Below are 71,809 nucleotides of genomic sequence, written 5' to 3'. Positions count from 1 at the left end.
AACTGCAAATGCTCATCCAAGTATGAAAGTGAACTGAAAATCATCCCCAACTATGCAAATAGTCTTGGCCTTGGCTATGGATTAGATCTTCCCCAGGCAGGATGCTGCTATGGAAAGACCTCGCAACTGGGAGTACAAATAATCCAGGTAACACTAGAAAACCAAGGGAATTATAGTACAATGGTTCAGCTCTTTTCCTGTCATAGTTTACGGTCTCATCTTAGTCAAGTCACGCAGGATGCTGCTATGGAAAGACCTCGCAACTGGGAGTACAAATAATCCAGGTAACACTAGAAAACCAAGGGAATTATAGTACAATGGTTCAGCTCTTTTCCTGTCATAGTTTACGGTCTCATCTTAGTCAAGTCACGCAGGATGCTGGCAGGGAAGCCCCTCCAGATCTCACTACCACAGTTAACACATTGTAGATTTTGAAGTTAATAAAGTTGCTGCTCTTCTTGCAGACAGGCAGGGCTGCAGGATGGGTAACATATCCATCTGCACCTCCTTTGCCTTAGCAAATCTCCACTCCACAATCCACCTTCAGCAGAGGCTTAATCTGAGACACCCAACCTCCAGTCACCATGGCTGAGGTTCAAGGATTCATACATGAAAATAGTCATTAGCTGGTAAGAAAACTTTTCTTGGATTAACCAGACCCACGGTAGCAATGTATGCAGTGCAAAAAATGTGATGCCAGTGCAAAGCACTGTAGATCTGCATAACATTTCTGGGGCTGCAGATGAGGAAACAGAAGTGAGATGGGCTCCCAAAGCCAATCTGTGAGACAAACCTTCAGCTGCTCCCTGTTCAGAGCTCTGGGATGCCACCAAGCGACCACCCAGATGCATGGGTGGGGTGACTCATGCAGAGCATGCTGGCATTTCTGCTGAAGTTAATGCTGAAACATTAATGATGATGGCAGAGAGCAAGGTCTCCAACCTCTTCAGCAACTGGCAGATTTGAGTCTCCCCAGGAATGATGTAAGAAGAAAGACAACTGCTATTGGCACCTTTGTCCAGTTAGAAAGCAGACCATGGCAAAAACAGCAATCATGTTGTATGGCAGGACCCAGGGTTAGGCTGGAGGTGGAGAAGATTTGAACAGACCATAGTAGCCAGGTATTCAGAATGAGGTGAAGGAGAGTTGCTGAGGTGCTGGATGGTGTCAAGATGAGGTGTGTTGTCTACAGTAGGCCAGCTTAAGTTATATTTAGTTTGCTTTCCTTTCTGTAATCACCACACTGTCCATGCATATATACATGTATTACAGACTCCAAATCTGCAAATACTGCAAGAATGCTGTACCCACAGTTCTCTCTCAAGAAAAAATAAAAATTAAAAATTAAAAAAAAAAAAAAAAAAAACAATAACCAAAGAAAAACAGAAGCACAGACAGCAAAGGCTGGGGCTCTTTCTTGGCAAGACTGGATGCTTTCTTCTCTCAGAGGATCCAGCAAAAACAACATCAAAAAAAAGGCTTTGCTCTACAGAAGTTTATTTAAAGACAAATTCCAAATTTAGATTTTGTTTTGGTTCCAGTAAGCTGTCTAGTCTTACTGCTTGCATATGCCTACACGTGTATCTCAAATATAGTCACATATAACCCTATACTTATCATCCACAGCCTGTAAGTGACTGAGCTTGAGTGCAAATTTCAATCCATAGGAGATTAGGAAGTTCCATGCCCCAAGCCGGGAACAGAAAGGCCACAGTGAATAAAGGAATAGCAGTGACAATAAATGTGTCATACGTACAGGATTCAGGCCCTTCTGTTTCTCTTCACATAAGAACAAGACATCTCAGTACAGAACACCACCCAGCAGTTTCCAGATCTTTTCCCTAGTCTCATACCTCTGTGTTGCACGGTCAAATGTTGATGTTTCAGTCAACTATGGCAGCAACAAGAGTATTCGTGTGTTTCATGGCTTGGCTTTTGCCTCTACCAGTTCAAGAGAGACTAATTCTGATTTCTAAGTTACTCTTGAGAAATATTGCTCAGCTGCATCATTGATATTTGGTCTGTCAAGTCCCATTTATTATGTTTATTTTTGCTGTTACATTATATGTAGTCTAATATTCTGTATTTCATTTCCTTTCTCTCCCCACACACCCCAAAGAGAGAGTAGTCTGCTAAGAACTGACCTGAACGTGATGTCACTTCTGGCTTACCTTTTGACCTCAGATTGCTTTGCAAGGCAAATATGGTTTGAAAGAATGGCCTGGAATAGAAACTTCATCACAGTGTTATAGGTAATCAGAACCTGAACAACTAACCAGGAGTCCAGAGCTGCTGTTTTCCCTGACCAGGTCACAGCAGGTTTTGCCAGACACTACCAGGTCGCAGCAAGGGTCAGCTACCCCTAAAGAATGAAAAGCCACGTCAAGAGAGATAAAGCAACCAGCAGAGCAGGAGCCTCACTAGCAAGGTCCTGTCCCACTGTACCCCAAAAACATTGATCAGAGCAGGCCTAGCTCTAGCAGCCAGGATCAGCTAACAGTCCAGATTTTCATGCAAGTTGCTGCTGGCCAGTCAGGTCCTAGGTCAAGTAGGGAAGTTAACTCTTAGGTCAGGATGATCCCTGTGATAATAACCAAGGTCACACACAGACCAGCAATTACCAGGATGGTCTATAGTGATAAGACAGGTCTGATGTCAACCCAGAAAGTCAGACCAACGGTGTCCATGGCTAAGCATGGACATGGGCCTGGACATCAGTGTCACAGAGCTGGAGACAAGCACAATTGTACCATAGCTCAGGCAAGGTCTAATAACCCAGACCTGAGATCAAATGGAAATACTGGATAATCCACAGACAGAGTGTCAGTGGGAGCCCCAGGTGAGGCAGGTCAGGGCAGCTGAGGCTTTTTAATGTCCTCAGGTCCCTGAGTTCACAGATCATATAATTGCCTTCAAGTTTTATTATAAAAGTAAGTTAGGGCTTTTTCTTGGTTGTGACAGTCTTGCTTCAGCTAAAAGCAAAGGTTACAATGCAAACAAGGGCTGAGTGTGGTAAGCCACAGCCAACAGGGCAATGTAAACAAGAAATGCATGCAATGAGTCTTGCACAGACCATTAATCAACCCGCAACAGGAGAACCATTTCTGAAACTGCTGGATAAGTGTACTGTGATATCATTTGATTGGCAGCTAGTGCCAACAGCTATCTTCCAACAACCTTCCAACCAGAAACTGAGGGAGGGAATTGTTGTGTGTACAGCTGCCAACATTTGGAAGCAAAGTGCCCAAAGTAGAACAGCTGCATGTTGAAGCCAAATTGCCACCTAAGTGCCTGGCACTGAGACTGGTGGGAAGGAGTGCCGTGTCTGCTCCCAGCCTCAGCTTTGCTGACTCACTCGAGTGGTGTTTTGAGGTGGTCTGCATGTATGTGTGCATGTGTGTGTGCAAAGCTTTTCCTAACATAGCCTATCCCTCACTTGATCTGCTTCATAAATTGTGCTTAGAGAAGTCACATTTCTGCTGTTCCTCTTCCAGAACAACTTGTGTGATCAATTTTCTTTGCTTCTTTAAGACCATCTTGAAAGCGTCAGCTCCTGATCTTGTAAGATAGAAAGATCTGTATCTAACCAGGGGGATGCATCTACCAAAGTAGACTTAACTGAGGAATGCTGCCATTCTGTGAGTTGCAGGTAGCCATCTCTTAGTTTCTGTAAGTCAGATCATCTTTAGGCTAGACCTATCCAAAACTTTGACTAATTCTATTGACTATGTTAAAAATTTAATCAAGTGAATGAGAGCCAATCATAACTTCAGTGTTTAATGACTGAAATGGGTATAAACGAGTGAGTATTTATTCTAGTCTTGCAAAAATAACCTAGTGTCAGGAACAGGGAGTGGAGAAAGGTTCTATTCCCAAGCACACAGTACTGATAGCAGAGCTGTACCTTTGCACAGTACAGAGGCCACCTCAGAGGAACAATGTTAGGAGTAGTGGGCCTGAAACACTTCCCTGTTCTGCCTGGTACCTGCCTCCATTTCCACATCCAGAGGCTTCTCATCAGGGATATTTAGTATGGTCCAGTGTATTCAAGTGTCCCATTGACAAGCTGTCTGTGCAGGATATTGGTGGCTTTTAGAAACTGGGGTAAGTTAGCAACATTTTATGATTGCTATCTTCCACATACAAACAGTAATTTTCTACGTACAAGCAGTATCAGGTCATCTTCTGTGATTGTAATCCCTTAGTGGAATACAGATTCGTGAAATGAAAATAAAAATAGAATATTTAGATCCTTTAACAGTTACACTTTGTACTTGCTGCAATTTTAAATGGACATAACACAAGCTCTTGTGTTACAGATTTCCCAGATGTTCAATGACACGTTTAATTATAGATTTCTTTCATTCCACTTCACTAAAAGTAACATCAGAAAACTCCAATACATTGAAATCATTGTGTTGAAGAACTTATATTAGCTTTGGTATATTTATTATTTGTTTGTTTATTTATTTGTACAAAGAATCTCTGATCTCCAGGGGTACAACCTTTCAGTATCAACATAATTAGTGAACACAATCTCTCATTCTCTTTTGCCTTCTAGGAGACCTGACAACAATCAAAGGTTGGAACTTCCCAGGGGACTGAAATTCCCTTTCGAACAGCTATGCTCATCTTTGCAAAAAAAGCTTCTCCCTTCTGACCAGTAAGGGAATTTGACATGTAGAATCTGGCAGGAAATTTAAAGAGGTGTGTAGGGGCCCAGTGACTAGGAGGGGATCTCAGAACACAGCAGATATTGACAGTGGTGAGCAGTGTCAGTGGTAAGTAGAATTATTTGGTGAACAGAAACATGCTTGGAGACAGATTAGAAAGGAATCTGGGGGAGGCTTTCTATGATGAGACCAGTTTCAGCTGAAAATCAAGGGATTTCCCACTCCGGAACCTGAAGGAGAAAAGATACACTCTTAGCCTTTGCTCTCTACTATGATGAACAAAAATCTGCAGTGCTTCTCTCTCAGTGGCATGGGGTAGTTCCTGTGATTAGGATAGTTCCTTTTCCAAAAGCATGCTGCAGCACTCTTTAAACCCCTACTAGATGTGAACAGCTTCTTTCCTGCTCAGTGGCCCCAGACTGCAAATTGCTTTGTGTGGTTTCCCCTGTCCCTCAGAGTCTACTAGCCTCAAAGACATTCCTGAGCCTCATCCAATACATAGTTATCTGTGACTCAAAGCCCACAGACCAGGAATCAGCAGCAGCATTTCCTCTGACAAATGTTTTCCAACAGTAGGTGTACCCTGGAGAAATGGAAGCAAGCTGACTGACCTGCTGACTGACAAGCTCAGGAAACAAGAGTTTTTAACCCCTGATGTGTGCCCATGCTACTGGGACAGCTAGGCCATGGACAGGCCAGATGATGGATGCTCTCCACATTACATTTGGAAATACCATCCTCTTTATTATTTTTTCCCCTCTCCTTCCAGCAGAGGACTCCTTCAGCCAGCCTTTTCCCAGCAGCTACCTTTAATTCCAAAGTACGAGGGAGAAGCACCTTATCTCCCATTCTCTGAGGACTGACAGGAAGATGGTGTCTGTAAACAAGAAGGGTTTTCATACAGATTGGGTTTCTAAGACTCCTGTCCCCTTTCTCTTGTAATATCTGAATATCATTTTTTGTATGTGGTAATTTGTTGCTGAGCAGTGATACATGTGCCCCCAAAGGAGCTGGACAGGAGGGCACTGAGCACAAGAAGTAAGCCTATACCAGATTTACCCATGCCCTAAGTTCACCAGTTTATCCTTTTCCAGCTCCAGAAAGCACAGGAAAGCCCTGCCTTTGTTCTTCATGACAGCAGTGGTGACATTAGCTTAAGGTCCATCAGACTTCTGTAGATCTCTTCATTTTCTATGCAATAAAGTCATGCTTCATGAGTGTTTATATTCACATAGGACTGTTTTTTGTTTGTTTTGTTGTTGTTGTTGTTTTGTTTTGTTTGTTTGTTTTTAATTTCTGTATTTCATGACAGCAGCATGTACAGGGGCTCCAGGACAAGTAGCAGGTGATGGAACAATCAATATAATTACTCTGTCTTTTACTCTTACAGACGTTGTTCAGGAAGTAGCTTTCAGCATGGGAAAAACATTTTTGACCCACCAAGGCCTGCTAGTCTCACCCCACTGCAGTTCACAGAGTAGGTATGTCTCCTGTGGATTCTCACAGGAGGCAAAATGACACTTTCATGCCTTTTTAGAAATGTACATGCTGAAATAGAAGAGAAATTACAAGGAAACAGAGGTTACAATTTTGTTTTCAGTAGTATTCCAGTATGCAAAAAAAGGGAGAGGGTAGAGGAACCAATAGGGGGAAGGGAAGGGAAGGGAAGGGAAGGGAAGGGAAGGGAAGGGAAGGGAAGGGAAGGGAAGGGAAGGGAAGGGAAGGGAAGGGAAGGGAAGGGAAGGGAAGGGAAGGGAAGGGAAGGGAAGGGAAGGGAAGGGAAGGGAAGGGAAGGGAAGGGAAGGGAAGGGAAGGGAAGGGAAGGGAAGGGAAGGGAAGGGAAGGGAAGGGAAGGGAAGGGAAGGGAAGGGAAGGGAAGGGAAGGGAAGGAGAACTTCTTGTATTTTCATAAAGATTAGCATGGTCAGTACAATTCTACTTGAGGGAGAGAAAAATAAGTGCTAAGAAAAAGATGCGACTCTCAAGAATGACATTTTCTGATAGATAAAATGAGATCTATTCAGTTCAGAACAGACCTCTAAAAGTAATAAGTTAAGTAACTGTACAAATACTGGAAATGTTAGTAGTAAATATATCCTTCGTATTAGCAATTATCCATGATAGATACATAAATAACAAAATATATTTTCCATGAGCACTTTGTAGCCTTTTTACAATTGTGCTATATAGAGATCTGCATTAGAATGCACTTCATATATGTATTTTTTCGCATTAGAGTAATTCAGAATATGTGTAGTAGACAATTGGACAGACCCTTAACAGAAAAGCAAGAAACCCATAGATTGTTTTACAGATTAGCACCCACCAGTAACTAAAAACCTGAACCAAGGACAAATGAAATCTTGCAGATCAACTGTCACATACTCTCTAACCGCAGGAATCATTGACTAAGTAAAAACGCATCTCATTTATCTAAGTCAGTCAGAAGGCTTTGTATTCTTACCCTCTCTCCTTATCCCAGCCTCCCACACATTAGCATGTTTGTGTACATAAACCAGTCTTTAAACCGCAGAGTATGTCTGTTTATTTTCTCAGTGTAAACTCTGTGTATATAAAACCACAGAAACTATGTATGCTGGTTGCTTTATGAGATTTTCTATTGAATTTATGTAAAAGTAACATTTAGCTTTGTTTGTTTAATTATGGTAAAGGAATAATATTTTTATTATATGTAATTCCTTTGTTATGTTATTAAATAAACAATGGAGAGAGATAAAAGGGAATCACAGGCTTGAATTTTACTTTTTCACATTTGAGGTGCTCAAAGAGATGTATTTTTTCTGTTTCTGTTATGTTATTTGGAAGTTAGTGCTTATTAGCTTATTTTAAGCTTGTTTATCATTAAGAAACACAAGCACACATATTATATGTAACATAATATAACACACACATATATGTATGTGTATGTATACAGGGAACATAGTGACAGTGTCTGAAGTTCTGAAGAAAATACATTAAACTCAATATACAAGCCAAATCCTTTCATCTATTTCTTGCAGAAAGTCTATGTATCATTTTGGAAAACATCATTACAACATATTGTAGAGATCTGATGGATTCAAAAGTATTTCTAGTCGTTGTCATCTGATTATAACATATAGACAAGGAAAATTTTTCAAGTCTTACTTAAACTCTTGGCTGTGTCTTTACTATAAAATATTGCACTTTGGCTAAGCTATTGCAATGGGTGTCGCATGCGTATTTGCAATGACATAAACACATTTCTTTAGAACAATCTTGCATTACAGTAATCTTCAAGCTATAAACACCTTAAAGATATGCCTAGAAAAATGAAATTTGTTGTGTGACTAACTTAATACAATATTAACAAAGGTCTGCATTGTTATAAATGTTTGCTACAGATGTAATTTACTATTTTTTGAAACGTATATTAAAGTAAAGTTAAACAGGTCTAACAGAAGGACAAGAAATTTATAATACATCATAAAATATTTTGACACTATAGGAATACACAGAATCCCAGCAACTATTCATCCACTTTTCTCCTCAAACCATGTAAGAAAATGCTTAAAATGAATTGTGTGTTTACAGATAAATTGATAATTTGCCCAAAGTCATGCAGTCACTTCCATTTTTTATTTTTATAGCTATTACAAACAGTTCTAGCTGTTCAGCATTGTTACATATAACACATATAAACTCATAGAACCTAACTAAAAAAATAACAATTAAAAAAAATATATATATCTTTTTTATATTTTTACCATTGCCCCATCATTGATAACTTGAAAAAGAATGTAATGAATTTATTTTATAATGTTCTGATTTTGTGAAAACAGCTTCTAAATTAAGTAGAATAAACTGCACTTTTACAGGTATTTAATAATTTTCCTTCCTTTCCCCAGCACTTTTTACTAGACAACATTTAAAGTTCTACTCCTTGTAAGATGATAGTAGCAATTATGATAATATCTAAAATGTATGGCTACAAATGTGTCAAAACTTCTTTAATCTATATTTTTCCTCCGCTACTAATGCTTTGCAAAGCTGATGTATTAGAACTTTTTTTCTGTATTGGACAGAAAATATCTGATCTGACATTTACTGTTAATTCTGTGGCACAGCAGCCTTTTCAAGAGCCACAACCAGTTCAGCAGGGAAAGGGCACTTTCAGGTTCTCTTGTTCCCCAGCACTGGGGTGAGCCATCTCCTGCCTGCACTGCCTTTACCCGTTTTCACATCCCTTCCCTGCACTGCCTTTACCCCTTTTCACGGGTGTCATTTGCTCCTTCCCTTGTGATGCCTCCCGTGCCAGCTGTAAGCCTTGCCCAGTGACGAGGCAGGGCAGCAGTTTCCCCAGCACATCCAGACCTTAGTGCAGCCCCTTGCGGGCACGGGCAGTGCCCAGCACAGTTACTTTTGGAAGCAGGGCTCCTCTGCAGTTGGGCTGGCACAAGCAGCGTGCTCACCCTTCCAGAAGCAAGCCAGACACTTTGCACAGATATAAAGCACACCTGTGGAGCAGCAAAGCAAGGGATCCCCTTCATGTGGAGCAATGACAGCACAGAGCTGAAGCTGAGATTTTCTGCCAGTAATCTTTTTACCCTCTCAGCTTTTTCTTGTAGATGTCTTCTTTCCTCATGAGCCCTCTGGCACTGCTCTTTTCTTCTGGTGCTCTCCTTTCTGTTTCTGTTTTGCAGAGTGAAGCTCCACACTCAACCAGTGACAGAAAACACCTGCCGGTTCAGCTCAGGATGATGTAAGAGGAAAGGCAAAAAACACTTTGACCTCAGTTGCTCCCAAGTAGCAACAAGCCTTTACACACCTGCTCTTACCAGCACTTCTTCCTCTCCCTGTACATGGTGAGTGAGAGCTGATAAGTGTTTCTGGTTAAAAACATAATAACTGGATTGTCTCTTTGCAGCCCACTTGTAAGTTTGAAAGGGATGGTAACACTTAATTATCAGGAAATGTGATTTATTTTTCTGTTCAGAAGAACCCTTCAAGTGGTGCAGCTGTTCTGTAAGGCACACCCAACTTTCCTCTGAAGCACCTGAAGCTGTGGGAACAAAGTGGAAACCTCTCACACAGCAGGATCTCTCGATGCTCTCTCAAGCTTTGCCAAGGTTAAAGTGCTCAGAAATACCCCTGATGAGTGAATAAACTCATAAGTTACCAGCAAAGCTTAAACACCTTCCTGCTAAATCTGGAAAGATAAGAGTTCCTCCTCTGGAGGAAGAAAGATGACCATGTGTTGGGTGCCTTGCAGAAGACATAATATCCAAGGATTTGACCTCTAACAGGCCACGTCTGCTCTACTGGGCCTCATGCTTAAGGACTGAGAAGCTCTGATAAAACCTGAAACTTATAATATCTTTGGGAAAGGTAAACTGCATGCGGACCAGAGGATGGAAGGTTGAGATCCTGACCAGAGACCACTGTACATCGAGACAGTGACACACAAAACAGTCAGCTTGGTCTAGGTGAAGGTCTGTTCTGCACTGCACAAATCCTGTAGCTGCAGGACAGCCTCAGGCAGCCCATGGTAACAGATCCCACCTGGTACTGGCCTTGCCTTTATCTAAGGTGTTCTCATGTGCACTTCCTTTAGGAACAGAGGTGTTTTGCTTTGGTTTTGTGCTACACACTTAGGATCTGTGCTACACAAACACAGGGTGCCCAGCATCTGAAGATTTACTCACTGCTTATATGCTTCTTTTTCTGTGTTAAACAGCAGTTTTATTAAGCTATTTGTTGTCAGGCCTTTGTTACTTAGCTCCAGAAAGCTATGCCACAGTCTGTGTTGGCAGCACTCCATGGTCCAGGAGGATAGGTCGCCTCAGGCTCAACCATGCTTGGACCCACAGAGCCAGCTTTGGCCTATTACAGTGGCAGAGCTCCAGGTCCCTGCATGAACAGGTCTTGTTGTTTAGTTTATTGGTTGTTGTGGTTTTTGTTTGGTTGTTTTGTTTTTCCATTACCCGGGCTATTGCAAAACTACATGAGTTTGCAGGATGAGGATTTTGGTCTCCATTTCTCATTTTATGAAGTATCTGAAGAAAATTGCTGAGCCCTGTCTCTTCCGAAGGATAAGTGCTTTCAGTGCTTTCCGAGTAGAAAAGAACTTCATCCCTTAGCTCTGGATGTCATCTGGAGGAGACTTAGCAAGAAGGCTAAAGATGATGGTGGTTATTCTGGTGCTGGGGATATGCTCTGACCATTCTAGGTGGACCCTAACTAAGACCAAGTGGGTCTGTGGGAAGAGTTTTAGAGTGGAATGAAAATTTTGTGACATGGTGTCTGAAGTTCCCATTTGGTTTAAGGCTACTTTGTGATCAGTCTGAGGCCATAAGAGAGAGGAAACTTCCAGGAGCAATGACATTCTCACCATAGGGAGGGTACCTTGTGAAGAGAAGAAGTAGGCTACTGTGACTTTTTTTTTCTTCAGTATTCCTGTGAGAAACCAAACAGCCAGCAATCAGCAATCAATCTCCTGTTTTAGTTTGCTTTTATTATTATTTAGTTGTTTCCATATGGGTGTGATCATCTTTAAGGGAAAGATAACCCCAGGAGAATGTCACTAACATAGATGTATGATGTTGTTCAGTGTGTGCTCTGTCACTCACTGAAATCACTCGCAGGCCAGTCTCACTTTTGAGAATTTGTTTGGGTCTTCCCACCTCCAAGCCCCAGTTCTGGTGCCTGTCATCTGAGCCCACCCTGCCTTGGGACTTTGCCTTTGGCACCATTATATGAGATATACAAAATCCATCCCAACAAGTCTGTACCTATATCTGTCCCCACAGCACCTCAGTCCTCTCAGAGCAGCAGCAGTTTCAGAAATCCCTTAGTGGGCACCCACAAACATTGTAACAGCAATAATTTCCTGGGATTAGTCAATTTACCTCTTCATCTCACTCACATTCTCTACATCGCGCAATTAACATTAGTAAATGTGATAAAGGTATAGAAGTGTAACACAGATTGAAATACATGAATTTTATAGTTCTAAGGTCAGGCTCTCTTACAGTCTTCCAAAGATTGCTTTTCTTTCTCCAGGTTTCACAATCTCCTGTGTACTGTAACAGCAACATGGTGATCTGGATGAGAAAAGAGATGCTTTTGCTGTGTTGTGACAGGTTCACATCATGTTGCTAAGCCACACGTCAACCTTTGCTGAGCAAGCTGCCAACAACTGACCAGATGTTGAGAGCTTCTAGTTTCCAAACACCCAGAGCTTGAACTACCTCATCCTGCCACTGCAGTGTCCTAAGACTAGATGAAAATGACTTGCTGAACTTCTGGAACAGTATTATCCCTCCCCACACACAGCTGGATGGATTTATTTAAAGCCATATCCTGGGATGGTGGTTGCCTTCAAAAACAGCCAGACCCTTCCTGGGAAGCAGCCCAAACATATGCTCTGTGCATCCTTGTAATGCACAGCATGAGCCATGCTCAGTACCACCTGGAACACCAGTTTCCTGCATTCAGGGCATATTGCTGATGTGGCTGTGGGCCCAGACCTGAGCTAGAACACATCTGTGGCAGCGAATGATGACCAACAGAATTTCCTTTGTCTGACACTAATGTTGTAGCCTCACAGGAGTCTGATGAGGTTATAGAGGAAGCAGGTTAAGTAATTATAGTTTTAGACACTAGGACAGAAGAAAACTGATGATATGATTGGTTTGATTGATATGCTCACAGTCAATTTGCCTTTTGAGCACTCTGTCCATATTTGTTATGTGGTTTAGAAAGACTGGATACCAAAATGAAAAACATTATGTGAGATCATTAGCAGGTAGGTAAATTAAATGGTAATACAAAACATCTTGTTCTGACTGCTTAGTCATAGAACATATGAGTCAGAGTGTTTAATGATTTAATTTAATTTATCTCTTTAAGTATCATGCTCTTTATATTTATTGTTATTACTCAATGAAATGGAAACCATAACATAACTGCATTTCTGTGCCTGATTTACATTTTTGAAGATCTGGAAGGGTATGAGGGAACATTTCCTATGCACATATTGGATGTTGGTCTCCCAGTAGCTGTGGCTTTCTGTCCCCATCTTCTGCTTGTGACTTTGTAAAGGAGCCTTTATCAAATCCCAGAGCTGAATAGGACAGGAGAAGGTGTACAAGAAAAGAAAAGTCATGAAAATCAGTATATCACAAAACTACAGCATTCCTTAGCACATCTCTCTGTAGCACCTTAGGTGTTGTTTGCCTTTGCTGCCAGGTTGTTGACCTTCCTTACAACCCAGCTCCTCTAACTTCAGACTTCTGTCACAGTCACTGATCCAATGTTATATATACATCCAGGCTCCTGGGACAAAGAACTGGATGGACAGTTCAGAGCTTGAAAAGCAGAAGGCAAATAAGTACCCCAGGAAAATTGCTGTTTCCCTTTTATCAAGCTTATTTCCTTTTTTTTAGGGCAAATTCTGCCCTGGTGATTTTCAGACAAATGAATACTGGGGACAGACAGTTTAGATTTTGAAAGGTAGTGTTTGAGGGAAGAAAAGGGGAATGGGGAAGGTAATTTCTTCACTTTAAGCCTAACCATTGCAATAGGATAAAAGATTTCCCTTTCACCTCAAAAGAGATCTCTATTTCCTGCGTCATCCACATGCCATTCAGATATTTCTCAGTGGTAGCTGTCTCTGATCTTTGTCCCCAGGTCAGTCTTGGATCTCTATGTCACCAGAAGGAAAATTCAGGCTGCAGCAGTAAATATCAGGTGAGTGAAAGGAGATAGGGGGATAGAGATGTTCTCTAGTGCATGGTGGCTGTGCAAGGTGTGGTAGGGCCAAGGGCTTTGACACAAGACCATGGTGAGGGAAAGAATCTCAATTCATGTGAAATGTCCTGAGAGACAGAGAATAAAGAAACATCCTTTCTTTCCTCTCACCATAGTTTATCCTGGGTCTTTAGCCATAGGAAGATACAACATGAGCCAGCTTTTTCTTGACTTCAAGAGACAACCTGTGTCTATACTGAGATTTTGTACTGATGGCCAAATGAGAAGGAGCAGGGTGAGCTGTGAAAAGCCCAAATACCAAACCAACAACCTAAGTTGCTTTTTGGGGAAATTGCATCATGTCTTTGTAAGTAGTTTGAAGCAGGATGGCTCCACTTACTAAAGCACAAATTGTTCATAGGGCTGCAACAGGACTGTTATTATCCCTGGCTGTTTGTTATTGCTCTTCCACCCTGCCAGTTACCACCCTTGCACTGGTCTTCCTAGGAAGGACAGGACAAATGATCACTTCTGTAGATTTTTTTAATGTTTAAATCTAACCCATACAGTTCTGTAAGTGCTTGGACAGCAACTCTGCAAAGGAACAGGTGGATATTGGCCATAAATAACCAGGCTCACAAGCAAACCAAAAAGGAAAGTGGCAATATGATACAAAAGAAAACATAACAATCCTCATTTTTCCAGAAGTTTCATTTTTCCAGAAATACCTTTCCTGACATGAATTCAACTAAGCTTAAAGACAGCTAGCCAGAAATTAGTACTTCTGTTTCCTGAAAAGCATCACCATGATGACTTGGGTTTAGTTTCACTCACAACTGAAACAGGGTCCCTCCTTCCCTTCCCTCTCAAAATTTCAGTGGTTTCTCACCTGCATACTGTGCTATCCTCTAAGAGAGCTCATTGTTTGTGGCATTCAGCTGAGATGTCATAGGATTGATTACCCAATTAATCTCCTCCTTTTCAGCCTGGAGATGTTTTCCCAAGGGGAGGGACATGGGGAGTGAAAAACAAAACTTTCTGCAGAAACCTCTTGCAGCCTTTCCCCATGTAAAGCCAAATGATGATAACTCTCATTCCTTCATGCACTTCTGTGTCTCCAAGCTAGAAAAACAAGTACCACAGAAACTGATGAAGGAAATCATATAATGAAGGAAGTGAAAGAGTCATAATGGAAAAAAAAAATAAATAAATAAGAAGCCAGCCTGGAGAGCAGAATGAACAGGAAAATGTATGAGAGAAGTAAATTAGATGACAAGAATAAACAGCAAAATCTGACGGGATATCAGAAATAGGCCAAGCACAGAAAGGTAATTCTGGAATTTCACAGTTGACCCTGTCTGTGTGAGGGGAAGAAGATGCTCGTTATGCCAATGTATGAGACTCACTTATTTCATGTGCAGAGAAGAAGGAGCACAGGAGCATGATATGTGGTAGAGGGAAAGGAAATCTTTCTCCCAGCTTAGCTGAGGGCTTTAGTCTTGTTCAAGCTCACAATAGTCTCTGGATGTCCTGTGAAGATATCTGAAAATGTCGTCTCAGGACTAGCTTTCAGCAGCCAATCCTGTTGTGAATGAATAGACAAAATTAGAGAAGAGCAAAGGAAGTAAGCTCATGGCTCTGAATTCCTCAAGATTTTATTCATGTGAGAACACTCAAGAATTCTGAGAAATACTCAATGTTCCTTCTACCTAGAGGAGATGGAGTTCATCATTTGGATGATGTTTCATTTGTCCTGTTCCTCAGCTGCAGCTCAACTCTTGTTTAGAGGCCTTGGAAAGAGTCGTTTGTGTGTTGGAAGGGAGGCCCAAGTTTGCCAAAGACCTTTCCAGTTCAGGCCTCACTCTATCAGTACGGAGCAGCCATTATGGAGATCTGTGTCCTTGGTGCCTTGCTGTGGTGTTCATAGCAAACCAGTGACCAAGAGGAATTTCTCTGTCCCTGGGGCAGGGAGCAAGTACGGAGAACATCCTTAGAAGAAAGGTGAAATGGTGAGGCCTCTGGCACCTCTGCCACTGTGATTGTTTAGTAAACATAGCTCTCTTCTGTGAAGTCACCTTGAGATCTCCTGGAGACTGCCATTCAGAAATGGGAGAAAGGAGACAGATGGAGCAACATCCCTCCACCTTCCAGTGTTTCTCAGCCCCTTGTCTCATGGGATGTTGGGATGTGGAGGCATTAAAAGTGAGTCCCTCAGCCCCTGGGCTTTTTGTGAAGGAAGTGACAGGCATGTTTTTTCAATGCATGCCAAACAGGTGGGTCATCCACCTCCCCAGCCTTGAGCACAGCTCCGAGTGACTCCACAGTTATAATAAGATTTCTGCACCCATGCTCACACTGTGCCACTTTGCACTGCTCATGAGTGTCCTGGTTTCAGTTAGCACAGAATTAATTTTCTTCCTAGTAGCTGGTGGAATGCTGTGTTTTGGCTTAGAATGAGAAGAGTGCTGATAACACCCCGATGCTTTAATTGTTGCAGAGCAGTGCTTATACTAAGCCAAGGACATCTCAGCCTTTGCTCTGTCCTGCCAACAGGCAGGCTGGGGGTGCAGTAAGAGCTGGGAGGGGACAGACCCAGGACAGGTGACCCAAACTAGCCAAAGGGGTATTCCATACCATCTGACGTCATGCTAAACAATATATAGGGGTGGCTAGCCGGGGGGAGGGGGCCGGACTGCTCGGGGTTAGGCTGGGCATCGGTCAGCGGGTGGTGAGCAATTGCATTGTGCATCACTTGTTTGTACATACTATTATTACTTTCGTATTATCACCATTGTATCATCATTATTATTATTGTTATTATTATTTTTGTTATTTTTTTTTCCTGTCTTATTAAACTGTCTTTATCTCAACTCACGGGCTTCACTTTCCATTTCTCTCCCCCGTCCCAGAGAGGGAGGGGGGAGGGTGAGCGAACGGCTGCGTGGTGTTTAGCTGCCGGTCGGGTTAAACCACGACAATGAGGCACAAAGAAGAGGATACGCTACCTCCATTTCATCTGGATGCTTCTGCTTTTTCCAGTCCCTCGACTTTTCTCTCCCTGTGCCATCATTTCTCTCTCCCATGTCCACAGACAAGCAGAGCAGAAGCCTCCTCCCGCTCCTCCAGTAGAGGCAGCGGGAGGGGAATGAGGAGGTGAAGCAGCATGCTGGAATGTGAGATGTGTGATGAGATTTCAGCAAGCTACACTGTTCTGTGGAGCACAGGCAATTACCCCAGTCCAACTTGTTTCTTCACTGGTTCCATTCCCAAAGCCCTGTGCCTCGGTTTCCTGACAAGTGAAAGCATTAGCTGTTACCACCCCCATGTGCTCTGCTGAGAGTGGGGCAGGGAGGTGGACCTGTTTGTGGGAGGTGATTGATTACTAATGTTTTATTGTTGTTGTTGTCATATATACTGAGCAGATGTGTTATTTTCAGTCTTTCTACTAAGCTGATAATTTAGGTCACACCAAGTTAGACCACGGCTAGATCATTTTGCCACAGAACTACCCAATGTAAGCAGATTGCCTTGCAATTTGCTTGCAGTTGGAACTCCACTCACTCAGGTTACTGCCAGAGTATCTAACCAGAATCTCAGATGGATTTTGCAGCTTCTTAGCTTCACATTGCCTAAACTCCGTCATTATAAGTAACCAAGCCACAAAGTTAAGTGTTGGGTTGCTGATGTAAAACTAGGATTGCTGTGATAAGGTAAGTTCTGCTGAGAATGAACGCTGCCCAGAGCTGAGTCTGCTGACTGTGGTGGTTTCACTCGAGTGGACAGTCGAGTTCCACCACAGCTGCTCTTTCACTGCCCTTCCTCAAAGGGGAAGGGGAAGAATACGATGCAAAAGGCTCAAGGGTTGAGATAAGGATGGGTAGATCACTCAAAAATTATCATGATAGGCAAAACAGACTCAAAGTAGGGAGATTAGTAAAATTTATTGCCTATTACTAACAAGCTAGAGAAGTGAGAAACAGAGGAAACAAAAAAAAAACACCTTTCCCCCATCCACCCTCTTCCACCTCCTCCCCTGGAGCAGCACAGGGGAACAGGGAATGGGGGCTGCAGTCAGTCCCTAACACCTCGTCTCCGCTGCTCCTTCACAGTCACTCTCTGCCCCTGCTCCCCGTGGGGTCCCTCCCACAGGATGCCATCCTTCCTGAACTGAGTTTGTGGGGGCTGCCCACAGGCAGCAGCTCTTCAAGAACTGCTCCCACGAGGCTCTGTACCACGGGGTCCATCCCCAGGAGCAAACTGCTCCAGCACGGGTCCCCCACAGGTGGCAGCTCCCCCCAGACCCCTGCTCTTGTGTGGGCTCCTCTCCACGGGCTGCAGCTCCAGCCTGGGGCCTGCTCCACCGGGGGCTCTTCCACGGGCTGCAGCGTGGAGATCTGCTCCATGTGGGACCCATGGGTGCAGGGGGACAGCCTGCTCCACCAGGGGCCTCTCTCTCCACAGGCTGCAGGAGAACTTTTTGTTTTGTTTTGTTTTTGTTTGTTTGTTTGTTTTCCCATTTCTTAAATCTGCTCTCACAGAGGCACAAAAAACATTGCTTATTGTCTCAGTTCTGAGAAGTGGCAGGTCCCTTTGGAGCTGGCTGAAGCTGTCCCTTATCTAACAGGGGTCAGATTCTGGATTCTTCTCACAGAAGCCACCCCTGCAGCCCCCTGCTACCAAAACCTTACCAATACACTGATGAACATGGTTTTGTGCTAGATGTAGCACAATGGGATGGTGGAGGCCCCTCAGTTATCCTGGACACTTACTTTATTCTAAGCACACCACTTCCTGTAATACTGGATCAGACCATCTGACAACCTGACTAGTCATCCTTCTGACAACTCATAGAAACTCTTCTCCCCTCCCAACATCAGTTAGTGAGCAATATTTTCAGCCTCCAAGGTCACAGAATCAGATAATGGTTTGGGCTGGAAGGGATCTTAAAGATCATCCAATTCCAACCCCTCTGCCGTGGGCCCCATCCAGCCTGGCCTTGAACACCTCCAGGGATGGAACATCCACAGCTTCTCTGGGCAACCTGTTTCTGTGCCTCACCACCCTCATAGTGCATGATTTATTCCTTATATCTAATCTCAACCTACCCTACTCCTTGTCCAGCCCCTTGATCATATTAATGGCTCTCCTCTGGACTCATTCTATTACTTCCATGTCCTTCTTATGCTGGGAGCCCCAGAGCTGAACACAGTACTGCAGGTGGGGCCTCACAAGAGCAGAGTAGAGGGGAAGAATCAACTCCCTCGACCTGCTGACCTCTCCTCTGTTGATGCAGCCCAGGATACAGTTGGCTTTCTGGGCTGCAAGCACACATTGCTGACTCATGTTGAGCTTCTCATCAGCCAACACCCCAGGTCCTTCTCATCAGGGCTGCTTTCAATTCATTCTTTGCCCAGCCTGTATTTGTTCTGGGGATTGCCCCAGCCCAGATGTACAACCCTGTTGGTCTTGTTGAACCTCATGAGGTTTGCACAGTCCCAGCTCTCAAGTCTGTCCAGGTCCTTCTGGATGCCATTTCTTCCCTCCAGCGTGTTAACTGCATTATACAGCTTGGTGTCATTGGCAAACTTGTTGAGGGTGCACTCAATCCCACTGCCCATGACACCAACGAAGATGTTAAACGGTTCTGGTCCCATCAATGACCACTGAGGAACACCACTCGGTACTGCAGACATTGAGCTGTTGGCCGCAACTCTTTGAGTGTGACCATCCAGCCAATCCTTACCAACTGAGTGGTCCATCCATCAAATCCATCTCTCCAATTTAGAGACAAGGATATCATGGGAGCCAGTTTCAAATGCTTTGCACAAGTCCAGGTAGATGATGTCAGTTGCTCTTCCCCTATCCCCCAGTGCTGTAACCCCATTATAGAAGGCCTCCACATTTGTCTGGCACAATCTGCCCTTAATGAAGCCATGTTGGATGTCACCAATCAAATACATATTTTCCATGTGCTTTAGCATAGTTTGAAGGAGAAACTGATCCATGATCTTGCCAGGAACAGAGGCAGCCTGACTGGCCTGTAGTTTCTGAGTCTTCCTTTTTCCCCTTTTTGAAAATGAGGATTATATTTCCCCTCTTTCAGTCAGCGGGAACTTCACTGGACTGCCACGACTTTTCAAATATGATGGATAGTGGCTTAGCAACTACATCCGCCAGCTCCCTCAGGACCTGTGGATGTATCTCATCAGGTCCCATGGACTTGTACACTTTCAGGTTCCTTAGATAGTCTCGAACATGATCTTCTCCTACAGTGGGCCGTTCATCATTCTTCCAGTCCCTGCCTTTGACTTCTGGGGCCCAGGCCAAATCAATCATCTACAGCACAGAGACAGGGCTGGGAAGTGTTTCTCCACCCCCTGTTGACCTGCTTTTCCTTGTATCTTGCCCACATTTTGTGAGCTGCCCCCTGCTTACCAAACTTACTGTCCAGTTCTTGGTGTCTCCAATGCAAACAGCAGCCTCGGATCAGCACAAAGAGATTCCTCAAAGCTCTAGTGTCAACAGTTGTCATCAGCTGGCATCAGCAGATCCACTTCACTGATACACAGGAGTCCCTCTAAGCCTGTAAAGATCTACCAGAACAGGAGGCAGAATTGTCTCAGGCATCAGAGTAAGGCAACACACAGCTCAAATACAAACAGCTGTGAACACATTATGAACAAGCCCCCAGACCAATCCAACTAACCCAAAGTGAAACCCCAATAACATATGCAATTCTTTCCCTGCAGAGAGGATAAGAAAGAGACAAAGAACCACATGTGGCAGATCTGAGTCAGGGCACCGGAAAATGCTCAGACACCATAACGATTAAGGCAATCTAGGAACCTAGACAAAATAGACTGGTTTTCTGTTCTCTTTCTCTTTTTTCCTCTCCTCTACTTAATGTGGTCCACCTCTTTCTCATTGTGACTGACTTTATTTATTTGTCCAGGAATTCATGTTTCTATTGCATTTAAATAAGGGGTCAGATTATGCACTTACAAGAAAAATGTCAAACCTCTAAAAGCCACTGAAGTTGATATAAAACTGCTTTTGACTATCATAGGACCAAAATCCTTCCTTGCTGAGGAACTATCCCAGTTACAGAGGGAGCAGGGAGCAGCACCTGGTTAACTGGGCTATTTAATCCCCTCTTTTGGTTTTAACTTCAGCAGGTTGAAACAAGATGATCACGTTTTCTCCACGTAAGAGAATTTAAAGCAAAGAGAAAGTTATATAGAACAGCCTGATTCTGAGCATTTTCATTTCCTCCTGTTTCTTGATACTAGGAGACTGCTGTTCAGTAGGCTGCCAGCAGACCTTGGCATTTCCATGACTGCGTCATTCAGCACTGTGAGGGTCATTTTTAGGTGCTCCAAGTGGCTGTTTCAAGTCATTGGGGTGTCAATACCTGAAAGACACATTCAGAGGACAGGTGTTGAATCCTGTGGTTGGTGTACACCTATTCTCTGGGGATCAAATCACAGAGAAGGAGTGCTCCAGTTCCTCATACAACAGGAGCAGACCTTAATCACCAGGCTTTGCTAGGAACATGCTAGCGAATAAGCTGCTCTGGCTGCAGGGCACCACTACTGCCTTGTCCTCATAGTAGGTGCAGCTGGTGGACAGATGAGAGATCAAACCTCCAGATGGGGCCAGCACATGGGTTTGCAGAGCATGTGGGTACTGATAGAAACTGAAATCTTCAGTGGTTTGTGTTAACGTGCTGTCTGTGAACTGTGGTGACTGAGGAAAGATGAACTACATCCTGCTCGACCATTTTTGCCACAAAAGTGGGGATTACTGGCAGCTGCAGTAAGTGAAGACAGACAGCTGAGGTGTTAACCATGTCAGAGGGCCCTGCTGGATCCCAAATCAACACCTGTATGTTTGCACCAAAAACATGCAACACTCTGCAAGGTTATTTTGCATCTGCAGGCGCTTTAACACTATTAATAGATTGTTTTCAACTATAGTGAATCAATTCAGTCGTGAGTGGGGTTAAGAGAAGGTGTTCCCAGGCCTGTCTTAGCCCCTGTTTGCATGCAGTACACAGCTGAGGTTAGAACTGGAATTTTTTGCAAAATGATTTTCCCAACAGTCACAGCAGCTCCTCCTCCTCCTTCATGGCTAAATTGTGCCAGGGAAGCATTACTATATTGTCACAGCTCAGTCTGAGTGTCTGCAGTTCTTTTGCCATGATTCTGTGGCTTTTCCTGATCTTATAGACAGGGAAGACACCCAGTCAGTAATTCAGTCTCTTTGCTGCCCACAAAGATGTGCTTCACTGCCTGGTGTGAGCTAGCTCTCCCTAGACAGTCTGAAAGAAATGAACAAATATTTTTTACCTTTATACCACCACTAGCTGGTGTCAATGCTATGCCCCGCTCCTCAGCCTCCAACCTCCACTGGATTCAATTCCTAGACAAATGACATCCAGCCGGAAAAAAAAAAAAAAAAAAAAAAAAAAAAAAGCTACTGCCTCTTACTGTTCTTCTCTTTGTCTCTTTTTCTTTCCATCTCAGTCACGTCGGCCACCTAAATATTGTTAAACAAAAGCAGATAAATCTCTTTCTTCCGTCAGTCCCAGACAAAATCCACTTGCAGATCCCGTTCCACAGCACTGGGTTTCACGGGTTACCATTCAAATGTAGAGTGGGTGCCAGCCAGGGAGCCTCAGGCTCTAACACTTGCTAATCACTCATGAATGCATGTGCAACAGCCAGTCTTGGAGGAAAGCAGAGGGTGGACCGATGGGGGTAATGGTCAGGCAACGGGGGAGTCCCTGTCGCAACCTGTGACAGGTTTGAAAGAGCAGCACCCTTTTCAGTCATCCCAACATTTCTTGTAATCAGACACTTGTCTCATAGGTGATCTGCTCTTACGGGGACTTTCTGGAGCTTAAAAAATCTAGATGCCACAGAATTGGCACAGTGACACACTTGAGAAGTATGTGCTAACTAGAAGAGTGTGGTTCATGAGATGTATTAGGAACACAAAATTACTCACAGGCTGTGTGCCCATTTATGGCCTGCATGTATAATTACAGTCATCCACTTGGCACATGATCCTCATTAGTTCTGTTCTGATATGCATTAACAATTGTGAAAAACATGGGATCAGCCTCCGGTAAAAGATGTGGAAGAAAACAGGTGCCACAATACTCAGTGAACTCAAGAGAGCCTTCAACACATGTGACCTATCTACCAGTTCAGTGCCCTGCTGACTGCAGATTCCCACTAGCTATGGATTTGTGGAGACTTCCCACTGAGTGGGTTGTTCGAAATTGTTCCTATCAGAAAGGGGAAGAAGAGTAAAGAAACCTCAGGAAGAAAAGCTTCTGTTTCATTTCAAAGTGGAGTGTGTTTGGGAAAGAAAAGGCAAACTGCCTGATATAGAGCATCCTCTGGGAGGAGAGCATGGGAGGTGACTCATTTTGAAATTACGTAGGGCCTTTGTACAATGAAAAACACAGGACTTGGTATTCCCCTCTAGTGGTGGAAACGCCAGAAACTCAAAGAAAGTATCTGAAGACAGTGATCTCTATCCCATTTGTTTTTAATAAGAGGACATCTAAGTGAGCCTGTAAGAACAACCGCACTATCACTAAAAGGAAGAGGTGTGAATTTGATCAGAGAATTTGATTTCTGTCTCCATGGGGGAGACAGAAATTCTATATTCCAGTTTATAGGTGCTGATAGGGAATGCTTCCTCATACAAGTACTTACAACATAACTTCAACATTGTGTGCAGGCATGGGCACAAGAAAGGGCCGATAAAGAAGGAACAGGCCCATCATACCTTAAGAAATCTGGGTTGGCACACTAGCCTTCTTCCCACCTGATTCTGAAACTCAGGTTTTCCTGCCCGTGCAGGGAGTCAGTTGGTTTTATGCCATGGCTCCTCTGTCCCAGTCTGCCTCTCCACAGCTAACAAAGGGCCTCATCACCCAGTAATTCTCAGGTGATTGAGAGACTGGGTTGCCACTGCAAAGGAGAAGCTTTGTCCTTTTCTTGACCTGCTCCCCCAAAAAGCCAAGAGAAAGGAAAACCATATTGTAATATGAATGAGGGTCTAATTTTTGTTATTCTTTCTTGGCTGCCTTCCCTTCCACAAACACGGCATCCTGAGACCAGACTGTGAGCTGTGACCAAGCCACGGGGGGGCAGGCTGTCTGGAGCCAAGAGCTCGGTGAGTACAGAGGGCTGCAGGGCAGGATTATTTTTCCAAAATTTAACTTGAGAATTCAATGTAAAAAAAATACCATAGGTGCCTGCTCGCAAGAAATGCCAGGCGAGCTCAGCAGAATGCAAGGGAGGGATTTCTACCTGCCTTCCCCTACCATGCACATGCCTGACTGTGGGTGATGGCACCAAAAGAAACCTCTGAGGAGCAACAGGGCCCAGGCTGTGGCCCCCTGTTAACCACTGCCAGCTTGCTGAACACCATGAATGTGAGCAGAACAATACAGGAACTCTCATGACACTTCACAGTATTCACCAAAACACAAATACCCCATGTTTAAGTTAGCAACAGGAAGACAGAAGAGTACCTATCCTATATAAAATTTGAAACTACCTATACTAGTATAACATTAACCTGCTGGTGAAAATGAGTTTAGCAGTGCTCTGAGGTAGGAACCCATGGCATTTCTGATCCAGTGGTATAAGATCCAGAGCTGGATATACACTACCAGCCATCTGCTTCTTCCCCAACTCCAATATAAGTTTGTATCACTTCAGTGCCAATATATGTTTGTATCACTTCAGTGCCAGTTTGAGCTCCAGCCCTCTGAAGGCAGAGATTGCACTGACACTAACAGGGGCTCCTTCACAGAAGGAACTTGCAGGATGAAAACATCTTTCAGCCATGGTCCTGTCTCATGTGTACTTAGGCCAAGAGGCCAAGACTGCTTTTAGACTTGAGCTTCTATCTCTACTCTGGAAGGATTATGGAAAAGGTTCATTAGGACATGCTTCAGCCCAGTGACTGGTTACATTCACTGCCATATGCATAATAAAGCAACTTATGCTCACTTGACAAAAGCTCCAAAATATTTGGCACATCATAAACTGAGAACTACCAAACTGGAGAGCGGCCACAGGATGAAGAGGGAGGGGGTCACAACTTTTAGCTTAAAAACAAATCGCTGCTGCTACTTCACCCTGTGGGGAAAAATATGACTAAATCAGATCTGTATCATGTTGCTGTTCCTGCTGAAAACAGCAACAAAAAGAAACATGAGTGGAAACATGCTTCTGTTTTAGGAGTCATTCTCAGAAGGTATTTTCTAAATACACGTCAGCTCTACATATTCATGGGTAGTATATCCACTTTGCAGGCTGATGTTGTCACATGGCAAATGTCCCTGACCCAGTACCTTGGGGAGCTACTCAAACATATACATCTTTCTTCCTATAGCATCCTATGTGCCTGTGAGACTTATGGATTTACCTTCCCAAGGCATTTTGATGTCTACAATTTATTTTGGGGAAAACAACTGGATTTCTTTACATTAAAAAAAAAAAAAAATCCGTCTTTAGATGGTATGATTTTATACACTCACACAAGCTTCATTTCTCCCACAGAGACATTTCAAAAGATATGTTTCATAATCTGATAAGAGGTATGGTTGGGGAGAAGGAGAAAATTGATGTCACTAGAGCGGGATATATGGAACAGAAAATAGATCGGGTAGTTCAAGCATAAAAAACAAAGGAAATGGAAGACAAAGGAGATGAGAAAATCAAAAGATGAACAAAGACAAATGGAAAAGGATGGGTAAATGAAATCAGTTCTATGCAGGCTACAAAGCAGGTCTGTCTCTTGGAGAAAAACAGCTCAACGCCGAAAAATTGCAAACTGTGAGCAGTTCAGCTGCATTTTGCAACACACACACACACCAAGGGAAGATGGGATCTGACGGTGGAGGTAGTGTTACTCCATCTGTAAAAGTGTTAGTCCTGCTGTAGTTGTTCCTAGACAAGCTGTGTCACCTCTCTTGACTCAGTCTGCAGCCTGTGAGATGGCCAAGAGTGCTTCCTGCAACCTCTCACTAGTGGGCACCATCGTCTCCAGACAGGAGTCCTTGTCAATAAATACCAGAATTGTGTTTATTATTTCACTTGATGTGCACTGTAGAGGCAAACATGGAGCTCCTCAAACTGTCATTGCCAAGAAACAATCAAACAAATGATTTGGCTTGCAAATACAGCTCCCTTGACCACAGAATCCTGTTTTTCTCTGCCTTTGCAATGGACTGTGGCAATGAAGTCAAACACTACTTTGCAGGTAGCATGCATATCTCCAGGGAAGCCCTATCAGCACAGGGACCATGCAGATCAGTGGCTATCACTTCTACAACATACTATTGTGTGACCATTCTGCATGTCTGACAGAGAAACCCTTCCTGTGCATGCATGGGCTGATTATTGCCCATGGCAATGAGCAAGCAACCTGCATGAAATATAGAGCTGCAAGAACAGGGCAAGAGCCCAAGAGCAGCAAAGAGCCCAGAGCTTGCACTGCTTGCTTCAGGGTAAGAATCTGACTCTGTATTTTATTCCTCTTACTCAATTATAGTCACTTTTCCCTGCATTCCCAATTATCTCTCTGCCTGATTCTTGTCCATTAAATCACAATTAATTAGGAATTTATCAAAAAATGGGCCCACCAAGGCCTTCTCCAGGTAAACAGCTCTGCAAAGGCACCCCAGTGTGACCTCCTCAAAGTAAGCTCATCAGTCCCAGCAATTCCCAGCAGCTGACCAGTGGCACAAGAGAAAGTGGGCTTAGGGTAACACCTGGGGCTCATTTCTCATGATGACTCAACTGGGGTGGAGGAGATATATGGAAGGAAAGGAGATCTGTTTCTATCATCTCTAGAAGATTATTAACAGTGCAGTAATCTAGCAACCATTCCCCCTTCCTTTGGGTACAGGTAGGTGCCTGTGTCCTGTTTCTTTCACTGGGTGAGATAGGGAATTTTATGTGTCATGTGCCTTCACGTTTACCTTTCCATAGAGTTTTTCCAGGTTTTATAATTCCTGGGCAATGAGATCATCCCAATAAGCTTTTAATTTCCCTAAGGGAAGTGGTAATAGTTTATTTATGGGGTGGTGGTTGTTGTTGTTGGGGTAGGAAGGAGGAAGTAGCTTAGCTTCTCTGAGCAGACTGTAGGCCTTGGCCTTAAGTGCTTAAGACCTATAAGGCTCTTTTATAGGTGTACGGCCCTCAGCTCCATAATTCCCGTGTTTTCCTGGTGTGTAGTAAAACCAAACTTTTTTATAAGCTCTGACTTCTTTAAGAAGCTAGGAAAAAAAGCTCAAGCTTCTTTCCTCAACCATTTGCCGAAGTACATCTGTATCCCTGCAAGACAGGCCGGCCTGCCCCAGCCTCGGGTTAGCAGCTGGAAGAGCTGGGGAGCAGCTTATCTTTCCCGGAGCCCCCTTCCCCGCAGCACAGGGTGGGCGCTCAGGGGAGTCGCCCCCTCCCCTGCCCCCAGTCCGCATTGACCGGCGGGGCGGCGGAGCGCTTATCTGCCGGCCGCGATCTGCAATGCAGACACCGACAGCCCCCGCATGCCCCGGGGGGAGGCTCCTGCCTCGCCTCCATTCTTCCCCCTTGGGTGGGGGGCGTAGGTGGGGAGAAGGAGTGTGAAACGTGGGGGCGGGGGTGCCTGCCCTGCCCGCCCGGGCCCCGAGGTGGGAGCAGGGTCCCCGCAGGGAGGGCTGAGCGCCCCCCGGAGCCACTCCCCCCCCAATCAACCGGCTTTTAACATGACAATGGCCGTGACCGTCCCTTCCAGCCGAGGCCGGCCTGGGGAGGACATAAAGCACCCCCCGGCTCCGCCTAATGGGGTATCGGCATGCGGCAGGCGCCCGGGGCTGGGGGTGCGGGCCCGGCCATGAGCGCCCACCTGGCCATGCCGCCCTACACGCCCCTCGCCGGCGCCCTCAGGTACGGCCACTACTGCTGGCCCTCCGCCGGCACCATGGACGGCGCGGCCGCCGAGGAGGCCCCGGTAGACCTGCTGGCCCTGCCCGCCGAGCAGAGGACGCCCAGTCACCCAGGTACGGCCGGGGGGCGACCGCTTCGGGCAGGGGCCGGGCGAGGCCACCGCGTCCCGGCAGGGCACCCCTGGCTCCCGGCATCCGTGAGCCACTCGGGGAGCTGGGCGTCGACTTTGAGGTGTGAGTGCTCGCCGCTGCTTCCCTCCCCAGATGCCTCTCCAGCTTCCTCCAGCTCGGGGACGCTCGTCCAGTACACGCCGGACTCGGCCACCAGCCCCACCGCGGAGCGCCCGTCTCCACATCCCAGTTTCCAGGTCAAGGAGAAAGATGAGGGCGCAGCAAAGAAGGGCAAGAGCCGCACAGCCTTCTCCCAGGAGCAGCTGCAAACCCTGCACCAGCGGTTCCAGGTCCAGAAGTACCTCAGCCCCCATCAGATCCGGGAGCTGGCAGCGTCCCTGGGGCTCACCTACAAGCAGGTGAACGTCTTGCTCTGAGCAAAGTTGCACCCCTGTTGTGGAGTGATCTTGCTACCACAACCAATTGTTGTTTTGTTGTTTACTTTTTTTTTTTTTTTCTTAGGTCCCCAGAGGAGTGTCTTTTAATTATCTTATTTATCTGATTGCGTGTATGAGAGAGTAGAGGGTGTGAAAACTTATGACTCAGTCTTCCTCTTACTTCCCGCACTATCCTCCCACTGTGTGCAGATGTTCGGAAATAAAGGGCAGTGCCACTTAGTCAAGTTACTGCTCTGTATCAACATATTTTGTCTCTGATAAAATACAAAAAGACAGATATTTGGCACTACTTTTCTTATACGTAGTGGCACCCTCAGTCTTTCCTTAAAGAGGTGGTCTTTGCCTCGCCAGCTACTCGTGTGTGACTGAGGCCACGAGTCACTATTGAATCGGCACTGATCTCATCACAGCAGTGAGGTGCTGCTGTACAAGCAATGTTTCAGCAGTTGTCTTGCCTGTCTTTCAGGAAGGGTTTTTGATATGTTGAGCATGAAAGATCCCGTGGTGACCTGAGCAGTAAGTGTGCTAGGCTCAGTTTTGGTTCTATTGATGCCTAACGTTAGCTGCTGAAACTATGCACTGTGTTAGGACCCATGCAGAAACTATTATAGAAACTAATACATTTTTAGGATATGTACTGAGATTCAAATAAGAATGAATTTCTAATATTCTATGTCCTCTTCACTTCCAGGTGAAAACATGGTTTCAGAACCAACGTATGAAGTTTAAACGTTGCCAGAAGGAGAGTCAGTGGGTGGAAAAAGGGATGTATCTATCACAGGTGAGAAAATTGCCCCTTTTGTTTGCTATATATATTTCCACTAGTCAGGGATCCTCTGTTTTGTGCTGAAAAGTGCATCATGTCTAAGATAGTTGTATTTCTCATGTGTACAGAACAGGTTTACAGGTTTTACAGCAGCATCTATTTTAAACCTGCAATGGCAACTGAAATAATGTTATCCACTTATTTCCAGGTTAAGAATTGGCCAGAGAGGGCCACCAAGGCCTACTCATGCTGGCTTTCTTCCCAGCATGGTGGTTTGGGGATTTCTAAGTTTAGATCTTATGATCTCTGTTATTATAAATCTATAGCGGGGATGATGTGGACTGAAAATAACTGATTTTGGAAAGGGTGGAAAGGAGGACATATCCAAATCAATGGACACAGCTCGTGTGCCTGTTCTTAATTACTGAACAGCTATCTCTGTCTCCCCTAGAATGGGTTTCATCAAGCTTCATACCTGGATATGACCCCCACGTTTCACCAAGGATTCCCTGCTGGTGCTAACAGAAACCTTCAGGCTGTGACCAACATGCACCAAGCTTACAGCAGTGGCCAGACTTATGGGAATGGGCAGTGCCTGTACCCATTCATGGCTGTGGAGGACGAGGGGTTCTTCGGAAAAGGTGGGACAAGCTGCAACACCCAGCAAGCCGTGGGTTTATTAACTCAGCAAGTGAACTTCTATCATGGCTACCCTACTAATGTGGATTATGATGGCCTGCAGTCAGAAGACACCTACAGCTTCCAGAGCACCTCTGATGGTATCATGCAGTTCTCAAGCTCTCCTGTACGGCATCAGTACCAGGCCCCTTGGCATACGTTGGAGACCCAGAGCGGTTATGAGTCTTAGACCAAAGTGTTTTTCTTCCTCTTCCTGTTTTCTGTCATGGGGTTTCTAGGATCTTGACTCAGAGATCCAATTTTTTATTCCTTTCTTTTCCCCCCCCCCCCCCCCCCCTCAGTTCTGGCTTTTTACTCTTGGTGGGTCTTGGTACCCTGCTGTGTTTGGCTTCTCTTCTGTTTAAAAGAATTTGTGCATAGCTAACCCTTGGCCAAGGGTGTTTTGTGCGTAGATAATCCAAAACTGCATTCATGGAGGGGAATGTGCAATGCCACAGCCAGGAGCAGCAGAGATGGTGAAGGCTGATGTTTACTGTCCAAGACCTACTCTGCTGCCTCTTTAGCATGTGATTCTCTGATCCTTGCCCTGTGTTTTGCATCAGGATTTTGCTGGAGAAGACTTTTCTTGCACTTCTGCAACAAATACCAGCTGTAACCCAGAATCTATCTTTCTGTCTTGCCTTTTGCTAATACCTCAGACAGCTGATAAGTTCATCTGGGTCCTCCCATTCTTCACTGAAAAGCTAAAAGATCATCTGATCTCAGATGGCTTTGATCCAAAGTTGCTCTTCTTCTCCTCCTCCTGGAGAGGTCAACATCTGCCTATTCCTTGCCTGGTACCTTCCTGTGTACATCAGGGGGATTGAGAGGAGGAGCAGAAGAAAGAAAAGTGGAGAAGAGTATTTCTGATAGTCGAAATGGAAACTTTCTCCATAGTTTCCAGAGCTGCTAACTTCTTTGTGCCTGTCAAATCATTCACAGTGGATCTCAGGAACTGTTCCTTTGCAGTTCAGATCTTGCCTTCCTTAATCTTTCTGCTGAGATACTGTTGGCTTGTCCCAATCTGAATATTGCAGCAGAGGGTATCCCAAAGTGCCATTTCTGTGTGAGGTGGTGAGAACAGTTTTACTTATCTGTATGTCATGGTTCACTAGCACTTCATGAACACAGTGACAATACCATGGCAGTCTTCTCAGGGGTAGAGATGGCCAGCTACTTAAAAGAATGCTAGGTGGTAGAATTGTAGAAGCCTGTCTGCCACTGCTCAAGAACACAAAATGAGCTGGCAAGAGTAAATTGTAAAAGCATAAATAATTTTTGGTATTGTTGTCACTAGTGCACATTTTTTTTTTTTACTGCAATCCAGTATTTTAATGTATGCATGAGGATTGTATGTCATAGTTAAACTCACTGCAAGGGAGATGAGTATTTGTTGTGTTCCAGTTTCATTTTTCGAAGTGTATTTTCTTGCAGTGATCTTGAGCATGTTCTTATGGTTATGCGCATGTTGTCTTTTATTATTTTGCATCTGCTTAATGTTTTTATGAACTTGTTTGAGTTGAAAATAAATGACTTTATTTTAATGCCTAAACAGTGTTGCCAGCTTGCATCTTTCACCAGAACAGCGTTCTAAGGGAATGGTGGTTCTGTTCCTCTGGAAGTACTGGGGAAAGGAGGGAAAAATCCCATTGTGTTTGTCCTAGAAGTAGGAACCAGCAGCTGCTTAAAGGGAGTAAGTCACAGGAGTCATCAGCCTTGACTTCCATAAGCAGGTGTGTTGCCTAGTGCAAGGGGGACTCCAGGAGTAGGCAACTGGGTTGCTAGCAATGATTAAGAGTAACTTTAGGTATGAGGGATACTCAGTTCAGTTGGGAGTGAGAAAATGCATTTTGAGATTTTTATATCTGCCTGCTTCTGCTGCTCCAGGTATGGTCTAGAAGTACTGCCTTATTCAGGCTACAGCCCTCTGGGGATTCCTGTCCTAACCTTATGTATACCAAACTTGTAGATTATTATTATTTTTTTTTAATAGAAGTAACTGAATCCTGCCTTCAGCACTGAAACAGAACTTGATTCCTTCCCCTCTTTGCCTTGAGACTATTTCTTGCTGCTTAGCAACTGGGAGCTGGTACATGTGGGGCTCTTGCACTAGAGCAGCGTCAGCAACCAGCAGTTTAGAGGCTCACTGACCCTCTTCCTGCTCAGTGAGTTTCAGCTGGCTGTTGAGCATTACCTTTCCTACATGCTTATTAGCTCAAACGTGCAAAACCATCTGTGGCTGAGGTATGCAAGCCTTCATGGGTAGTAGTGCTAAGGGGGGAAAAAAAAGCACTTGTTTGTCTTCAAACCCTTAGGTTACTGCTGTATTAGTACAGGCAAGCTCCTGTTAATGGCCATAGTTTAAACTAGCAAAAGTGATCTGTTTGGGTTCAATTCCAGGCTCCTTAACTTACAATATACCACAGATGCTTCTCATCTGCCTGAAGGGTAGTTCAGTATGTATTCCCACTGAGCACAGGAGGGTAAAATGGCAGCTGACTGCTCAGATTGCCACAGGTCCTTTGCTGCATAGAACCTGCTTGCTTGTATAGATGCCAAAGCATGTGTAATTTCCTTTTGCAATGCTGTAAGACTCTGCTTCCAGGGCATAAAGTAGGATATGTGCAGGAAGGTGAGGGATTGGGCACTTGAGGCTGTAGGGGAAGAAAGGCTGACTTGTATGCGTATGAGCTGCTGACCTTCAACAGCAGAAAAAGGCAAGTCTGGCCAGCAAGGAGAAATGGCAGGCTTATACTGCTCCCTGTACATGTATTACAAAATGGATCCTTACAAGTCTGACTTGTGTCTTGTATTCTAACATGTTTAGATGAACTCTGGATGCTGCTCTAGCAGCAGTGCTAATTTCAATGACAGCATTGCTTGAAAGAACAGAAAATCATGCATCTGTAAAAGTCCTAGCTACCAAACCAGTTGCATTTCACCTTTATTTTTTTAATTATTACTTTTTAAGATACAAACCCGAGGTCTAAGAAATATACAAGATACATAAGTCTTTGTAGAAAGATAGCAGAGGATGCTTGCTACAAATTACCTGTGTTGTTTTAGTATGTTTTTCTTCCATGTTTCTGCCCCAAGGGTAAGGAGGTGAGGGTGCTAGTAGGCAAATAATTGCTGGTAGATGTCCTGCAGAAATAGGTAAGATTGTTCTCAACACACCTATTGCTTAAATAGCTTTGGGGCTGTTTGCTCTGCATGCTGTGGTTTAGTTACTGCGTTTACCTTGGAATTGTTCTGCAGAAATGGAGTGTTCCTGCATGGGTACATTATTCCCTTGGTTGCTCAGCCCCCAGGCCGCGTGCAGGTTTGGCAAGTGCACGTAGTTGCAGAGCTAGAGGGAAGATGCAAAGTGGCTGTTGGAATTCTGGAATGTGGGCTGGGAAAGACCCAGGATCAGGTAGCTGTGGAATGACACTGGACTTGGTCTTTTCATGCTGCTGGAGGTCTGTTACCTTGACATGCTTGAGTTACCCCAACTTGTGAAACAGCTGCACAGGTAATTGCAGCACTACTACCAAAAGTAGTGGAGATATAACTAATCCCTTGAGACTGGTATTTCCTAGCAGGTTAATAGTAGCTCTTCAAAGGAAGTAAGTGCATATCAAAAAAAAAAAAAAAAAAAAAAAAAAAAAAGCCTTATCTTTGTGGGATGCATTACATCTTTGCTAGCACTGCTGCATCTTCTTGTGGCTGTGCTGTGAAAACGTGATTTCTGCAAACATGATTTGCTGGCTAGCAAATCTTACTAGGATCCAGCTGTAAGCTCACATGGAGTATTGAGAACAATCTCACCTGTTTCTGCAGGACACCTACCAACAAATATCTGGCTGTTGGCATCCTCACTTCCATGTCAAGCTTGATACGTATTACATCATGTGGGGTAAGCTGCACTTTCAGAATCTCTGCAGGGTCAATGCTCTAGTTTGTTGAATTCCATCCAAACTGAACAAATTAAATCTAGTGCAAGCTATGTAGGCTAGGTTTTATCTCCTAATTTACTGGGTCCCAGCCTTAGCTGTCCTATAGGCAAAATAACAAGTAGGTAGTGTGGTGCAAGCAACCTCATTCCTTGCTCTCTCTGTCAATGTGGCCTGCAGCTATGTTTTACAAGCTACATATTTCTTCTGAGTGGCCCATGAGCAAGGGCTCACAGCCCTAGTTATCTCTGCAGTGCAGATAAAAGGTGTGACCTTTAATAGGTTCTTCCCTGCAGGCATTAGTAAGTGTTATATTTAGTCATCCAACTACCCTGCATGACTCAAACACTGAGCTACCATAACTTTGGAAATTTTCAGTAAAGAATTGGCACACATCTCTTGCTTGGCCTATCATAAGTAGCCAAAAGCATCTTAACCAATACCAAGCAGGTTAAGAGGCACAAAGGACCCAAAATCATGGCACTGAGCTTAAAAGCTTTTCCTTTCTTGTAAGAGCCATGTTACCTTCATGCCTCCAAAGTTTTGAAGAGCACCCTTGTGTCATACCTGTGAATTTCTTTCATAAGAACAAGACTAGAATTAATTTATCATGTTTAATGGAAGTTCTGCTGCTTGTGCACAGGGTATGTCTCTAGCTGCTGGGCTGTATCTGAATCACTAAATCTTTTAAATATCACAACACTGGTACTGCTGCCTGGGGCGAGCACTAAGATGCAGGCAAGTGAACCATTGCCAGATAATGAGGACTCAACTTTTTCACCTACAACTGTGTTTATTAGGATGACATGGAAAGGTTCCAGATAATATTCAGGGTAACTGCAAAGGAGCTGATAACTGATGTTATTGTACCGTGCCTTGAGATGTTAACCAGCATCTTAATGTTGGCTTTCAGTTAAGCAGACCCAATTGATCCCCACCCTTCTGATGGTGTAGTGGTTGAAAGAACATGTCTTTCTTGAGCAAAAGCACTTGGTGGGAGCAGGACAGATGTGGGGTGTGGGACTGTGCTTCGAAATGAAATGGTCTGAGTCAAAATCGATCTTCCAGAAGGCCCTATTTTTCCAATCCATCCAGTTTACAGTACACAGCCCTATAAAAAGTGTAGCCCTGCATACAGTGTAGCTGTACAACTCAAAGGGTCAGAGAGTGGCTACATGATGGAATGGAGGTAGGAACAAACAACTGTGAGGCATAGAAAAGCAAAACAGCAGATGGCCACACATATTATTCCAGTCTCAGACAACAAGTACTTTCATTTTATACTCATTTTCTTAACCATGACAGCTATTTCACATTAAGATAAAGTCATTTTTATCAGTCTGAGAGAAAACCTTTGACTCAGGGAAGTGGGACCCTGCTATTAAATATACTTTGATACACACATCTGTTTTTAGGTACTTAGATATCCATGCAGTATTAAAGTTAGAAATTATAGTACCACTGTGTCTTAGTCTTATTATGAAATATTGCTGGGTAGGAGAGATTTTTAAAGTAGGTGGGAGTTACCTTTCTGGCCCTCTGATTCTAGATATCTGGTCTTGCCAAGAACCATGAAGCTGATCCACTGATAAAAAAGGAAAAATATCTGTTTATAGTTTCAGATTCAAATCAGTAATAACAACAGAATATGGTTGCTATGGCTATTTATTCTCCATCTGGGTTTCATTGCCTGGTTATAAAGAGAAAAAAAATGCAGAAAAACACATAATCCACCTGAAAAAAGTATTTTATTTTCCAAATTAAATGCACTTTTATTTTTTCTCAAGAGGAAACAAGGAAAGATAGAAGAATGAGCTTATTTATCATTTTGATGCTTATAAGATCATCTCAATACCCTCTCTGCAAGCAGCTTGTCAAATCTCCCTTCATTATACATTTCTTCACTCCTATGACTTGTGGCTAACCTACAGAACTGGTGGTCTAACCATCAGATGGATGCCCATTGTGTAACAACAGCTTATCCACTGTCACTGATAAGTATGCAACTAGCACCTCTACAGACAGCCCACATCTTTGTGTGCTCTGTACAGTGATGTGTGTACATGAGGTCCTCAAAGGAATCTTTGCCTACTCTGAGATTAGGTTCTGAGGTCCATAATTTGGAAGACCTAGGAGACAGTCTAGTCAGCCAGACCTTGGGCATATGAGGTAAGGGAATTTGGCTATATTTGCCAATAAAGAACTGTGTGTGCGTGTGCATGTGTATGTGTAAAGGCATATGAATGAAGGGCTATATGTATGCTTATGTGCTAGCACCTGTGTGTCTGGGCATGCCTGCAGGCAAACGTTTGGATGCCAAAATTGGTTCTAGTTACATGATGCCCCTGAGTTGGAAATTACATGAATAATGAAGGAAGAGATGAGAATAAGATTTGCTTGCAAGGTGCCCAAGTTCCCCACCCACACAATGCTTAGGAATGATAGAGATGGTAGCCAGCAGTGGTTGGGAATGATGCCCCCATGGACGCTGCGTGGTGAAAGTTACAGCCATCACCTGTCTTTGTGCCCGGATATTCCACACTGCCAGGACAGCTGTGATAAAAGTCTACTTTGTGCTGGGCAATGAAGCCCACCGTCTGCTGGACGCTGCAGGTGCCCCCACCTTTGCCAAAGACTCCTCCATCCTCGCTGGTCACAATCGCGTAAGCGTTCTGCCCTGCTCCGTAGTGCTGGCGGGGAGAAGACACTGTTTGGATGTTGCTGGCTGCATTGATCGGGTAGCCCTGGTGGAATTTGGGGTGCACATCCAGGTAAGTACTTGGTTGGAAGCTGTTCTGAAAAGGAAAGACAGTGAATCAAAACACAACATCTTGCACTGGTGTCCACAGACATGACACAGAATCACAGAATCATAGAATGGTTTGGAAGGAATCTTAAAAATCATCTAGTTCCAACACCCTTACCATGGGCACGGACACCTTCCACTAGAGGGACTTCTGTCCCTTCACATTTCACATTGTTTCTTGATCAGCAGCAGTGGGATGGCAGGGCAAGAAGATTCATACCCATCTCCATAGCTCTGGTATGTATATGCAGTCAAATGCAATATTTAATATGCAATATTTAAGGAATACAATCATTCTCCAGAAGCATTTAAGTAGCACAGTCAGCCCATTGCCAGGCTACCAACAGGACATTGGAGAGCCGTGCCAAGTCTGTGCCTCTGTGCAAACCAGAAGGCATGGTGTGTTGTACCTGTACCTATACAGTTACATTGCCCATGTGTTCTTACTTGTGTGAGGCACTGAGCCCGAGCAGTCCACAGGATATGCTTCTGGCACCTTTTCAGCTTCATCCTCCTGTTCTGGAACCAAGTCTTCACCTAGATGGGGAAGGAAGACCAGAGAAAATATCAGCAAAGAAGAGGGAGTAGTGACTGTTATCAGATTTACAAGCAGCAAAGAATCAGGGGAGAGTGGTCAGATGGCATAGATATATGGGGAGCAGCAGACAAAGCCCTTTTAAGTGTTCCCTGGGGTTATTGCCAAGGGAGATGTCTGTCTAGCAGCCTCAGCAGGTGGCTAGTGCATCTGCATGTGGGCAGGGGGTGGAGGGGGCGGCATTATAGCCCTGTGTCAGTCACAGTTGTGACATACAAACTCATTGTAGTCATGGACAGTAATGACTGCTGCAAATTAAACCCACCCCCGTCTCCATAAGCCCCCTGCACTACAGGAAAATTTATGAAACACTGTTTCTGCAGGAAACCAGTGGATACATGTGAGCAAAGTGAAACACTTGCTTCTTGTATCCCGTAGTTTCGGAATTCAAAGCTCCTAGCAAGGGTGAATTCCAGACCATTTTCCCCCAGGGCTGTGTCTGGGCTCTGAGAGCGGCCTTTGCAAGGATGTTGATTGAAGGAAATAGCAGACTGTCCCGCCAGCCCTGTTCCTGACAGAACCAGTTCAGTATGTGGGTGCCTGCATGTGCATATACAATGCATATATGAATATTTTAGTCCCAGGGCATCCAGGGACATCCAGGCCATCGTGCCTAGTTCTGATATCCAAATGCCAGGCAGAGTTTGGAGTTGTAACTTCATGTAATTATATGGTTATTTTTCCTTTGTACCAAACAGCATATTGATAAATGCATTTGTAATTCTACTGCAAGTGTTGGCAGCTGTCCGCCTTAAGTGACCCCTCACTGGGGAGGTCCAGGTCAGGTGCCACTGACTCTCCTGTCCCCCAGAAGTGCTTCAGATATCTGGGGACAAATAGGCAGGGCAATGACTGATATGTAGCACCTTTGCCTCTGCCCTCTGCTGGCGACTTGCTTTTCCATCCTGCCACTGCTTTATGTGACTATTCAGCCACTGTGTAACAGATATACCATGGGTCAAAGCCTCCACGTTCACCTGCTGGTAGGTGAGCCCCAGGGCCACTGCCAGCTCCCGGATCTGATGGGGGCTGAGATACTTCTGGGCCTGGAACCGCTGGTGCAGGGTTTGCAGCTGCTCCTCGGAGAAGGCTGTGCGGCTCTTGCCCTTCTTGACTGTCCCCATGACATCTTCTCTGCCTTTCTGAGGCTTAGCAGTAGGTTGTGGGGATGAGGATGCTGAATGTGGACTGGTGGCTGAGTCTGGCATGAACTGGCTGAAATTCCCAGAACTGGAGGAAGCCGGGGAAATTTCTAGAAATAAAAAGAGAGTGGCAGAAGGTATATAAGACATAATGTACAGCTGAATGGATATGAGCGCACTCCCTATGTGTTATATCATGACATCAGTACTCCTTGTCTACCTGGAAGAAGCCTGCTTCAGGCAAAGGTCTGTGTCACACTTCTACCTTCATGGATCTGTGAGAACAGAGACGCCTACTGACAGTGAGCAGTTTTCCAGCTCAGACTTCCAGGATGTCCACAGTTCCCTTTCATCAGGTGAAAAAGTCAGGGCACAGAAGAGAGAATGCTGCACATTGGATCACAGTGTAATTATTCTCCTTCAAAAGGCCCCAGTAATTTTTCAGGTTCAGGTGGTTTAAAGAAGTCTAGTCATGAGATTTGGGTTGGTAACTGGCCTCCCCAAAACTGTCTGCCCAGGAATCTCAAGGCACTTGATAGGCAAAGAAATCTCCATTCCCAAGGTGTATGTTGGGGCAGAACAGTCAATACTTACAGTGAGGGGGGGTTTACAGGTGGAGAGTATCAGAGCCAGACCTTGGATATTATATCACTCCAGTGGCTCCCACTGACAGGCTGTCTCAGTGCTGGAAACAAATGTGCAGATGAAGATATTTGGGAAGCCTTATGTCAAGAACAAAGGAGAGAGATTTGACACAGAGATGGGGTAGGAGAAAGGAAAAATGGGCGTGTGAGACAGGGGAGAAGACTCAGAAACCCTGTACTAGAGACACTGGGGACAAAATTCAGAAGTGCGGAGGAAGCTGTCTCAGCCCCTTCTCATTTGTCCTGTTAAAAGTCCTAAGGGGGTCTCTGCTGAAGGACAAAGCTAAGATAAAGATCTAAAGGAAAAACTTCCTAAACAAGCTGGGCCACTTTTCTAGACAAAAGCTTCCAAGATGCAAAGTCATTCAGGCTGCCTGAATAGGAAAATGTTAACAAGAGAGATTACCCCCAGAATCTTTCTGTCAGGTGCCTGGTTGCTGAGGCCTGTGACAGGCTGAGATCTTCTCAAGACAATCCTGACTGTCTGTGAGGCCAGTCTTCCTCCTTCCCATACCTGCAAGGATAAATCTGTCCTTTTCTCCTTCCTCCAGCAACTCCTCTACAAACCCTTCTGCATACCCCATGCCCTCTCTTCCTACTGACATTTCTGGAGAGAGGAGCTGCAGTGAATGTGCAGTGCAATTTTCAGTACACAGCCTCTCTCCAGTAGCTCCTGATCTCCTTCCTAGCCATCTTGAGAGCTGTAACTTTGAATCCCATTGAGACATCCTCCTCATCCTCCTCAACACACATCTCAACCCAATCACTGATACCTTCCCGAGGAATGGGCTCCTTGGCCTAAGCTGAGGTGTTACTAAGCAACACTAAAAATTTTCTGGGCTTCAGAAGGGAGGACCATGTCTGTGGTATCTTTTTCCTTGTTGCTCTCTTGGCAGAGACACAAGCTGTCCTCCCAGGGCCCGCCATTCCACAAACAGGCATGGAACAGACACAAACACAAAAACTTAAGACAGGCACAACTTCCACAAGCCCTTGACTTTTATGTAGACCTTCGCTCCCCAAGCTGGCCTCTCTCTGAAGAAAGAAAGAACACTCACTGAAGGAGAGTGTTTGAACCCAAGTAGCCACTAGCACCTCTGCCCAAGGCTGTAGCTCTCCATGGCATCTGACAGCTCGAAACAAGCACTCTGAAAACTCACTCTTCTCTCTTCTCTCTCACCCCTTGCAAGAGTGTTACCCTGCTGACCGCACAGTGAGGTTGGGTGAAGATCTGATTTTATCAGACTTTTATCAGCCATTCTGTTGCCACTCACCAGGGTGGGGAAGGAATAGAAAGCATAGAAAATGTCACTGAGGTGGAGCAAGGCTGGAACTTTTTTCAGAGAGGGAGAGGCAAAGAGACAAGAGCACAGAAAGGTGAGGGGAATAGAGAGAGGAAAATGACAAACTGGAAGAAATGTAAAGGAACAACATTTGGTGTGAAGGGAGCAGATTTCCTGGCACAGTGATTCAGATCATGACTTGCCAAAGAACAAGCTTTGAGCACATGAAGGGCACAAGGAGTTTGTAAGAGGCCAGGGGACTCCCTGAGCACAGCTACCTTTGGGATGTGTTGCTCCAAAGCACATGACAGCATTTGTCTAAAAAGAGGCCCAGATATTCCTTTCCTGATAACCACAAATTTCATGAAAACATGCCTTTGCACCGTCTTAGCCCAAAGCACAGAACTGCCTGTACCTGAAGTCCCTGGTGAGGTTTAGGAAACCAGTTCACAGGCACCACTGAAACGCACTGTGTAGAGGTGAAGTGACAGCTAAAGGCCATCCTTCTCACCTGCCACATGGATTTTTGCCCAGCTCACGTATAAGAAATCCAAGGCAAGGAGAAAGAAAAAAAAAAAAAAAAGATCTGCTCAAAGTGGTTACGCAAGTGGCTGAAGTGTGGCCACAGGTACCCCAGGTACCCTGACAGAAGCATCTTACCTGTTGTCTGCCTGTGCTGTCCTGCCTCTGGAGATGGACTGGCACTGGCTGCTGCTGCTGGCCCGGCTGAAACGGGAACATGTCCTGTGTCTCCTGCTGAGCTCCAGCAGAACTCCAGGTACCCCATGCCGGACCCGCCGGGGTAAGCCTGGTAGGGGGGCAGAGCCAGCTGAGAACACATGGGGGGGCAGGTGGAGGGGTGGTTCCCCTGCCTCCCAAGAGATGCCACCTCCGCTTAGGGGGCAGGTGTCACCGGCAAGCTGCGGTAGCCCCGAAGTATAGACAGGCAGATGCCTTTATAGCTCACTGTCCCCTGCCTGGGACTGCAATATCTATCATCGTCGGCTTCTCGAGGCTCTTTGTCATGCTAAAGAGGGCTGATTGGTGGGGTGGGGACAGAACAAGGCAGAGGGAGGGGGAGGAGGGGGCACACATGGTATCAGGGCTAAAATATGTCCCCTATGAATTCTTCCCATTCTGCAGGTCCCTCAGTCACACCTGAGCAGGTCTGTGATCCAGAGCCCCAGAAAACCCTGTCCTGTTTGGTTCTTTGGGCTCGGCTTAAACCGTCCTATCACAAAATAATGCCATGTGGGCGGATGTCCTGTGGAAGAGAGCTGCTCACTACACTGGAAGAACAAACTCATCTCCACTGCAAGGAAGTGGATGGAAGGTGGATCTGGTGCTGGTCTGCAGTGCAAACCCAAGCCCAGGTTACAGTTTATGTGGGGGGGGTCTGAGACCTTTGCTTTGGGGCTCGTGCCACACTGGCATCCCCACAAGACACCCACACCCACACTGCCTCTTGACCTAGCAGCACTTCCCAGACTCTCAGTGTAGGAGGCTCAGGGGTACAATCAGAAGATATTTTTTCACAATTATATGCAGGTAAGGAAAGGTTTAATACAGGTGAGGTCCACAGCTAACAGATTTGCTCCTCCATGGCCCTTCAAAGGCACATCCTTTTGGTTGCATAGTATTGTCTGTGGCCTTTGTCAGGCTACCCCAGACTGGCTGGAGTAAAGATGAAGTGGGTTCTCTAAGGCAGTGTTAGCGGTTTGCTGACACATGGCTGATCCAAGGAAGACAGGCACCTGCAAAACTGTTCATTAAATAACTAGAGGTAATTGAGTGAGCCACGGAACACAGCAATGGGATACTGGGCTGCTCTGCTCTATGGGCTTGCTCCAGTCCTTCACCCTCCATATGTTTTGGTCTACCTAAGCTTAGGAAGATTTGACTAGTTTCATCTCAAGCTACACTGGAATTCTTTAGCTAATGTCTGTATTTCTCAATGCACAGACAGAAATTCTGGAGTTAATTCAAATATTTCTTGCTGGAATCAGCCCTGCCTTGGCATAGGGACATGTGCATGCCTGGCTTCAGCTCAGAGCTGAGGGTGCAGTTCCACAGCAGTGTAAAATGATTTAAACCTGGAAAACCCCTATTTGCCCTAACACTTTGTTGCTCCACAGATGTTTTTTGCTGCCTTCTTCCCGAGCCTGTGCTAGCAACCAGTACCTGCCCAACAGGCCGGAGAGGGGAACCTGCTTGCTGTGACAGTGTTCAAGTATCAGCAGGGACAAGAGACAGACAAACAGGGATGAGCAAAACATACGTAAATGCAAGTTAGATTAGTTTAAAGGAATATAAAGCATCACTTCTACCAGCATTTCTGCCACTGCTCTATGTCTCTTGACAGATTACTGTCCCAGTTCCCGTGTCTGTACAGCAGGGGTAAATAAAGAGCATTCTTCCCAGAATGGGAAGCTAAAAATTTCTACAGTTCTGGCCTATGAGTGAGCTTAAAAATCAAAGCAGCTGCTTGTGAAACATCACAGACAGATCATTCAACACACTTGCCACATCACGATATTTCTGCTGCCTTGAGACCATCTCTTTTCCCATGAAGTGCAGACTGGAGGGAACTGAGTAGAGGCCTGACTAGGTTCTCTTTCCTGTTGACATTCAGGATTGTATTTTCTGTTTTTCTGTGCTTACAAACCACAGGATCTAACTTCCCTCCACACAAGAAATGCAGTTACAAGTATGAAATATGTTTGGAAAAAATGAAGTCCAAAAGGACTTTTGAACACTTCTGCCCCTACAAAATCCCAAGAACATACTGAATATGTCAGTTACACTGCAGCAGCCTCTACATCATGGTTTTGGTTCATGCCTCACATCTGAATAACTCCATATTTCAGAGCAGTAGTGTCGTAAGATCTCAAGTCACCACGCCTCATATCTATCTACCTAAGCAAAGGGAGGGTCACCGATGAGCTTGGGACCCCACTGGGCAGCTCCAGTGCCAGACCCTCAAGGAGAATGAAGCACTCCTATTCATGTCTGGCCTATTACAGTATCTTGGTGTTCAAGTTTGGTGCAGCTAGAAAATGAGAACAAGTTAGCAAACCTGGAGGATATCAACATATCTACTAAGATTTAATTTGACATTTTGACAGAAAGTTTGGCAAATAACTGTGGCTTCACAGTATCTGCTGGCTGAGTACTTCTCACTTGCTCTTGATTTCAGCTACTTTTCAAGGTGTCTGGGATCCTTCTCACAAAGTGCCCAGAGGCCATAATAAATTATCACAGTCAGCTGCACTACAAAGTCCTGCTGCATAGAAGCCATGGGAGGAAGACACACTGCTCCTAGGAGCAGAGACACCCACAAGACTGGACCAGTGAGTGCAGCACACAGTGAGTCACTTCCCTGGGGACTGGGAGTGGGACTGGGACTGAGACACAGAGGAGATGAACAAACCTCCAGGCTTCATTCCCATGGTTTCAGCACAGCACCACCATTCACAGAGCAGCTTATCTCCTCCATGCAGCACGTGGATCAGCTCACTGAAACCAACAGAGAGTGCAGCTAACAAGGCGGATGTGGTCTGGCCTCAAACTGAGCCAGGCTCTGGTCTGTTTGGTGCTATTCCAGACTAGCCCAGCTACTTACTAATTTCCCATAATGACCTCCATGAGGTCTGCCCTTCCCAGGCTTGTGCTTTTGGCTCAGAGGACTTTCTAGTATCCAAAAAATAAAATTAAAACTTTTCCTGTTTTTCTGTTCCATGAAACTGAAAGCACACTCCTATAAGAAGAAACTAAATTCTTCACAAGTGTGTTAGTAACATGATTTTTCATCAACAGCTAACTTATTTGCTTTCTCTGAGATGGAATTCAAGTCTGAAACAGTCATAGCAAATGGAACAGGAGCCTGTAAATCACAAGCTTTCCTTAATATAGACAGTGAGGAAGAAAGACTAGTAGTTAGACTGGGAGGAAAAAGAGAAGTCCTTACTCTCTGCCCCCATGCTCTCCAAGGTCTGGCTGTAGCTCACACTGGCCCTAGACAGCCACAAACTAGTGAATGCATGTGCTACTGACAGTGTAACTCCAGTGACATGGAAGGCAGGACAGGCTGCAAAAACCACCTTGAACACTGGGCTGGGATGCTGATCATAATTCAGGACATGCACAAGTAGAGCAGAAGATGGAGAGCATGCTCATGGAAATGTTTTCTTTAACTGGCACTGAGCACGTGTGTGGAACCTGGAAGTTAACACTGACAGCAACCTGACCAGACTCAGGTGTTCAGTAGCAGCTTGAGTTCTCATGCCTCACCTCTCGGCGCAGCTCTGCACAACAGCCCCTTCAGTGAAGAAACAGCTGGTGGCACCAAATCGGCTTTGAAAAAGTATGCTTTTCAATCTTGGAACACATTAAATGTGGTTTTGGTTAAGTATTCAAAGAAAGATAGCACTGTTGCTTTAAGAAAAGGCTTTGACCGTCTTGTTTTATAGTATTTTTTCTTTCTTTGATGCTTTAAACAAATGCCCTTCTTTGTTTTAAGATTTGCAGGGATTTTGTGATTAATGTTGATGCTAATGGCTTAATCTAAATAAAATTTTTGAAAGCAAAAAGTTGAAACACTAATACAGTTTGAATGATCAAAAGCAAAGAAGTGAAAACATTCCCACATCACAGCATTCCCATCCTGTCCCCTTGCTAACCACTTAGTTCAGCATGTTAGTTACTTAATTGTAACTTCCTCTTGAATTTACTTCTCTTAAATCACCATATATTTTTTAATTGACTTTTCATTTTTGGTGATTGAATGTTTCCTAACTTTTAATTTGCTTTGTATGTGACTGTGCTGGAATATAGTCATACTCATTTTTAGGCAGTTTTCACAAGGGCCTTGTCCTCCTTTAAAATTCTATTAATGAGCCTACATCAGAAGATGAGTGTTTCTTTCCCCCTACCACATAGTGTTTTACTGTATTAAGGATAAGCAGTGGGAAGAAAAATGGATTTTAAAAAAAAAAAAAAAAAAGTAAATCATAAGCACATACTCAGAATCATTTATGTTAGAAAAGACCTTCAAGATCAAGTCCAACATGCTGCTGTTTTTGTTTGCTTGTTTGCATGTCATGCTGGGGCAAGAAATTCTGAAAGAGCTAAATATATTCCCAGAGAGGGTATGTGGTGAAGTTTCAATTAGGTAATCAAAAAGGACAAGAAGCCTTTCCCTCTTCTCTAGGTTATTCTGAACCTAGAGCTAAACTGGGTCAGAGCTGGCACCTCATTTTACATAGAAGCCATCCAGAGCCACAGAAAAGTAAGTTAAAAACTCTCAGTACTGAGAGATCTAAAGGGACCTCTTGTACCACCAACCTATCAAAGACTGGGTGAGCAGCTAGGACATCAGTACATTTTAAATTACATTCTTTACATTTCCTATCTGCTTTCTATCTGTCCTCTTGTAAATGTAATTTAAAAACCAACTTCCCATGTTCAGTGTGTTTTGTTCATGAAGAAAGAAAACACTTCGTAGAGGTCCTACCTCTTAAATTATAACAAATGTATCTGTTATGTATAATATATATACTATAAAGAAAAATAAATAAAATAAAATAAAATAAAATAAAATAAAATAAAATAAAATAAAATAAAATAAAATAAAATAAAATAAAATAAAATAAAAACTTATTTTGCTGAACAAAGTTTTTCAGTAAAATTGGTGAAAGTTAAAAGTTAAAACCATACCAAAAAGCGTGCTGCACAAATACATCCTTCTTTTTAAATCCACTTCCCCCAAAACCACTCCCCTGCTTTTCCCTCTTTTTTAATCTACCCAATTAATTAAAATTAAGGTACACAAAATGAATGGGCTTAGTTTCCAAGAAAGTCGTTTAGGGTAAGCTGTTGGTCATCATAATGTTATGGATTTTTCTGATCCATATATCTTCCCTGAAATCCTTCACACAGTGAGGCCCTCCAACCAAAGCAAAATCTGACTCTGAAGCCAAGAAAAAAGTGAAATTGTAAGAAAAGAACTCTGCAAATGTTGCCAGCACTCCCACAGCTTCCTGGATCTCACCTTTAGGCTTTTACTTCTTTGAACTGCTAAAAAAATTGTGATGAAAGTAGGCTGAAGAGAAGGCCCTGGATAGTGTCACCATGTCTGCTAGTTAGCCTCATTCCAACATCTCTTGAAAAGTAGGGGGTGATTTCCCTGCTCTCACTCATACCTAACAAGGCTTTTTCTGTCCACATTCTGTGGACATCAGACATGATGTTTAAAACACATCCATGGCTACTGGCCAAAGAAATTTTTCTGACTATATGGCTATGAGCTTATGGGCAGTGTGAGGTAACAGCAAATTCTCAGCCAGCCTAATGCTGCTCTGTGTTTTCTAGTTCCAAGAGTTTTCTAGTTCATACCATATATCCTCTAGCAGCAGAAAGTGGTGCAAGTGCCCAGCATCAGAAATGAAAGGTGCACTTTCCTTCTTTGTTGCTCTTCCTCTCCCAGTTCAGAGTGTGTTTAGATTTTCAAGTTTGCACATCAAGTAAAAACAAGTTTATGTCCTAGGTCCACCATGACTAAATCCCCTAGAAAAAAAATGAATCTTGACTATCATTAATGCTATCTCTCATATATTTTCTTCCTAAAAATTAAGAATTAAGGGAATGAGGAATTGTCAAAAATTTTTTTCCTCAGTACTTTAGCTGTTTTCCCTTCTCTTTATCAAATGTTATGGAGATTTTTAATGGTGATTATTGCCATGGCACCAAGCTGCCTGAGATCTTGAAATCTCAAATCATTCTTAGCTGTTTAATGTAGTAAAAAACGCACACATTACAAAACCCTCTCCTACCGTTGGAATTCGCACTTGGTCCTAGGCAGATGTGGGCTCTGTGTGATTACACCCCTACACCTGTTCCTAGGCAATTCAGCCAAAGAACTCCCACCTAAGCCCAGTTTGCAAGATTGTGCGTCCACACAGACATTCTTCCAGCTCAGATGCAAACGCCTTGGAACCCCTCCCATTCATCCAATAATCTGATTGATATTAGGCTTTTAATTTAGGCTGTATCCTAGGCTTTAGACCTAGACTAGGCTATGTTAGGCTAGTTTCATGCTAGGCTTTCAGTGCTCTTTTCATGGTAGTCATCCATCATGCTTCGTGATTAGTGGATCAGCGAGTACTCATAAATTCCTAAATATCTTGTGAGCAAAAAGTATGCAAGTAGTGATGAGTCAATAGGGGACTCTGTGCACAGAACAAGGCAGGAGGAAGAGGAAACTATGTTGGGACAGCTCTGCAAGGGATTAAATTACAGGGGAGAGCAGGTGATGGATTGTGGCAGGTGGAAGAAAGTTAGAGCTTTCTCAATTACATTAAATGCAGATGAAGACTCTCTTAAGGTACTAATAAGCGCTGGAACATCTAACCTCACAGACTCTTCTGACATATCTAGGAGTGCGAGAAGAATGCAGCCTGCTCCTTTTCCAGTTACCAGCTCTGGTATCTGGGATTCAACCAGCCCAAATGTGCCAGGAATTAACTCTCCCCAGACAAACAGAGATAACATAGCAAAGCTCTGATCAAGGGACTGATATCAAAGAAACAAATCACTCAGCCCCAGGGTTGAATCATCAAGGCAGTTTATTCCAACCTTTTCTTCTCCTTTCAAGCATCAGGTTCAATTACAGCAACAACAGCACAAAAGGCTGCGTCATTCTAGGTGCTGCAGAGACAGGGAAAACACAACCAGGAGGAATGGAATTCACAGGTGATACAAGGCTGGGAGGGTGTCGCAAATACCACAGAGAACAAAGAAATAATGTAAAAGCAACCTATCTTGCTTGAGCAGGGAGGAAGAAGCAAAAAATGAGAGCTAGTCATGCACCTGGGGAGAAAGAATCCCAAAGGTAAGTAAATATCAAAGGGAGATATGTAGGAAGCACAGCATGAAAGAAAAAAAAAAAAAAAAAAAAAAAAAAAAGAGAGAGAGAGAGAAGCAGAAGAGATGCATGTTTACTAGCTGAGGTATACCCAATTCAAGCAACAGCTTGACTTTTGCAGGCATGCAAGCACTTGACAAAGATCCATATCATCTCATTTTCATGGATGGGGAAACTGAGGCAACATACAGGCTCAGTAAAGGGCCCGTTGTTGTGCAGCACTGGCCACACCTTGGCTAGGCAGAAACATCAGGTTGTCAATGCAGAAAACTTTAGTTTTAGAACTAAAGGATGGTGTTATACACTGTTACGGTGAGATCATGCAAAGAAGGCTACATTCTGTTTTGTGTGTGCCCTGCAAAACGAGAGGGAGGGGGAGGTCCCAGGGAAGAGCAGCAGGCACAAGAGTGTTAAAAAAAGACAAACAGCTTTTCTCTGCCAAACATACTTGCTTGGCAAATTCAGAATAGAACTGCAGCACCTCATCCTCTCTGCCTCTCAGCAATCTGTGTATCTAATCTCTGTTTACACTTAGGGAGAGATTATTTTTTCCTGAAGGTGTTCCCACTGCCAGCTCCACTCAGGTTGCCTTTCCCATAAAAAAGCTGCGGACAGGTGGCTGAACTGGCAGACAGAGACGGGGCAGTGATGAAAGTAAATAAGATTGCATGTCATTTTAGTTGTCAGTTCTTCACAATCTCACTTATGTACCCTCCCAGTCTGGAACAGAAATGGGCCAGGGCTGGCCTTCTCTCTCATCACCATTACCAACAGTTACGTTGGATGATCCTCCAACAAGCTCTACCAGTCACATCATTGCTGGATCTTAATAGGCAATGTTATTAATTGGTCCAATTCCTTCCTGCGAGCTGTGTTAGTTCTGCTGGGCAAACAGGAGCAGACCTGATAGACTCTGTAGAAAAATCCACCGATCTCTGAAGCCTGTAGTTGTGGCTCAGGCGTATATTGGGGTGGGTTGGGGGGTGGCACAGAAGTGCTGCTGAGCAGTGTTATGTTTTGGGTTGTGAATTAGAGTGTTTTGTTGTTGCTGTTTTGTTTTGTCTTTGTTGTTTTGTTTTGTTTTGTTTTGAGGGCTGCAGGGCACTGTGTGTATGCATTGACTGTTTTGAGGGAGGTTGGCTTGGGGTTCATATTTCAGAGCAGCCCTGTGCTTTGGCGTGGGCAGTCAAGATTTGTTTCTTTGAGCCCTCAGGTGGTCTAAGAAAACGTTCCTGATAATTGCAGTGCAGATTAGTCTAAACTTTGCAATGAAAATTTGTGGGTGAGTGGTTGACAGCCATCTATATGGAATAGTCGCTGCTGGCGAGACATCCAGGAGACATACATGCTCCTAGTGTGTTGCCAAAAAAAAAAAAAAAAAATCAGGCATGTTTCCATGCTACAGAGAGGGTAGCACAGTCAGCACCCCCCACTGAGGGCACGTGGTATCTGGTGTTTCCACATGGCTGCTGCACTCTAGCAAGAATGAGACACCTTGGGAGGAAGAAAGTAATTTGTGGCCCAAAGGCAACCATTTTTGGGGGAGGTAATGTTAACTTGCAGGGAAGACAACAGAGTGGCAGGCAGGCAGCCAGTGGAAATATCAGCATGAAAAAGGCAGGAGAGCTTTTTCAAAAGCTGCATTGCTCATGCTGGGACGTGCATGAAGGAATATCTTTTGCTCACAGCAGCAAAGGCACGATGTAAAAATCTTCTGGGATCACCAGGGAAAGGAAAGCCCTTGGGTGTCTCCACTCCCCAGAGAGGCTGTGGCCTGCTGGCCTCCCCGCACCGCCACATCCTCACCCAGCGGTGCTCGAGGGGTGGCCTGGTGCTCCAGGAGTACTTGGGGTGCACAGGGGAGGCACTGGGAGCACCCTCATGTCATGGTCATCATGTAATTTTTATTGATCTAATATCCCCATAGAGAAGTGGGGTAGAGCAGGGGGAATGGGCTGAAATATCAGGGAAAATATGGAGAGGTATAAGGGATTGTAATACTGGGTCACCCTCAGTTCTGCTGGTATACAGGAGGATCCAACAACATGACAGAGACAGAAGGAGCTACAGGGGAAATGGGGCATCAGAAAATGCCACGTGATAGAGGGTCTACCACGTCAGAAGGTCTTGTGACCTTGGCCATGTGAAGGTCAAGGTCACAAGAAAGTCCTTGAGTTACAAGAGAAAGCCCAGAGGCAGCTAGGTAATGCAAGCCAACCTCCACAAGGAAGCTTGCCATACCTTCATCTGTACTTTCAGTTCATCCATACCTGTCCTTCCTAAAGTTGGAAGATGTCAGCCAGGTGAAAGTGGACAGTAATTCCCAAAGGAATAAGTTGAGAGATGGATATGTGAGGAGCCTGCGAACAGCAAGAAAAGCCACCACATATTGGGAGGAGGAGAGGAGGCTAGCAAAATTTGTGACCCCTTTGCCATGCAGATCCCCACAGGGTGTGGTGTGGGAGGTAAGTCATCAGTGAAGCTGGTGAAAATTTTGTTTCTCTCTACTGCGTGGCCAGGCACAGGTACAAGGCTGTGCAGTGATTCAGCTTTTGCCCTACTTTTTCATGAAGGTCTGCATTTTGCGATCAATAATGCTGATCTCAGAAGACCTCCCTAGGCCACATCATGAGAGCTGTCTGGCTGTACGGACATTTTGCACCTTGTCACTACACTGCTGGAGAGAATCAAGCACACAGTATCTATGCAACCAAATTATTCACACCCACAAACCACACATCAGATATGTGGTCCTCATGGCCATGCTCCAAAACCCTCTAGGGTGCAGACAGTTCTAGGAACCTGGGAGCAGGGCACATGGCACCTTTGGCTCCCAGAGCTTCTCAGTCAACACACACCTCCTGCAACCCCTTGCACTGGCACCAGGAACAGTATAAACCACTTCCCTTGGTGCCTCTGTTCCACCAACTTACCCTTTCATAGCAGACAGTAGAAGGGGATGATGACGAAAAAGCTGTGCAGTGCTTCCACAGACTCCTTTGTGTCAGGACACTGCACAAGCACATACACCTGATGCCTGCATATCTGCTGCCAATGAGAGTTTCTTTGGGTGTGCCCATTCCAGGATCACTTTTTGGCTTCAGTCTAGGAAGGACACCCTAGGGACTGTGGTCTTTCCCCTACAGTGAGTGATTTTGCTGTCCTGCCTGCTCCCCTGTTTTGGATTGCAGTGGCTATGAGCTATGTATGATGAGCATGAATATTATTCCTGTATCAGAATGAGAAAAAGGTCAAAGAGTAAAGGTGCTCTTGATATTGCTCACTCTGAAAAGCTTTTGACCAGGGCATGAAATAAGGAAGCTGAAAAACATTTCTTTCAACACTTCTGTAGTAACAGTGTTTTGGAGATGGATGAGCCCTTGCAAATTTCAAAGTAATCATGTTTTCTGTCAGGACTGGGCTTTGCTGGCATATGTCTGGGACAGTTCTCTTTCTCAGGACCTTGTCTTGTGTTACCTGATGGTTGAGTGTAGAGCTTTACTTTGTGTGTATGGAAAGGCAGTCTGACAGACTACTCAGATAAGCTTTATTCTAGCTGAGCCAGCTGCATTTTATATGTCCACCTGTTCTTCCTGGCTGTGGCAATCAATAGGCCTGCATTTATCAGTTTTCCCTGAGCTCTTTCTGCAAGTAGCTTACAATAAATCCCAGCTGTTCATGTTCTGTGAAAATTGTGTGGTTTAGTCATGTTTCTTTTTGGCTTCCTGTGAAAGCCCACTCTGCAGAAAAATGGGCATCCTAATTTCTACTCTACAGGATGTGAATAACTTTTTGCAGAGGCTGTTTTCTCACATCCTGTGGGGCACTTGCAATCAAGCCTCCTAGCTGGTTAGGCACAACCTTAAAGATATTGTATTCCTGCCTTCAAGAAAGCACAGCTATTGTGTTCCTATTGGAAATTGTCAAAGGCTGCCCACCTTCTCTCACCACACCCACCTGTCTTATCAGTGGTGACTGTTAAAACGTGATGATTTGTCAAAGCAAGTACAATTTCTGTGGGAACACAATACAACAATATGGCTGATGAAGTCCACAGTAATACAGCTGGAAATGGGATCAGGACAGGTCTATCAGGGAGTCCCATGGTAAAAAGAACTGAAGTGAATAAATGTCGTGCCTTTTTGCAGAAACTCGGTGAGAACGACAGTCTCATAGAAAGGTACGGGCAATATTTGTCCATCCTCTCCTTTCAGCAGTAACTGCCAACCTGAGGGTAGCTCTGTACCCTTTATTTGACGATGTCAAGGTTTAATTTAGATGGGCGTGAGCTCTCGTCACTGCCTTCCCTGGGACTGTCTTGTTCATGAAAATATCGAGGTGCAAGGAGGGGAAGTGGTTTGCTCACGATCAGCAACAGAACCAGCTAGTTTCTGGTGCTCCAGGCTGTGACCAGGAGATGGCACTGTCAGCTTGTCCTGCTGGAAGCTGGCGAGGTTTTCGCACAACCAGAGAGCACGGCGAGGGGGTTCAGTTCGACTCCAGCATGCAGAGCACCACCTCGTAGTCAGACCTGGGTGACCTACCATACCCATAACTACCTCGTTATGTTTTCCTGAACTGCCACTCTGTTTATTCCTTCTTCCAGTGGGGTCCCTCACTGGAGGGTAAAAGCCCAGATGAGAAAACACACACGATTGCAGCATTTTGTTGCACCCCAAATACCACATATCACCCCTCTCCATTTAGTCTCTCAGTTGAATACCAACTGCTCTCAGAATTCAAGCTCTGCTGTACCCACAGATGCCCCTGTCCTGTATCTGACCGAGGGAAGAAGATTATCCTTCAGTATACACATCACTCCAAAGCTGCCTGTAGTTTTTTGTTTTTCCCACCATCCTGGTATTCTTGGCAGACATCTTTTTGTAACCACAGAGTGCTCTTGGATGGGCATGAAAGGACCAGTTTGGAGGGAGCATGGTGACAGAGACTGCTGGGACACAGCATGTACTGAGCTACAGGTTGTTGTAGGAGATAGAATAGAGTTTATTTCCTCTGCCTCACAACTATCTGCTCCCAATCCACCCTTACAGTCATGGTCCAATGAGGGAAACCCCAGGAGTGGGGTTTTGTATTAAGCCAACAGCTAGCTAACACTAACTACCAACCACTCTGGCTTGCTTTCTTAAGATCTCTTCTGCCATGCTGCTTTCAAGGATTCTCCCATATGAGGCCTTTTTGATCATTTTTGCCTTCATGGTCCTGACTGTTCAAGGGCAAACTTTACCACCTTTTGAAATAAAAAGGTGGTAATAATATACGCTGACATGAGGTACTCTGTAGATATTGTCTCCCAGATCATACTTCTCTGGAAGGTGGCAGCAAACCACTACTCTGCATACTGGGAAATGGGAAGATGTAAATTATCCCCGTAAGGGAGAATGGGATAATTATTATACAGTGTATTATACAACAGCCCACGCTGGTGTCCTGGCACAGTGACATTCTACAAAGAGCACCCTGGGTAACCCATCACACTCTTCAGCACTCTGAGACATGGTAGGATAAATAAGAAAGGTTAAACATAACACCTATACTAGTTGATTGTGCATTAAAATGTGCTGTAGCAAAGGAGTTTCAGCTGGAGGCAGAGAAGAAACTAGACAGGTTATAGAAAGCCATAACCAACTGGCCAAATATTGGCAGATTTCCTTCAACCACTGTGAACATCTGGAAATGGAAGTGGCATACCAACCTACTTGTTTTGCCACCATGTATTTCTGATGTTCTGCAGATGTATATCCATTGAATAATGTTTTTCTAATTCATAGGGATGCATTTGTCCATGAAATACTTGAAAGTTGCATGAGACCAGAGGATGCGCCCCCAGTGGAGAATTCATAACCTGGTAGATAAAGTGAGGAAGAAAGGTTGCAAACTAGCTTCAGCTCATGCAGAATGGTCACAGGCTTCCTTAAGAAACATCCAACAAGGTTCTGGCTTGTGCAGTGATGGGCATGGAGGGTCAGCCAGCATGAAGCTTCAGTGTAGAAGGCAGGAGCTAAGATAGAAGGCCATAAAGGTTACCTAAGCATTTTTCCATGTACTGTGGCACAGAACAGGATAGAACAACACTAGAGAGGTGGATCAGTCTTTGAGAGGTAAAAGAGCAAACTGCAGTATGTCAATGTCTGCAGGTTAGTATGGATCTGGACTAGCTGGAGGTGGTTCCCCAAAGCAGCTATTGGACCATTTCCTGACCCCTGAGAAAGAACAAGTCACTTCAAAGAGTAAGTCACCATTGATTCCTCATAGCAAAGAAGCCCAATGCTTTGGTTTCCATCCCAATCTACTGAGAATGAGGAGCTGGCGTTAAAGGTATATACAGGAAATATGGAGAGGAGGGTGTTTATGGCTCCCATTTCTAGTGTGATAAAGGTAATGGGGAACTTCAGGTAGCAGGACAATTTTGAAGGAATTTTTTGAGGAATGATTTGAGAAGGCAAATAGGGAGAAGGAGACAGAGTGGGGTTATAAGTCCTTTTTGGTGTTGAGATTCACTTATATAAATCTAACAATTCACTTATATAAATCTACCACCTGTCCTCAAGTTCTCCATCCAGAAACACATTTTATTCCTCATAATCACCGCAGACCCAGCTGCTAAAAACTCTCTTCCAGTCCCTCCTCATTCCCTGAGTCACTCTTCCCTCTTTGTGAGACTGCTGGTCATATTAAATCCACCTGCAGCACTGACCCCTAAGGGCAGAGTGTTTACACTGAGAATGGTAGCAATGGCTATGATGTCTTGTCTACTTTCTCCAGCAACTAATCAGCACCTCAGTCTCCAGGGTTTTGTAGGAAAAGAGAAAAACAAACCAACAAACAACAACAACAAAACTCTGAGTATTTCATTCTTGTTTTTGCAAGACCACATCTGGTTTTCACTGTCACATCTGTTTATGCCTGAGTTCTCTAAAACCTTTCTCAGGTCTCTGATGGAAGTGTTCTTTGATCCTAGATACAAGATTAAAACAGTGGCTGTGCAGCTATATACTGCTACAGTTTCTGCCTGCTCCCAAATTTGACAGTGGCATAAGGAAGAACACATCTCCTCACTGGGTAATCATATCCTTTTAGAGAACATTTATTCTTGAGACTTCTTAGGGCTGAAGAGTTGTAATATCCTGAAGCATAAAGAAGCAAAAGGTGTGTGCTGTAGGGGACCACTGCCTTCAGCAGTGATACGGTGATTCAGAGAGAGGGAAAGGTAGGTTTAAACAGAGATACTTCTATGTCTAGCTTGTACTTTTAACTCCCCACTCTGAACAAGAACATACTGTTTGTGTGCAACTGAATTGTTCACAACCACAAACCATATATCAGATACTTTTTTCTTTTTGGCTGTGGCAATTAAGCACGTTGCTTCAGACACCCTCCTTCAAGAAAGCAGAGACCAAACTTTGTAGAACCAGAGTTTATTTCCCACTGCTAGGAATTCTGTTGCTCTAACGTTGTTTGTTTCACCTGCAAAGTTTCCCATGAGCATTCACTGCAGAGAGGACACCTGTATTTCCCTTTAAGCTCAAGAATTGATTAACTTGTGCCTATGAGTCACAAGCTACAGTACATGGACAGTCAGTACACGATCTGCAGTGGTCCCGCACTAGATGCCACAGTGACTGGTGCACCAGTGTGACTGCCACACACAGATTCATGTGACCATTTGCTAAACAAGAAATGGTTGTGCAATGCAAGCAGAAAACAGACTTAACAGGTCAGTCATATGTCTATCAGACATGCTGAGGCTGTGTCTCTTGGAGAAGCAGAAGACAATTCATGTAAGCTGTGTATTTTATTGGCATACAGTGTAGAATCAAGGTCTAACACAGCAAATAAATTCTTTTGGAAGTTACACAGCCTGCCTACACTCAATGTTGCACACTTTTAAGTAGCACCAAATAAATTGTGTTGTCAAGATATATTTTAAGAAACAAAACCATTTTCTTCCCTTGTTTAAGCAAACCTAATGTCCCTGAATTACACTATGAAGACAATTGTCTTGTCTGGTGACCTGCATTGTAATGACAGGGCCAGGTTAAACACTGTTAAACAATAAGCATAACAGACAAGAGCCATTCACATCTGGTTTTCCAGTAAGCACCTCAAGCATCACCAAAGGGAGATCTAGTCACTCTCAAAATGAAGAAAACTTTGGAAAAAACGAACAACAACAAACAAACAAAAAAAAAATGGGGGGAAAAAGGAAAAAAAATCAGAGAGATGTGCATTTTCTGTGCAGCTCAATGTTTGATATACCTGTTGTCAGGACCTTCTTGATTACATGTACAGCTGGAAAGAACATTGTAGAGTGGTACCTTCTCTTGGTCCTCCATCATGGCCTCACAACAGTGGCATCAGCACCCAGTCCACACAATGCACAACACCCTCCTTCCTCTCAAATGAAACTGATGATGTAGCAGTCCCCTCAACAAAGTTACAAATATTGCTTCTTTTGGTAGTTCTGATGATCCTATCCACTGTAGAAAGCAAAGCTTAGCAGCTTTGCTTGGAGGTAAGACTGCAGCACTGCTTGGGCTCTCACCCTGGAACCTTCCCAAAGGAGAAAGAGCATCCCCACGGTCTCCCTAGCTAATAAGGTGTCTGGAACATAAAAAAAAAAAAAAAAAAAAACAAAATCAAATGCAAAGATATGTACACAGGGCAGACCCCTGTGAAATTTAGCTCCAATAAATTGTGTTTTCACGTTTCTTCTCATGAAAACTAACTGGTTTTCTTGTCTCGTATACAAATGAGTTCATCAGAAATCACACACAAAAAGTGACAAACGTTTGCAGTGATGCCATGACATGCCTCATCTTGCTCCAGCTTGTAAAACAGCACAGAAACCTTTGGTGCGGTTGATAAAAGTGCAGCTTCACTTGTGACCCTTAGGGATCTTCTCTCGTCCACTCAGCAATGGTTTCTCTCTGAGACGGGTTCTCCAGCAATCTAGATGTTCATATGCATCCTATTGCCTTCTGTCCTCAAGGACCTGTCATGACTTTCCATGCCACTGGGGATTTTTCTGGTGGTAACACCTCTGCCAACTGCTGCTCAGATGGAGAACACATGGGAACAGAGAGAGAACCAAAAGTAGTCCTGGCCTGGTGTTATCTCCATCTCTGCCAATACTGAAAACATGCTGAGAAACTCACAGGTTTTGTGATATAAGCTGTTGGGAAAAAAAAAAAAAAAAAAAGGCAGCAAGGGGAGGGATTTTCCTCCAGGACTAATTTCTCATTGAAGTTTCACTTCTTTCATTATCTCACTATTCCTTCATATTTCCTTCCTTTGCTCCATTTCAGGTTCAGTTATGTTGGGGGATGCAAATATTTAGAGTACCATGCTTCCCACCAGAGCTGATACTTCACCAGCTCAGAGTACCCCCAAGAAATAGCATGGGGATAGTATCACAAGAGCATCCACTTCAGCTAAACCTTAATCACACACACCGCTCCAGGGACCAACAATTTTCAGAGGCCTGCACTATGCTTCGAAGGTCTCTGGAGCATCACCTGCACCTAGCAAGCCAGAACAAAATTTGAGTGCCGTCTCAAAGACTTACCTGTTCAAGTGACCTCTGACACCTGTCACCCCTCTCAGAGCTGAAGGGTGTTGTTGTGACAGCCATGAGACCTGCCTGCACACTGGTTTAATGTGATGAACACTTCAGCTAAGAGCCCACCTTCCAGCATTCAAACCACTTGATGTGCACGCTTTGTGTAGCCTGTCTGATGACAAGGGTCAGAAGACAGGTTGAACTGGTCCACTTCTAGCTCTACCATATCGTGTTGTCTTCCTTTTTCTTTTTTCTCATTTTCCTCCATCCTCTTCATCTGAAGGATTTTATCTCCATGTATTTTGATGATCTGTTCGTAGTTTATAGTTCTGTGGAACAGATACAGACCCCTGAGGCTGTGTGGTGGAGAAAGACTTGCACTACAACCAGAACTTGTTGCCTCATGGGAATAGGTGGGGTGCTCAGTACTCCACATGCAAGAGCTGTGGAGATCAGCGCAGACTTGCCACTGTCAAGAATGCCACAGCCCCTGAGCTAAGGGAGCAGTCTCTGACAAGTGGCATCTCCCCAGGCAGTAAGGTTTATTCTTTGCCACCCTCTGCTCCTTCCACATACCCACTGCAGAACAGTATTTAAGAACAGTATTTAAAACAGTGTTTACACATGTAAAACCTGAGTGGGGCATAGAGGTCCCTTGCCAGGAAGGAGGCATTTCTAACCTCCAAGCACTCTCCTCTCCACATGTTATTGAGAAAAACTGGCAAAGTATCACTGAAGGCCCTGCTTAGGGGATTTGAGCTAACAAGAATCAGAGCAACACATCCATAACTAAGAAAAAGGAATACGGGAATTCATCAAGGTACTAAGCATGAAGCAGCCATCACCACTAGAAGAAAACAGCAAATCCAGGATGCTGGGCTAGCCAGAGACTGCCAAGCAGAAGCTTAGAACATTACAGGATGCAGCCTAGGATAACTAGGATAAAGTAGTAGGAAATAGAACTAAAGGGTACAGATAAAACCCAGAACCAGTGTTAAGGTTGTAACTTTTATTTTAAAAACATTAAACAGTCACAATAAGCTTATAAAAACCATCCAAAATATCCACAACGCCATTACAGAACAAAGAGATACCATGTGAGGAAGACCTACACATTTTGGTCCAAGCCAACACATCTCTAATGCAAAGTGGGGAATGCTCTTATGCACAGCTGTAGGGGGAGTTTCCTAAAACACAGATGTCCATATGGAAATATCTCTGCAAGTGCTGGAGGCCTAAAGGAAGGGCACAATCTGTATAACTGAGCCAAAATATGAAAGTTGGAAGTGAGGGTAGTCATATAATACCTCTGGGAATAAATACCTGACAGAGAAGGCTGATGGAAAGCAAGGGAAAATCAGATGTAACAGAATAACATTGTGCAAAGATGGGAGTATTTTAAGTAACATCACAGGAAGTATTTCACAGCAGCAAGTTTTACTGATCTCTGCAACTGTTTCTCATTAGGGAAGGTGAAAAAATCTCATCACTAGTTACAGAAAACGCCATAGGCACTCCCAGAATATACTTTGATTGGAACTTTAACCTGCTCCAAAACAATGTTGTCAATGTTTGGTTTATACATGCTACCACAATTTTGCGGTCACTTCTGCCTTTTGGAGCCTTTTTAAATTCCTCTTACTCATCTTGAAATCTGGGGGTTTGCTTCTTTTATAGGATGTTCAGTGATGAATTCTGAGTTTGCAGGTAAATTTCAATTTGATTGTGACCATGAAAAAGGCAGGTCTAAGAACTGGAGCTTGAAATTGTAGCTATCCCTTCGCTGGTTTTAGATAGCACTTGTGCGGGCCCAGACTCAGAACACTGCAGTCAGAGAAGTAACAGTCCCAACCCTTGATAACAGAAGATACTGCATGCGTTACTTTTTGCCTTCCTAAAATGAGCTGTGATAGCTTGCAACTAGAGCTTGAGAACTGTGTACATACACTTGATTGCCTAGCAATGAGACAAAGGGAAGACCATTACTTACAATGTACCGTTTTTGTCTGCCATATCCCATCTAACAGGCAATATTACACAGTTGCACACGTCTACACAACACACTGGACAACGGTGGGCATTGCAACATCATGCAGATCTTCCAGAGGACACAAGGGGCAAAAACATTTGACCTACAACCAATCAGTAGACTGAGTACTATAGATCTTTCAGACTAAGCTAACATATTCCAGTAGCTCTGCTCTCTACTCCTGCATCTCTATGATGCAGAACCTTACACATGCTGTAACTGACTGGTTGTTCTACAAGAGTTACATTATGCACCTTCAGTATTTATAATTGTCACATAAGTTGTATGAGGTTAAAAACTATATTCCAAAGATGTTTCACAATCTGCAATTTTCAGACTTTCTGGCCTACTGGAATATAGCAGAGAAGTCAAAAAGGCAAGAAAAGACAAAAAAAACTCACCTTCTGGTTTGCAGTTACCACCCTCAGTCATCCCTAATGCTTAACTGATGTATAAACTAACAACAGCCCCTTGCTGCAATACCACACTTTCCAAGTAGCACTCCAAAAAAAAAAAAATTATATCACCACTCAAAACATCCCAAATGACATAGGGATTTTGGTTGATAAACAAGTTTGCCTCTTCTCACCAGTACTGATCAATTTGAATCTTTCCAGAGGGCAGAAATAACTTTGAAAGGTGATGTGCAAAATTGGCTCTGATCTACCATCCAACACACCTGCCTTACTGTTTGGTACTGTATTTCTTCTCCTTTACAATTTTATTGCACCTCAAGTCTACAGCATCTTCCATTAGAATAGCTATTTGTCTTAAACATCTTCAATTTCATTCTGTACATTTTTGTACACCATTAAAAAAATAAATATTTACAAAGTGACATACAAATAAATAAACTTAAGTAAAAGTATGTTCCCAGTCTATACAAAAAATAAAAGAACAGGAAAAAATATGCATGTAACTTGGTCCCCTTTTTCCTGAGGCTGAAAAAGTGCACACTGGATAGGAAAAAGCTAGGAAATGGCTTTTTGGTAGGCTTCTTAAATTCCAGTGCACACTGCACACACATACAGAGTAGACTCCAAGGGCAGGGGACTTGTTTAGCATGTAACTTTAACTCCCTACAAAAATAGTATTTAAGTTACATTATGGTCACTGCGTGCACAAGTACGTTAATCCCAAATAGCAGTTACAGGTGAGAAAAGCAAAAATACTGCCAGCTGTTGTCCATTCACCTGATGTTTGTGGCAGATAAGATGAGATTATTTTTGCTAGAGTGCCAGGCACCTTCTGGTATTTTTAGAATGAGATTTCATATCAGATTTGCTTAACGCTGGTAAGCCTGGCAGAATAGTGCAGGGGGCAGGGGGGGGAGGAAATACGTGGGTGCAAAGACAATAGCAGCAGTTGGGGGAAAAAAATTGTCCCAGTTCTCACTGTTTCTTTGCTCATTCCTTTAATGACTCTTCGAGGATCCAAGAGTCAAAGAAGGGGTGCATCATGAATCTTAGGCATCTTCTTTGTCAGGTTCAATGCTGTTCATCTCCACCATGGGGTTTTTCTCCATAGGTGGTGAGGTTGTGGGGCTGGTTTCTGCTTGTCCTTCAAAGCCCCTGGAGATGTCTTCAAATGTCCTGCCCCTGGTCTCTGGCACTTTGAAGTATGTGAAGATGAAAAAGATGACCAGGAAAACAAGGAAGATAAGGAATACATAGGGGCCACATAGTTTCTGCAATGAGAACAAAAGCAGGTTTTAAATTTGCAAAAAATCATAAGCCTAAATGCAAAGTCATTTTCTGTTAACATATCAGAACTCCAACACCCTTTATTGAATTGTCCTCAAACAAGATTTTTTTTTTTTTTAAAGATCAGGTTGATGTAGGCTTCTGAGATGCTTTAAGCACTCTTGAAGTGACCAAAATTAAAGCTTTTAAAAGGAAAGCTTTTAAATTAAGATGGCTCTAGGCTACAAGCAGTAGCCAAGCAGGACATATGATCAGCCACACTCTAAATCAACCAGAACACCATAAAAGATTGTCCCAGTCCTCTGGTCAAAGCAGAGCCAACTTCAAAGAGATCGGGATGCTAAGGGTTGAGATTCCACAACCATTCTTAACACCTATTCCAATGCAGCAGCACTCCTGCAGTTCTTTGCAATCCAGGTCCTTACCTCTGCATAGGGGAAGAGCATTCCCACCAGGAAATTAGAGGTCCAGTTTGAACAACCAGCCACTGCCATGGCTGCAGGACGTGGGCCCTGACTGAAGAGTTCTGCCACAATAAACCAAGGGATAGGACCAGGGCCAACCTCAAAAAGGGCTACAAAGCCGAAAGTAGCAACAATGCTGATGTATCTGATCCATTTCACAGCATCCTGCAAGGGAACAAAACTATCAAATTCAATTTGAGAAGCAAACATGGCACAGCATAATGCAATGTCCATTAACATGGTCTACTTTCATAGTTATATTATGAACACTGTAGCACAGTTCTTCCTGCAAGAATGCTGTACCCCACCACGTGCTCCACCCTAACCCCAGCTGTACCTGCCTTGCCCTGCAATTCTGCCCTCTACTCAGCTACAGACCTAAAGGTCCCCCACTGCAGGGAGTCTGGACAAAAACACCGATTACTCACCTTCAGAGCTAAAGCAATAGTCATGACAGCAGCACACACAGCCATGCCACCCAAACCAACTAAATGGAGTGTCCTGCGTCCTGCACGCTCCACCAGGAACAGCTGGAAATGTAGCAGAAAGAAAAATCAGTGACTGTCAGCAAGAACAGAAGAGGCTCCCTCCAGTGTGAACTGCACTGCTTTAATCTATCCATAAGTCCTCAGTGTCAGCAGTGATCTCAGTGCAGTTTATCAGGCTGCTCTCTTCAATACATTTATCCAGTTCTTGCTACTGCCTTTTTCATCATCATTCTCCCTCTTCCCCTCAAGCACTCCTCACCCTTCACTACCTCTCATAAAACAGATCTTTTTCTCCTTCCCCCTCCCATTTGATGGGCTCTTTGCTTTTATATGCCAATAATTAGCCCACTGCTTTGCCACAGCATAGCTAGTTATCTTTAATCACATCCCCCCCAAAGATCCCATGCGGACAAGTTATTTCTCTCAGAAGGACCTGTTCTACTTACCGATACAACAGTGAAGACTGTGTTTACCACACCAGCTCCAATGGTAGCATACACAGGCTCTGTGATACCAGCTCGTTCAAAAATCCCTGTAGAATAATAGAATACCTACAAAGAGAAGCAGAAGCCAAAGTCAGATGACATAACAATTCTAGCGCTTATGAGTGTGTTCCTCATTCTCTGAATAATGAGAGGGTCTCAACAGGCACTCAGCAGTATAAAAGCACTCAACAGCACGAAACAGCATGCTTCCAGTCAAGTTTCATTCACTTGATGCATGGCTGCAATGCCTTGCCATGGTGCCTGGGAAAAGTGGAAGCCACTATAATCTGTTTAATTTTGGCAATTTCTTGCAGTATCACAAAAAGTAGTATTGTGATTCTGTGATTTTCCAGTCAAAACTGAAAAGAGGTCTTTGCAAGCCTAGTTCTGTCACAATTAGTTGTGCACAACTATTCTGAACCACAAGGATAGCCAGAGGCCCAAAAATGAGAGAAAGATAACTCACAGCATTGATGCCTGAGAGCTGCTGGGAGAGCTGTAGAATGATGGCAATGATAATGGCTTGACGATAGTTTGGAGAACGAAAGAGCTCTAGCACAGTTGCTTTCTTCTCCTGAGACATTTTAGCACTCTCTTCTTTCATCTCCAGGATGTCTTGAGACACATCTTGTGTGCCACGGAGCTTCTGGAGAACTGTAGGGACAAATCCAGAAGTGCAAGGTAGAATAATCCCACAGACAGGAGATTCCCCCAACCCCTACACTGCTGTTTCAGGGAGGGCACGCTTGGAAGACAGAATCACCAACCAAGTCAGTGTTTGGTCCTGCTTTGTGGGAAAGAGCCTCTACATGTAGCTGTTGCTCATCTTTTTAAACCAGAATTCAGGGTGCTGCAATCACCATGGAAACCAAACCCAGGCACTGTTCATGTAATTTGTGCTCCTAACTTGCATTTGATTCCTAATTCTGTTCATACACTTTCCAGAGCTGGTTTCATCCCTCTGTGGTAGGAGAAGGAAACCCTCCAAGCTCATTGTTAAACATCAGTTTATTTCCTGCCACTCAGGAGGAGCCAACAGAGCTGCATCAGCAGGTCCTGCTTCATCCCATCAGGCCAGTTGCCACTCCCAATTTCTTAATCCTATCAAGGAGTCTGTTGGGATGCCAGGTTTCTCAAAATTCCTGGCATCAGTGCAATCTAAAGGATGGGAAGGCAGGTCTGGTGCCCTCTGGGAATCACACCCTCGTCTACCACAGGCTCTAAAGGTAATCCCAGCCTCCCACTCAAGCCCAGGGCAGGCTAGGAGCCACAACACAGCCCTGCCCCTTCAGAAATGAGTTCTTACCTGCTTGTGCTTTCTCTTCCTCCATCTTGTTGATCAACAGGAAGCGGGGGCTCTCAGGGCAGAACAGAAGAGCCACACACTGTAGGACTGCTGGGATGACAGTGAACCCCAAAAGCAGTGGCCAAAGTGCTTCAGTCCCCATGATCCCCTTCAGGCCAAAGATCTACCCATGAAATGGAGAGAAAAGATGATTTAAGTCTGCTAATTCCTTACCTCTATGCCACAAAGTATAACAGGACAAAATATTGTACTCGATGGCAAATGGCACTTCACAAGCTCTCAGTCCCTCACCTGACCTTTCCCCTAAGTACAAGATCAAGTTTGTCAAGCCTACCTGGGCCACCAGGATGCCTACAACAATGCCCAGCTGGTTGAGGGTTCCAAAGGCTCCACGGAGGCTGGTGGGTGAGACCTCACTGATATACATGGGTACAAAGCCAGTGCAGAGACCGCAGAAGAGGCCGATAATGAAGCGCCCAATGATCAGCATCTCCACGGACTTTGCAGTCTTGGCTAAGGCCATGAGAGCACCACCAGCAAAAGCCAAGACGTTCACCAGCAGCATGGAGTTCCTCCTGCCAGGGTAAAGGTAACAAGATTGAGCTTTAACTAGAAATAGTGTGGGAAAGCCATGGGGAAGAGCATAAAGCTACCCATAACCCTCATCTTGGGAGCAGGAAAAGAACAGCAATTCCCATTCAGCTCCTGCCTTGACCTGCAACCACTTCTTTTTCACAGCCCATGCATTCTTCCTCCCCCTTTCTCCCCAGAACTCCAGTGCTAAATGGGAAGTCACTAATTGCTTGGATTCCTCCTCCCAACTTACCTGCCAAATCGATTGACGAAAAGGCTGACTGAGAAGGAGCCGATCATACCTCCCACTGAGAAGATAGCCACAGAAAGGGACCATAATGAAGTAAGAAGCTCTGGAGAGGCAGGCTCTCCATTCCGTTGGTACAAAGTTCTGTTGTAGAAGGCCTGGATGATCTGCAAGAAAAGCCAGGTGGGTAAAGTGGGTTACAATCCTGTGAGAGGCATTTTGTACTGGGTGGGGGGAGAATATTTCTGTAGTCTTCTGTTTTCATGGAGTCAAGCAGCAAGAACAGGACAAAAGATTAAAAGGCTGCAGCAAGTCAAGAAGGCACACAAAGCAAAGATCAAGACAGAAAAATCAGAAATTAAAAATTCAAGAAGTTCAGAGACCAGAAGCAGAATGATGCAGGAGGGATTGTTTCACTGACTGGAAAGCATCGATGATGTTTCTAGATGTGAGTCACTGATGTTTAAGGTTGAGATGAGAGCAAGAGGGAAAAACACAACCAGAGAATGGAGGGGAACATTTATGGCAACAGCAAAAACCCAGCAGCAGTGCCATTTCCAATTTGAGGCATGCTCTTTGGTAATAAGAGGAAGGAGATGCAGCCTCAGAACACCTGCTCCCAGCAGAGGGCAGCAGGACATTAGCTAGGGAGGGACATCCACCCCCCCCACCAGCATGTGATGTGACATCTATTCCTGGAGATGGGGTGGATGTGGTATTAGTGACTCAGTTCCTGAGGAACCATCTTAGTGCAAGAAAACCACGTTTCTCATTTACTTCATCTTTTCTTCTTTTTTATGGTGCAAACATTATTTTGTCAAAAATACCCCAGTCACAACTCTTTTATAAGCACTAAATCTGCATTTCAACTGAGGAAGTCTGAGAGATGGCCCCTGAGAGAAACCAGAGCAACTGTAACCTCTACCAACCTTCTCAGCTCATTTCTGTACACTGCTCACTACTTGCCTTCTGCCCCAGCTGGTTCATTCTGACTCAGAACATCCTGCCTCATCCCCTGACCCGTACAACAGTCTAGAGAGTTAATCAATTTGTGACAGATTGGAGAGCAGGGTAGCACATGGCAGCATTTAAAACAGAAGAATCAAATTATGTTTCTTCTCCTCTCATGCCCTAAAAGGGAAGGAGGTGGGTTAAAACTGCTAGCCCTGAAGTGGCTGATGTTCCAGAAAATGGCAGATGGACCCTTCTTTATCTAGACATTCTGCACTCCTAATTAAATTCTCTGCTTTCTCCTTTCTAGTAACTTCTTTGTCCTCTGAATCTCTTCCTTCACTTCAAAAACCAGAACCAAACTATTAGCTGCTTGATAGACAGCTCCCCCCCTTTTCTATGCCTTTTTTCTTCATCAGCCTCATATCCGTATTTTTCCCCATTTCACCCATCCTCCTTCTTACCTTCTCAGGAGCATTGATGACACCAGTGTTGTACCCAAATTGGAGAGATCCAATAGCAGCAATAGTAACAGCATAGATAAGGGGTGCAGTAATTTTCTGAAAGAAAAGATAATTGCTTGGTTAATTTGTTTATTCATGCTTTCTACACAACTTGAGCACAAACAGAAGATGCAGCTGTACCTGGAGCTATGGAACATGGTTCTATCTAGAGAGGGTATGTACCAGTAACAGAGACCCTGGAAACAGAGGTGCAACTGGACAGCAAAGAGTTTGGTGACTGTGAGAAGGACCTGACCAATGTTTATAAATCCTGACATTCAACTATTCTCAGCTCATTAATAATGAAAACACTGGCTCCATTAGTGGCTGTTATTTTGGGCTGATTTGCTTTATAGAAAAGATTTTGCTGATCATGAAACAAGGGTCAGACTCCTCCTCATGCCAACCGAGAAAGCCACTGCCCCCTTCTCCCCACCCCCCCCATACATTCTTAGATCTGCACCAGGTCTACACTGGCAGTCACTCAACACTTGCCCTCTTCAGCAGCAGGTCTGCTTTTCCCAGGCTAGAACTTCCCAGCCCTGCCCCAGGGCACATAAGCACAGGAGCCTAGGGTGCCAACCTTCTCCCTTTATTTGTCTTGACACTGAGTCAATACTTGATTTTTTTTAATAAAGCACAGCCCCTGGAATTTGAGGGTATGTAAATTTTATTTATTAAAATTAAAAAACTGCTGAGCCTTACAGCCATCAAGGAAACAGCTCCAACCTGCACAAGTCCCAAAGACTGAGAAATTAAACTGTCAGTAAAAAACATCTGACACTTTTTTTTTTTAAATCCAACATTTAAGCCAGCTCTGTTAGGGAGACAGGGGGGAACAGGTGACTCAAGAATTGGAACTTACACTGCCAGTGCCTAATTTGGCACTATTTGAAAGCACATGCTTGTCTCAAGAGGGACTGTAAGCTTTTCTAGAAGTTTTAACAGTCCCCTTCCCTTTCCAAATCTTTCCAGTTATTCTCCTAAGGCTGGCAGGGCAGATGCAAAGCCATGGGGCCCACTGTCACAGTTTCTCCAATTTCTCATTTTCCAGCTCGCTCCAGAAGTGGCAGTTCCCAAGGCTGCCAGGGCTCACACCACCCCCTGCCAATCTTTTAAGCCATGCATGTAGGTGCTTCTGGCCTGCACACTCCTGCAAAGCTACCAGCTAGGCCTCAGTAAGCAGAAATTGAGGAAACTGTTCTCATGCATGACTTCCCCTGCCTGTATCATTTAAGTATCTCAGTTTGAGGTCACTTCCTACTAAGGTTAATGCTGCAGGCAGAGGACACAAGACCCCATGTTCTTGCATGGGGCAGATGATTCCCATGGTACAATTCACACCTGAACATACCCCAGAGGATCCAAGCCTTTTCTCTGCCACCCTGTGACTGTTCCCCTCATTTTAGAGGACAAGTTGTGGCGCAAAACCACAAGGACACAGCTTTTCCAAAGCACATGGGTGCCACTAAAAGGCCATTAAGACATCTAAGCACTTTTGGGACTCCAGGCTAGGCGCCCCATAGCTGATATACCAAAGGGGATGACAAAGCCCAGCTGTCCACTACTTCCAGCACAGTGACTCAACAGAAGGGAATCTTTCCCCTCAAAGCTCTGCTTTGTCATAGCTAGCAGTGGTTACAGTCGACTTTTTTCTTCTGGGGGTAGCAGGGTCTACAGGGTACCTGCTCTGGAGGCATATCTTGCCCTCATGGCACATATACAAGGCAGTGATGAGGTTGGTTCTACTACCGCCTTTCGTAATGCGTTTTCCGGAACATCGCCGCTTATTCATCTCCATCTCCTGCCCGGCATCACACCACCCAAGACATCACATGGCCAGACCCAGCCCCCCCAGCCAGCCAGACCACGAGCCAATGTATGGACCATTTGTTACTGCTCGCGGTGCCTCGCTTCCCAAAACGCAAACAGCAATCAGAAACAACGCAGCTACATCCACCCCAACCAAGGCGGAGGTCTGGGCACCAGCAGAGCACTCACCCACCACCCTTCCCCTCGCGCCACATGGGAGGTACCTCCCACGCCCTTCACCGCATCCTGGAGCGGCGCAACTTGTTGAACCCCCCCGGGATGTCCTGACGAGACCCGGGCGACCTTGCGGTGCTGCTGCCTCCTTCCCCTCCTCACCCCAACGCCGCTCTCGCCAACATGGCGCTGGGGACGGCGTCTCCGTGACGGGAGCATCCCCCCCACACCCCTCCGGGCACGGGCACCGACCCCCGGCCCCCGGGCACGGCGCCCACCCGCTGCAGGGCTCCGGAGGGGCAGGGGGGGCCGGCCCGATCTCCAGAGCCGAGTAACGGTTTTAACGCCGGCCGCGGCGCCGCCTCATCCCATCCCCATCCCATCCCTATCCCCATCCCTATTCTCATCTCCTCCATCCGGGCGGCAGCCGCGCACACGTGAATTGGACCGATACCAACTAACCACGCACACGTTAATCGGATCGATAGCAATCAACCGCGGGGACACGCGAATCAATCCTCATTCCCCTTCCAAATAGTAAAAAAAAAAAAAAAAAATAAAATAAATAAATAAATAAATTAAAAATAAAATACAAATAAAAATAAAAATCAATCAGCTTTCACAAACACGCTACCCCCCAAATAATAATAATATTAAAAACCCATCCTTCCCCAACAAACACAGAAATAACCCCAGCCTTTAACATAACCCTTAATAACATTATTATAACAACCTTTCCCCGTCAGACGGGGCTGCTTCCCCCCTCACGGCACCCACCTTCTTGTCGGCCATCTCGGCCGCCCAACGGCTCCCCGCGCCTAACGGACCCCGCTCCGCTCCTCGCGCACCCGCTGCCGGCCCTGCCCACTGCGGCGCCTGCGTGCGCGCCCGGCCAGCGGGGCCGCATTTATGGGCGTGCGCGGGGCGGGGCGGGGCCGGGCGGCACCTCAGGGGGGTGTCGCACCACAGGGGGGGGGCCCAAACGTGACTTTCTGGTTATTTTGCTTACACATACGCATGGGACAAGTAAATGTGTACAAGTAAATATGTATATACACATATGTTTACATCACACCTATAAGCCATGGGGGCAAAGCTGGGGGTGTGGCCGCCTTTGGTCTCAAAACCCGTGTTTTTCTGAGCCAAATCGGCGTCCTCAAGCAGCACGAGGACTCTGCCGAACTCGGATTCCTCCAAAATTTTGGAAACGGTTGGGGCAGGAGGGAAGCCAGCTGGCTCGTGCTGTTTTTTCAGCACGAGGTTTGCTGCCACCGCCCCCGCCGCCACCCACTTCTGAGGAACTCCAGCGTCAACGTTTTGATTCCGTTTCTGCTGTTTCTTGCTGACCACAGGCAGGCTAACAGGAATTTACAGCCCAGATAAGGCTCATGAGTACACAACACCTATTAAAAGCATTTTTAATATTTAAGAGGTGCGACACAAGCATACACACACACACATATATATATGTACACAGTTCAGGTGAGGTGGCAGTGTCCCCTCACGGGTCTTTCTGTGCTGCTGCAGCAGCAGGGCTGCTGTGTAAAGGGACAAGGAGAAAAATGCGCATTCCTCTCTCTGGGGCTACGTGATAAAAGCTCGTCCTCACACCCCCCGAGGAGACAATGGCGGTGGGAGAGGGGGTGACACACAATAGCCCCTGCCCCAGCTGCTCGCAGGGCCATCACGGCAGCCATCAGCCCATCAAAGGGCTCACGGAAGGGGGGGAGGCAGATTAAGGCCTGGGAGGATGTGACACTGCGGCTCCCTGCCCCCGAGGGCCATCAGCCCCATTGTCCAGGTGTGGAGCCAGCGGGGGGAGAGGTGGCAGAGCGGGGCAGGGCGGTGCTGCCGTGCACGGGGGCACGCAGGAGGCAGGGGAAGTGCTTGGGGTTTGCACGGGACTCGTGATGAGAAGTTTAGGAAGTAATCAAAGGTGGGGAAATGGAAGAATCCGGGTCACTTGGGGAGGAAGGAGTGTGGGAAAATGGAGGGATAAGGAGAAGAAAGTTTCTGTCCCATGTAGAAGCACTGGCTGGCCAGCCAGTACGTGCCTCATCAGGACGCTCAGTCCTTACATGCCAGTGACTCCAACTACTGACTCCTTTCCTGGGTGAGGAACTCTCCACTTTGGGTGTGTACATGTTTGTAGGATGTTTATAAAGGAGCACTTGCTTTTTGGAGCGACCAGGGGAATCCCAGAGAGCTCCCAGAGAGGCCTTGGTGCTAGCAACTGGGGAGACTGGGATCGAGAGTGAGCTCGAATGCTAGATGGAGCTACCTGGTACACACACACACTTATATGTATTTATATGCATTATCACAGAATCACAGAATTGTAGGGGTTGGAAAGGACCTCATTATATATATATATATATATATGTATATATATATATATTTCCCACTAGACTTCCATGCTGCTCAGTCGGGGAGGAGAACAGAATGAGGTGCTGTTTGTGTTCATGTAACTGCTCTGTGTTTGTGTGGATCTGTGTAGCAGGCGTGTTATCTAAGTATATATACTTAGATATGTATATATGTACGTATACGTATATATGTGCGTATATGTATACATATATACATGTATGGTGTATATACGTGTTTTCATGCATGTGACTACTGAGAATACAGGCTCAGCCTTGTTTGCGGCTGCACCTGGGAGCAAGGAGCCGTGGCAGCCTTGCTTTTACCAGGCTGCCAGATCTGGTCCTAATTCCTTAACACTCTTTGTCTCACTGATCTTGGCTCACGTATATTTTTCTTTTTTCCTAGCTTGTTTTCCACTTATTTGCAAGCATAACAAACTCCACCTCGAATCTGATCACTCAGATGTCTCAAACCCTGGCATTAGCTCTGAATGTATTCAATTACTGGTTAACGTGGAAAGTTGCCATATTTGGAGAGGCTCAGATCATCTCAAAATTTCAGAGGCAATCTCTGAGCAGAAGAAAAGAAAAGGGGGGGGAGAAAAAAACAAAACAAACACATTCTTCTGAAATTGTATCACTCCTACGTTCTTCTTGACTCATATGACTCAACTGCAAGTGCTGGGAAATCCAGACTTGAAGATTAAGTTAATCTAATCTTGAAATTTGATTAAATTATATTAATCTAAACACATGTTTAACTGGCAGCTCAATTTAGAAGCAATACAACTTTGGCTGAAATTTGCTTCTCTGACACAAATGCAGGACACGGTTGGTGACATTTCATTATCTTTACGGAACTGTTGGAGTAAAAAGGAGTAAAAAAGAGACACAAGATCAAAATCCATCACTGAAAGCCAAATTTCCCTAAGAAATGTGGGGAAAACACCCCACCCTCCCATTTCAGCTGATTTTCCTCCAGTCTGAATTCATCTGCTGGCACTGAAATATTTAGATTTGAAGCTTGCATCACAGTCTGTTCCTCCTAAATATCAGCTTTGTTTCTGTCCTAGGACACACACGCACCTCCCACATCCCAGATCATTCCTATGAAGATCATCTGTTGAGTAGCTATGGGGGAAGCACCTTAATGCCTCCGTAGCAGAGTTATCTGATAGTGCACCAGCTTAAACTACACACTTAATCTGTTTTTGTGAATATAATAGTTATGCATATTATGCAATGTGCACAAGGATAGAGGCCCACTGCAGGTTACCAGTAGCCAGCCAGCCATATTTTCAAGTGAAGGACCAGGCAGAACTTCATGCTGGTTTGCCCCACACTAGGATACACCAGTATTGTTACCAGCTATGTGAATGGGGACTCACTGAACACTTGAGAAGCTTCATTCATTTTAGCTTTGAGAACT

The 71,809-nt window shown here is 44.7% G+C and overlaps 3 protein-coding genes across 3 annotated transcripts; 1 reads left to right on the top strand and 2 right to left on the bottom strand.

The window, feature by feature from the left end:
* Positions 1–27,308: 27,308 nt before the first annotated feature.
* LOC309873817 (homeobox protein NANOG-like) lies at positions 27,309–29,563 on the top strand (the record flags this gene model as incomplete). Its single annotated transcript, XM_082751568.1, has 4 exons — positions 27,309–27,474; positions 27,625–27,890; positions 28,621–28,710; positions 29,147–29,563. 4 exons carry the CDS (start codon positions 27,309–27,311, stop codon positions 29,561–29,563), a joined length of 939 nt encoding a protein of 312 aa, XP_082607694.1.
* Positions 29,564–35,740: 6,177 nt separating this feature from the next.
* On the bottom strand, positions 35,741–40,619 carry LOC309880221 (homeobox protein NANOG-like; the record flags this gene model as incomplete). Its single annotated transcript, XM_082764845.1, has 4 exons — positions 35,741–36,103; positions 36,562–36,651; positions 37,687–37,961; positions 40,439–40,619. The coding sequence occupies 4 exons, from the start codon at positions 40,617–40,619 to the stop codon at positions 35,741–35,743; spliced, it is 909 nt and encodes a 302-aa protein (XP_082620971.1).
* An 18,165-nt stretch (positions 40,620–58,784) lies between these two features.
* On the bottom strand, positions 58,785–68,882 carry LOC309889060 (solute carrier family 2, facilitated glucose transporter member 3). The gene is made up of 10 exons (XM_082781736.1): positions 68,792–68,882; positions 65,990–66,085; positions 64,581–64,741; positions 64,089–64,329; positions 63,755–63,917; positions 62,915–63,102; positions 62,410–62,514; positions 61,904–62,005; positions 61,437–61,640; positions 58,785–60,995 (listed from the first exon to the last, which is right to left on the bottom strand). The coding sequence occupies exons 1-10, from the start codon at positions 68,804–68,806 to the stop codon at positions 60,774–60,776; spliced, it is 1,497 nt and encodes a 498-aa protein (XP_082637862.1). The 5' UTR covers positions 68,807–68,882; the 3' UTR covers positions 58,785–60,773.
* Positions 68,883–71,809: the final 2,927 nt, after the last annotated feature.

Source organism: Aythya marila, assembly GCF_965140915.1.
Source record: "Aythya marila genome assembly, chromosome: 1".
NCBI lineage: Eukaryota > Metazoa > Chordata > Aves > Anseriformes > Anatidae > Aythya > Aythya marila.
The sequence above is the reverse complement of the archived record's forward strand: the minus strand, read 5'-3'. Positions and strand labels throughout refer to the sequence as shown.

Bases quoted from the DNA above. Each gene is read 5' to 3' on its own strand.
- LOC309889060 (XM_082781736.1), bottom strand. The intron at 64,742-65,989 runs GTAAGAAGGAGG...CTTTTCTTGCAG, and splicing joins TCATCAATGCTCCTGAGAAG to ATCATCCAGGCCTTCTACAA. The intron at 63,918-64,088 runs GTAGGCTTGACA...TTTCATGGGTAG, and splicing joins TAGGCATCCTGGTGGCCCAG to ATCTTTGGCCTGAAGGGGAT.